This window comes from Pinus tabuliformis, chromosome 1_1, assembly GCF_031772625.1.
Source record: "Pinus tabuliformis cultivar Carrire ecotype Pingquan chromosome 1_1, CPIR1, whole genome shotgun sequence".
NCBI lineage: Eukaryota > Viridiplantae > Streptophyta > Pinopsida > Pinales > Pinaceae > Pinus > Pinus tabuliformis.
This window is the reverse complement of record NC_142297.1, coordinates 97,058,358-97,130,446: the sequence shown is the minus strand read 5'-3', so window position 1 is coordinate 97,130,446 and position 72,089 is coordinate 97,058,358. Positions and strand designations below refer to the sequence as shown.

Below are 72,089 nucleotides of genomic sequence, written 5' to 3'. Positions count from 1 at the left end.
CAACGCTGAACCAGCCTGTAGTCTTCAGCGGCTCAATCTATACGGCGTTTCTCACTCCCCAGGGAAGATTTCTGTATGACTTGTTCGTTTATCGCCCCATCCGGACCGAGGAAAAGCTCGACGGGACAAGGTGGAAATCCAGGATGTTTCAAAAGACATGGTAACCTGGTGCATTTGAACCGCTGCGTTTTTTTTTTTTTAAAGACTGTTCTAATTGATAGAATTGGTATCGCTGCGTTTTTTTAAAGACTGTTCTCGGGACTGTCATGTACGTCGTTTCATTTTCCTTGGGAGCTGGTCCTGTACCAACTTTACTTCTACCTGAGATTTTTAAATGCGGTTGTTTATTACTCCACTAATGTGTTTCGGAGTGCTGGTATTGCTTCTGATGTTGCGGCAAGTGCTCTTGTGGGGGCTTCAAATGTCATTGGTACAGCTGTAGTATCCTGGAGGGGCTTCACGCCATGGTAGCCGCTGCCCAGTAAAGGGGTTTTCTACTGTATGCACTCTGTGAGAAAGTAAACGTTTAAGTTCAGTTTTAGTACTTAAGTTTTGGCCTGCAAGGATTGTTGGTTTCGAATTACAGTGAGAGATATTTTTTCAAAAATTTTGTGCTTTATTTTATGATCTGTGCGTGACCTGGCTGCAAGTGGCTTTTGAAATTGCGGGACTTGAAATACTAATACAGTGAAGTGAACTGATATAGTGAAGTCATCATTGCGCATTTTTTTTCAATTGCAGTGATATATATTTGAGCGCCCTCGTTTTTTTTCTTAAAACATAATATTATGGAAGTGATATAAAGAAATGGTGATATAAGAAATGCTCATGATATGCTGATGAAATGTTAGAAGAAAAATAAAATGCATAAGGCTATCATATAAGGATTTTTTTCTCTCTCAACAGAAGTGTTTTTGGCAGATATATTTTTTTTACAGAATGCATTCAATCATTTCTATGGTCGGAATAGTTCTCACTGGCAAGGAGAACTATTCTGAATGGTCCCGGATGGTAAAACACACCCTTATCTACAATGAGCTGTGGAAAGGAGTGTGTGTCGGAGAAGAAGATAAAGACCCTGTGCAGCCCACATCAGACAAAGAACTCGCCATTTGGGAAAACAAGAACAACAAAGCCTTTGCATTGATCGCAACATCTGTAAATGAGGAAGTAATTCGTCATATTTCATCATATTCCACTGCCTTTGAAGCTTTACAAAAGATGAAAGAACTCTATGATACACATTCTGCACTTGAAGTTGTTCAGCTCATGATTAAACTCTTCACTCTTGAACTGAAAAATAATGATCCTCTTACTCTTGCATCTGAATAAAGTCTATAGTGCATGATATTAAATCCACTAAGGTTGAGCTGGATATCTCTCTTATTGCCTTTCTCAAAGCACTCTATCCTACCTACTCTAACTATCTTGAGTCTTTACAAGCAAATGGAAATCTTAAAGATATAACCTTTGACACTCTTGTGAAAAAGTTTGCTGAAAGAGAGAAAGCCTTTGGAAAGAAAACAATCCCTGAATCTTCTGAAGAGACTGTTTGCCTTGCTCATAAAGAAAAGCAGCCTGCTCAAGATTCTACAAGAGGAAGAGGTGGACGAAGAGGAAGAGGAAGATACTTCAGAGGCAGGGGGGGCAGACATCCTCAAGCAGAAAAGGCAGATCTGCATTGCATTCACTGCAAACGAAATGGATCACATGATGCTTCTACATGCAAGCTACCATGGGACAAAGTTGAGCAGAGAAGAAATCAGCAGAAAGGTAAAACTGATGACACAGACAAAGGTAAAGCACCTGAATCCGCTCACTATATTGAGGCACAATGTAACATTGGAGTAAATGAAGATTTGTTTAATGCTTCACTTGCTTCTTCCAAAAATGACTGGTTGCTAGATTCAGGAGCAACCTGTCATACGACTCATAGGAGAGATTTCTTTGAAGATTTCACTGACAATGTTGATGGAGCAGTATACTTTGCAGATCAGTCAAAAATCAAGCCATCAGGGCTTGGCACAATCAGGCTTAAACTGCCTGGTCTTCCAGACTTTCTTCTGGATCATGTTCTATATCTCCCACAGCTGAAGAGAAACTTGCTGTCCCTGGTCCACATCCGCCAGCAAGGTCACTCCATTCACATGTTTGATGGCAAGCTTGAGGTAAGAAAGGCATCTGACCACTCACTTGTCATGAGGGGTATAGAAGAAGAAAGACTCCTTAAACTGCAAGGAACCTCTGCTCATGCACAACATTTCTCATATATTTCTCATCATGAAGAAGGTGCACTTTCATCAAGTTTATTATGGCATGCTAGATTTGGACATTTAAACTATGATAGTCTCTGCTTGTTGAAGAAAAATGGTGTTGTTGGTTTGCCTACAATTCCTAGAAAACATAAACAATGTGATGCTTGCATTCTAGGAAAGCACAACAAACAGTCTTTTCATGATTCACATTCAAGAGCACATAGGAAGCTTGAACTTATTCATTCAGATTTATGTGGTCCAATGCCTGTTTCTTCTGCAAATGGAAATAAATATATCATGACATTTATTGATGATTACACCAGAATGTGTTGGGTTTATTTTTTGAAGAACAAATCTGATGCTTTTCAAACATTCAAGAATTTTCATAAATGGATTAAAAATGATGCACAATCTCATATTGGGTCTATTCGCATTGATAATGGAAAAGAATATACATCAAATGAATTTGAACACTATCTTCGCCAACATGGGATTAAACATCAAACAACTGTGCCTTATAATCCTCAACAGAATGGTGTAGCTGAAAGAATGAACAAAACAATTTTGAATATGGCATGATCCATGCTTTTCTTCAAAAATGTAAAGACAATGTTTTGGGCTGATGCTGTTCTATGTGCTGCATATATAAAGAATAGATGTCCATCTAGTGCTATAAGAAACAAGACTCCTTATGAATTGTGGTATGGACATGTTCCTTCGGTAAAACATCTCAGGATATTTGGTTCCACCTGTTATGCTTTAATACCAAAGGTACATAGAAACAAACTTGGTGCTAGAAGTCGTAAGTGTATCTTCCTGGGGTATTCAAACACATCTAAAGCATACCGCCTTTATGATGAAGTAAATAAGAAGTTTGTTTTATCTAGAGATGTCATTTTTCTTGAATCATCCAAATCTGACAGTGTTGTTGAGCGGCAACTTGATCGCTTGGATAGATTCACAAAACCAAAATCATTCCAAGAGTTTGATAATCAGATTCCACATCTTGAAGGGGGGATTCCTATACTAGATCAACATGTGGAATCTCCTTCTGAAGAACAATCTCCCCTGCATGACACTCCAACAACGGATGATGCTTTAAGTGATGTAATTGATAGAATTGGGAGACTCAATCTTGATTCAGACCCAACTCAATCAACAGAACAGCCTGGACCATCTCAGAAAGGTCCCCCAAAGTGGCTGACAAAGACACTTGAAAGTGTTCATCCTGATGAAATTGGAAAAACAGGAACCAGAAATTCAAACCGACAAGATGGAGGTGATGTAGATAACTCTAATTCACCTGTTGATATGGATGTTACTTATGATTGTGAATTGAACTTGTCTACAGATTTTGAACCAACTTCCTTCAAAGAAGCTGCTTCTCATGATGAATGGAAAGAAGCGATGCAGAAGGAGTATGATGCCCTCATAAAGAATGGCACTTGGAAGCTGGTTGATCCTCCATTTGGAACCAAACCAATTGGCTGCAAGTGGGTCTACAAGAACAAGTACAAAGCTGATGGCTCACTTGACAAGCACAAAGCTAGGCTTGTGGCAAAAGGTTTTGCACAGGAGGAAGGGGTCGATTATGAGGAAACTTTTGCTCCCACAGCAAAATGGGCCACCATCCAGACACTCTTTGCACTAGCTACTCAGAACGGTTGGAAAGTCCATCAAATGGATGTAAAAATTGCATTCTTGAATGGAGATCTAAAGGAGAATGTTTTTATGTCCCAGCCTGAAGGATTTGCTGTGAAAGGACATGAACACAAAGTATGCAAACTTGTGAAGTCCTTGTATGGCCTCAAACAAGCACCACGAGCCTGGTATGAAAAACTAACTGAGCATCTTCTGAAACTCAACTTCAATCATTTTGATCTTGATGATGCAACTTTATTTGTCAATAAAGTTGGCAAAACAGTTGTATATCTTGTGGTATATGTAGATGATCTTTTAATGACAGGGAACAATGAAAGCTATACTGCATCCATAAAGAAAGAATTAGGAAAATTTTTTGAAATGATTGATTTGGGCTATGTTCATTACTATCTTGGCATTGAAGTAACCCAACATCCAAAGTCCATATTTCTTTCTCAAAAGAAATACATTGGAGATTTGTTATACAGATTTGGCATGACAGAGTGCAATCCCCTTTCTACTCCAATGGAACAAAACTTGAAGCTCACATCTACTGAAGGAAAGGAATTTGAGGATGCAACAAAGTATAGACAGCTTGTAGGAAGTCTCATCTACCTCACTACCAGACCAGACATTTCATTTGCTGTTGGAATCCTCTCCAGGTTTATGCAAAGGCCTTGTGAGGGACATTGGTCTGCTGCAAAAAGAGTTCTAAGGTACTTGAAGGGAACTCAAGACCTTGGAATCAAGTATACACAGGTGGACGACTTCAACTTAATTGGATACTCTGATTCAGACTTCGATGGAGACAAAGAAACTGGGGTATCTACTTCAGGATATGCTATGAGTCTTGGATCCGGAGCTGTCTCCTGGAGATCACGCAAACAATCAGTACCAGCAGATTCCACAACAGAAGCAGAATATGTGGCAGCAGCTGAAGCAACGAAAGAAATTGTGTGGCTCAGGAAACTTCTTGAAGATTTGCAGGTAAAACAAATACAATCAACTCCACTCATGATTGATAACACCTCTGCAATAAAATTGGCCAAGAACCCAAAGTTCCATGATCGTACTAAGCACATCAATACTAAATATCATCTGATCCGACATCATGTTGAGGCCAAAACAATCCATCTCCGTCATTGTTCCACAAACGCGCAAATTGCAGACATCTTCACCAAAGCGCTTGGAAGAGAAAAGCTTGAAAGATTCAGAACGATGCTTGGACTCACCAACATCCCTTCAGATTAAGAGGGGGAATGTTGACACCTAATCCAAAACGGATGAGGTGAAGCTGGACAGTCATCTAGAAGATGAACTGATCCGTTGTGTATATGTATAAATAAATAATTGTCTAATGAATAAATCAATCAGTTCTGTCTTGCGCTCAGTAATATCTGGAGTTACCCTGGCCTGACAGCCTCTCTTTGTATTATTCGGTTAAGTGTGAGACTTGGTTCGACCAAGACACACTTGTATTGTAAACTGATATTGTTAATAAAATTGTCGGGCAGACTCACATTACGGGGAGTTGCCCCTCCCCTTTATACTTGTTGCAATTGATATTGTTCTTGGTATAATTGCATGATGATAATGAATGAGTATGGGCTTCATTAAGTATAAAGGATAATTATGTTTACTTGGTTGCGAAACACAAGCTAAGTAATGTTACTGTGAAAGTAGGCGTAGTCCACGGATGTTAGTATTGGTGAAAAGAAAGCGTTCGGTGGTGTCGCACCTTGCTACAAGCGGTTGGAAGACTACCGCAGGTGTAGGGGCATGACAAGAGCTCCATGAGTCATCTCCAACCAACACCTCCATGTAGTAGGAATGTTCCATAATCAGAGCAAGGTTTGCTCGTGAAGGTTTGAAGTTGATGACAGGTGGTATCAGAGCTCGGTTGGAGCTGGTGTTAGAGCAGGGTTGCTCGTGATAGTGGAGGAGGCTATCAACAGATTATCAATGTCCATTACTTTAGCGGACCAGAGGGCTTTGTGGTGATCATGGTTGGGGATGGGTTGCGTGGTTGTTGTTTGCAGATTAGAGGTGTTAACTATCGATGGTTGACTGGCTTCATTATGGATAGGTGCAGTAAAAAGTTTGGTGGATGGTGCAGAGGTTGTCTTTGCTATCATGGGGGTATCTGATTCAGGCATATCTAGGTTTGACAAAATGTCAAAGCTATTGCTTGAGGATGGCACATCGGAGGATGGAGTAACATTTTTTGGTGTTGTGGGAGGTTTTTTGGTATGCTTCTTTCTACTGGCAACTTTAGTAAACCCTTCCAGATCAGACTTTCCCCCATTGTCTATGGATTTAGGAGGAGCGTTTAAAGGACAATCACGGAATAGGTGTCCATGGGCATGGCACCTCCTGCATCTGAAAGGTACATGTTCATAGTCTATGGGTTGAATCCATTCAAAGTCATCGTGAAGGAGACTTACCGAGTCCGTGAGCGCCTTGCCCAGTTTCATGTAAATGCAGATACGAGCATAGGAGGTGTACCGGCAGAGCTTTGTTTCCTCTGCTGTCTTTATGAACTCTCCTAACCCATTGCCAATGGCTTTAAGTGATTCTTCATCCCAGTATTCCAGTGGTAAGGAGTACATGTGGATCCAAACTGGCGCCCAGCTGAAGTCTTCCTTGTCTGGATTGAATCTTTCTACCCAGTCTCGTAGATAGAGACCTGTTGCGTTAAAGAAATAGGGTCCTCCATCTAGGACACGATTTCTATCTTCAATGTAGTTAAATATGGCTGTGAAGAAGCCTTTGGGGCCTAGCTATAGGGTAACATGACCTTTGGGCTTCCACTTTGAGGTAATCCATCCTTGCAGAGCTTTTTCGGTTGGCCAATAGCCTATAAATTTGCCTATCAGTGCATGGTCTTTCATGTATTGTATTTGTGCATTGATTCTGTGACTGGGTAGCTCAATCTTGGGTCGTTCTGTTGCAATGGGTTTGCAGGTGGACGACGATGCCTTCTTTGGTTGCTCAGATGCTGCAGGGTTATTTCCTATTTCTTTTTCCAGATCCACTTGGTCGTCCTTCTTCTGCTGCTGCGCAGGCCGTACCGCTGGCTGCTCTGCATTCTCATTTGAAGTCTTCTCAGTTCCGCCTTCAAGTGGCCGGTCTCCATTGTTGCAGTCTTTGGGGGGAGGCACTGATGCCTCCCCCATCGGAGTGTTCATTGGTTTTGGCTACCAGATGCGCCAAACCTGCACTGGCAGCAGTACTGCTTGGTCCTGAGAGGCTGCTTGCTCTGTCTCTGCGTCATGTAAGGGTTTGTCAGAAACCCTAGTCTACCATTTCCTTCGCCTTCCACCCGAAATATATATAATGATGATAATATTAAAAATATTATTGCATATTAAATTGAAAGAGACATTGTAGAGGTATACATAATTGAAGGACATAATGAAATTAAATATTATAAAGACGTTATCAACTCTTATCTAAAAGATGAAAAATATCTTTAAAATATGAAAAGTATCTTTATGTTTTGACTAAGGTAAACAAGAAAATCAATATTATTTAAATAAAAATAAAATCTCATTAATTCCTCAATGTTAGATATTTCTTATATAAAATATTAAAACAAACGAAATAATTCCTTAACTTTAAAATTTGATAAACCACATTTAATTTTAATAAACATTAACCACTATCATCATCATCATAAATTTACTTCAACTATTATAAAATTTCCAAATTTCATTATTTCAAAAGAATTTTAATCAATTCAACTATCAATTTTAAGACAAATATTAAAATTATAATATTTTATTTTTTTATTAATAAAATATCATTTTGCATTTAAATTATATATATATATATATATAATAAAATTTTTTATTAATAAAATATCATTTTTCATTTAAATTATATATATATATATATATATATATATGAACTTAAACATTAAAATATTAATAAATTTAAGATTTACTTTATTACATATTAATTATTGCCCTCAGAGGCACTCTACAATCGAGTATGAGGATAGATCTGGCACCCAGTATGATGGTAGATCTCGCATAAAAACATAAACATGTAAAAGTAAATTTGAACAACCCAATATGACGTAGATCTCACATAAAAATGTAAACATGTAAATGTAAACATCCTAGTATGGGGGTAGATCTCACATAAAAACATAAACATGTAAATGTAAATGTAACGTTTAAACTTTTAACATTTTAAATCTAAAGTCGGCCCTATTTAAAAATCAATCTAATTATTAGTATGTATAAACACAATATAAATTTAAAATATAAAGAGGTTTACTAACACTTAAATAATATATAAATAAATTAGAGGTATGGTAAATGAATAAAAATATAAATAAAATAGAGGTACATTAAATAAATAAACCTCCTTTTATATTTATTCCATAAACCTCTTTATATTTAAGAAAACTCAAAAAATATGTTTTAGTTAGGTGAAGCCTATGGGCCAAATACCATGGGACAAATAATTATTAATACTATGGGCCAAATACCATATTTATAAAAGAGGTATGGTAAATAAATAAATAGAAAAGAGGTATAAAGATTTATGATAAATAAACAAAAATATATCAAATAGGATTAGAAATCGACATCTAATTATATATCAAGCCTATGGGCCAAATACAAAAGAGGTATAAAGTGGTATGATAAAAAAATAAAAATATATCAAATAGGGTTAGAAATCAACATCTAATTATATACCAAGTCTATCGGTCAAATACCATGGTAAATAAAAACGATATGATAAATAAATAAAAATATAAATAAACTAGAGGTATGGTGAATAAATAAAACTTCTTTTTATATTTACTCCATAAATCTCAGCGATTTTTTATTTAGGTAATGCCTATGAGCCAAATTATTATTAATACCATACAAAAAAATTTATTAACCCTAATATTAATAATATTATTATTATTGAATCTAATATTCATATTAATATATTATAATATTAATATTATTAAATTTAATATATTTGGATTAATACAATATTAAATTTGCTATATTATAATATATATTAATATATCATGATATATATTAACTCTAGATATATATGGGAGGGAAGAACAAAGACATAGAGTGATAGAGGTGGAGAGATAGGGGGAATGACAAGCGAGAGATGGAGATAAACTTAAGGATAGGAGATAGGACGAATGAAGAGAAAGAGAGGGAGATAAGAGATGGTTGACTAGGGGGTGTGATGTTTTAATTTATTTGTATTTTTCAATAAATTGAGTGGAAAATATGTGTGTGAGGTTTTAATTGTAAATATTTTCAATTATGAGAGAATATGAGTGATGTAGACCTGTAAAGATCTCATAGAGATCTTAGGGATTAGGGGATCCTATAATAGAGGATTAGTTGAGTTAAAAGTGGAATTAGAGGATTTTTAGGATTTGGATGAGAGATTTTAGGGATCAAGAGAGATATTGTTGGAGTTTGTTAAGGGATCTAGAACCTACTTAGGTTCTAATCCATTCGTATAAATTATGTAGTGTACCTAGGGGAATTATATGGCATACAAAAGAAGGTACCCAAGAGAATAATGTAATAATGGGATGGACCATAGTAATAAATAAGGTGGTTAACCCATATCATGTAAGGGACCAAAAGTAGTTAGTAATAATGTAATGGGCCCATGGTATTAGATAGATGATATTGAGGGAACCATGGTATTGACCCATAGTATTGTATGTATGAGGCCTATATAGAGGCTAGAGACTCCCCATTGAGAGATGTCAAGGAATATTGTATGAACAGACATATGACTTGTGGAGTGTTCTCCTTCCTTAAGGAGTGAATGTATGGTGTTGCCCTACCTTTAGTGTTTGATCAATAAAGGAGAATTTCTATTTCTATCTTGTTATTTCTTGGGTATATTTTTATTTTCACATATTTTCATATCAGATCTATAACAAGTGGTATAAGAGCTATAACAAGTGGTATTGAAGCACTTTCTTGGGCAAAAGTGGAGATTTTTTTTAATTTTTTGTAGGAACTTTCTGGGGCGGCGAGTTTTCAGATTAGATCTATATGTTTTGGGGAAAATATACAAAATCTAATTGTAGATCTGGATTCTTTGTGAAAAAATACCCGATTTAAAAAAAAAATCGGTCGAATCGGAGTCCGAATGAAGGAGATATTGCTGATCTAAAAATCAGTGGTGTTGCAGACATTTTTTGGGGGCAGCAAGTTTGCGGCATAGATCTGTATGTTTTGGGAAAAAATCTACAAAATTTAATTGTAGATCTAGATTCTTTGTGAAAAAATACTCGATTTCAAAAAAAAAAATCAGTCGAATCGGTGTCCGGATGAGGGAGATATCGCTGATTTAGAATCAGCTCTTTTTTCAGAATTTTTGGTGACAACGGGAGAGTTGCAGCGCAGATTTGAAATTCCAGTGCCTGGATCAGGATTTCTATCACATGGGCAGATGCAGAATGGTTGTTCCATTTCCGAAAATAGGTCATAATAGAGATTCTGAACAATATTGACGGAATTGTGGCCATTTCAAATTTTCGCCACGTAAGTGATTTTTTCTCAAACCCTCTTCATGGAAAATTTTACAGGAAAAGATGATAGCCCTACTATTGAAGAATTCATACAAAGAATAAATTTCAAATATGGGGAATTTTGGAGGTCTATCGTACCAATTAGTTTGAAATAAGAGGCTGCCATATGGTGGAACTCACTTGGCATCAAAGAGTTGTCCAAATTTTGGAATGAAGAATTGGAAAAACTCCTTATGGACAAATGTCTTGTGCTAGAAAAAAGAATGAGACACGTAAGAGGTTATTTTCTATCGGTGTCTCCTTATTGCAGGTTCATGGATTGATTCAGAAGGAGAAAATCATTGTGTTTATAAATTTGAGTTGCAAGAAAAATCTCATAAATGTCAACTTGGCAAAAAATTTGCAAGTGCCAGCAAAACACATTGATATCACACAGGTTGATGATGAGGATGTTCAAGTTTATAAGGATTTGAAGCTTTCTATGGATAAGTATGTGTTGCATGGTAATTTTTATACTTCAGATATGGATAACATGGATGTTGTTTGGGATATCATTGGATGGAATCCGTGGGTACTATTAATATTAATGTGCAGAAGAAATTTCTGAAGCTCTGGTATAAAAAGAAGAAAATTACATTGCAGGATATTTCCATTAAGACCCAAGTAGAGATTATGGAGTTAGAAACACAAAGCTCTAAGGACACTTACACATCAGATGATGAGCAGTTGATGGTCGACAATCAAACACAAACAGAGGCTGAAGCAGAAAAGGTTACAGGTGTTGACATATCAGATGAGGACTTAGTGGTTGAAGTAATATTGGAAGATAAGAAACAACAACAGGCACCACAACATGTACCAGATACCAATCAGGCTCCATTAGGTGGTAAATTAAAGAAAGATACAAAGTTGGTTAAACCTTCAACATATCACCACCCACATCACCCAGCAAGAAAACAACCAACAAGATGGCAACGAATTAGCCACAATGACAACAACCCCCGCATGACAGATAAAGAGGAGTGAAGATCCACCTACTACACATCAACACAGAAGAACTGCCACGGTCAATTTCCATCTCAAACGAGCAAGGCACCAACGAGATCAAGGGTTCACCTTTCTCTTGGATGGCTAGATGCACATGCATGGTACCAGTGGACTACTCTTTTGAGTAGATCTTATTATTTGTGTTCTTCCCATGTTTCGAGGACGAAACATGTTAAGGGGGGTGGAATGTAGTGTACCTAGGGGGGATAATATGGGGTACAAAGGGAGGTACCCAAGGGAATAATGTAATAATGGGATGGGCCATAGTAATAAATAAGGTGGTTAACCCATATCATGTAAGGGACCACAAGTAGTTAGTAATAATGTAATGGGTCCATGGTATTAGATAGATGGTATTGAGGGAACCATGGTATTGTATGTATGAGGCATATATAGAGGCTAGAGACTTCCCATTGAGAGATGTCAAGGAATATTGTATGAATAGGCATATGGCTTGTGGAGTGTTCTCCTTTCTTAAGGAGTGAATGTATGGTGTTGCCCTACCCTAAGGGTTTGATCAATAAAGGAGCATTTCTATTTCTATCTTGTTATTTCTTTGGTATATTTGTATTTTCACATATTTTCATATCAAATCTATAACAAGTGGTATTAGAGCTATAACAAATTAGGAGGATCCCATAATGTAGATATTCCCACTGTAGATCAACAGATTATGCAATATACTAAAACACAACACAAGATCTACTTCTACAACACTTTGTGGAAGCTTAACTGAATTGAGCAAGATCAAGAGAACACATATAACTGAGAATGAGAAATCAATCACACATAACACAAAAGAAATAACCCGAGGAAAGCCTCAACCTAAAACCCCAATCTCTATATTATCATACACGTGGAAATCTTGTTCAAGTTATAAAAAGAATCAACTCTCAGCTATCATGCTCTCTCTGCAATCAAACAATACTGCCAATAGATGGTCAAAGGATCTCACAACCTTCTCCTCTACCCTCCAAGCCTCCTATTTCCTTGCACAGTTTTTCCTGGGGTCCAGTGTTTCCACTTGTGTGAATTCCCACCTCACACAACTCACTTGGCTCAGAAATAACTACATAAACTTGAAGGAGATAAATCCTTCTGCATGGATGAGTTTCCTTTTAGGAAAAATTTATCCAACTGATAGTACACTATCCCTACTCTGATCTCAACTGGGTCTCTGACAGAACTAACATGCATGAGTTATCTATGAGAGAATATTCAGTTATCTGTAGTGCAATAGTTACATGCATGCAAGCATTAACTAACTAAACTCACAATTAATTCAACAAAATGTTTGAATTAATCTAACTGGACTTGACTAAGTTAAATGAGACAACTAATTACAACTCATCCTTATCTCTTTAACTGATGGATAAATTCCTCAATCAATGGAGAAACTTTTGCATGTCTTCACATAGACCTCATGTTTGATTTTCTACAACTAATTAACTCAAGATGAATTAATTAATTATTTTACAAATAACTGCTAAGAAGAAAGGCATTCAACTCGAACCCAAACCTAAACCTTTGGAATGTTCTGCATGCAACACTCCTCCCATTTGTTATTGCTCTAGCAACTCTAGAAACAAAAAAACTTCCAGCTGACCTCCCTGTTGGGCTAGAAACATCCTCTGATGCTGAAGTTCCATATACCACTGACAAGTGCTCCCTCTCTGACTTTTAAGTTGTTGCAACACTCCATGCATCTCGCACTGTTGCACACCTCTCTGTGCCATCCTGCACTGGTGCAACACTCCTATGCCTCTCGCATTGTTGCAACCTGCTAGCTCTGCACTGCCTTGGGATTCCTGCACTGAGCTCTTTCTGCTGCTCCATACGCATCCGGCTCTACCCACTCAGCCAGTCCTGCTACTCCTCCTTGGGGCTCTCATAGCAAGGTCTAATCAAAGAGGTTGGGTACCTCAAAGATCTTGTCCCTATTCTAACCTTCTTGGGACTATCACTCCACATCGCCCCACCTCCCACCTAAAGGTATGGCTGCATGTGATTCCTCTACCCACTTGGTTCGAAATTTCCCTGATCCGGATTTAAGCAGGAACGCAATAGATTACAGAGATAACCATAAATACAGAGATGCGATAACCATAAAAACAGAGATGCAGCGGAAATAATACTTCATTTCATTAATGGAGAATATTGAAATATGTTTACAAATAGAAATAAACCAGCTAGGGCGATGGTAGCTTATCTCTGAGAAGAGATGTGTCGGCTACATGCCTCTGAACTATTTCGAACTGTGTTACAATGAGGCTCGAGGGCCTATTTATTGTTGAGAAACAATGGAAAACCCTTCACATTCCAAAACCTAACCCTAGAAGATGAAACGCCAAATTGTGGGCCCCGTTTTTGGGTAAGTTGGTGCATCAACTTCCCGGGGTCGCGAATTGGTCGTACTATCTCCGTTTGATGTGCATCATAGCCCGTTGGAAAGATCTCTCCGAGGAATACGACGGAAAAGACGATTTTTAGTTAGAAAAATCGCTAGCGGTGGATTTCCCAAAAAACGTCGTTTAGGGCCTCAAAACAGCTCCGGATAGGTGGGTGGCCACCAACATCCACCTGGATCATTCCTCCCCCGTTAGGAAGCAATGGTCCCCATTGCGTTGAGTTCCTCCCTGAGATGAGGAAGCTTCTGCTGAGCTAGGTCTCTGGTGAGTTGTTCTGCAATCTCTGATGTGTCCAGAAATGGTGGGGAGCATGGTCGGCGACGGTCCACATTGAACACTCGGTGCAAGCGAAGGAATGGAGGAATGCTGTGCTTCAAAGCATTGTTTCCCGTAGCCTTGTTACTGGTGTAAGGACCATGTCGAAGTGGTCTGAGTTTCTGATGGGTTCTGGTAAGGCGCTCCCTCTGCAAATGTAACCAAACTTTATCGTCCACCTGAAACTTGTGTGGTACCCCTTCGGGTAAGGAGAAGTTGTTCCTGTGTTCTGTCACGACTGTATCCCTCTGTTGTTGCTGCTGTGTGGGGGAACCCTTCGCTGGGGTCATGGATGTAGCAGTGATCTTCCCCTTACTTTGGGAGCGAACTAGACAGAAAATAAATTTCCTAGTCTGTGAGATGAGCTTACTGCCTTTCTTAGCAGTAATCAAAGAGGTGGCGGTAGGTGGGGCTACCTCCGGTATCCTGTATAATGAATTATCCAAAGAAATGATGACAGCACGAGGCCTTGAATCATACACAACATGTCGCCTCCACAAGTATGGCTGGCCTAATAGTACATCACAAACATCCAGAGGTGTAACATCACACAATACCTCGTCTGTGAAGCGCTTGATGCTATAGGGAAGGTGGCACTGCTGGCGAACTTTGAGATCTCGTCCTTCGTGAAGCCAACCGATACTGTACGGCTGTGGGTGTGGTGTAGTTGGTAGGCCCAACCGCTTCACGACCTCTTCTGAAATGAGGTTCTTTTGGCTGCCACTGTCGACAATGAATTGCAGCGGCGAACCCTTCACCCACATCTGTGAGTGGAAAAGACGTTCCCCCTCCTCTAGATCTTCGGGCTCATTTTTCTGGATCTTGGTAGTAGCAACAGTGGCGCCGGGATCCGCATCAATGATCTGCTTCCCTTTGTCATTCCCCTTGTTGGGTTCTGACTCAAAGTCGGAACATGCATCTGATTCGGAAGCCTTCAACTCGGCCACCAGCGACTGCTTGGTCTGACACTCACTTGTGTTATGAGTGGGACTCTTGTGGAACTCACACCACTTTCCTGTGTCCTTCTTCGGCTTCGTGGTGTTGTTCTTTTCTGACAGGTTGTCTTGGGTCACCCCGCCTTGGCTTTGTCCTTTGGGCTTTGGATTTGCAGATCCAAAGTCTCGCTTCTTCTATTTGAACTTTTGCTCGATTTTGACAGCGTATCGGTATGCTGTGCCGAGTGAGGAGATGTTTAAGAACTCCATCTCTTCTTGGATGTATCTGTGTAGGCAGCCGCGGTATTTTAGTACCAGATGCAGCTCAGAATCTTTGATACCCAATTGTGTGCGAAGGGTATGAAAAATGTTTGTGAACTCCGGCACATATTGGTCTCGTCCTTGCCGCAGTGTGGTCCATTTGATGTATTTGTCCTCATAGCTTTTGATAGGGTAGTACTGCTCCTTGATTGCATCCCGGAAGTCATTCCAAGTGGGTGCGGCTGAAAACAGTGAGCCTGTACTTTCATCCTTCTATTCGCAGTAGGTTTCCCACCAGTCCTTGACGTGGGGGGCTGCTTTGAGAAGAGCGAAAACGATCTTTTCCCGACTTGAAAATTCATGAACAGAAAAATACCCATCAAGCAGATTTAACCATTTATCTACGACATCTGCGTCTATTTGACCCTCGAAGATGGGGATTTCAAAATTTACTTGTACCTTAAACGGTGTGGCATTTCCAGAGTAACTGTTGGAAGCCGATGCGTCGCCTCTAGGTAGCCGCTGAAGGATTTGGGCAAAGCTGTCCATCATCGCGTTCCATTGTCGCTCGAGGGCTTCTTCGAGCAATATTCTGATAGGATCTCCTGCCCCCTCGTCTTTCTTCTCATCCGCCATGGGAGTCGTCGAGATTTGCGAGGCTGGTCTTGCAAAGGTTCGACCAATTCAAGCCCTAACTCCTTATATCTCGACCTCATTGGGGACATGCAAAGAAAAACAGAGAAAAAGCAGACCGCTCTGATACCACTGATCCGGATTTAAGCAGGAACGCAATAGATTACAGAGATAACCATAAATACAGAGATGCGATAACCATAAAAACAGAGATGCAGCGGAAATAATACTTCATTTCATTAATGGAGAATATTGAAATATGTTTACAAATAGAAATAAACCAGTTAGGGCGATGGTAGCTTATCTCTGAGAAGAGATGTGTCGGCTACATGCCTCTGAACTGTTTCGAACTGTGTTACAATGAGGCTCGAGGGCCTATTTATTGTTGAGAAACAATGGAAAACCCTTCACATTCCAAAACCTAACCCTAGAAGATGAAACGCCAAATTGTGGGCCCCGTTTTTGGGTAAGTTGGTGCATCAACTTCCTGGGGTCACGAATTGGTCGTACTATCTCCGTTTGACGCGCATGATAGCCTGTTGGAAAGATCTCTCCGAGGACTATGACCAAAAAGACGATTTCCCAAAAAACGTCGTTTAGGGCCTCAAAACGGCTCCGGAAGTTTAGGACCCGAAAAACTGCTAAAAATAGTAAACTGTGCTATAATTAAGGAAACAGAAAAACTGAAAGAGACAGTTGTGGGGGTCCAAATGGGATAGGTGGGTGGCCACCAACATCCACCTGGATCATTCCCCCTACTGGAGGTCTCTGGATGAAAGGATGCCTCCACTCGATCTCTTCTTAGCTTCTCTAGTTGTGGCTGCTCCACAACCTCCTGACGCTGCTTCACCAACTGTGGCTTCTCCACAATTGTTTGAGACTTATTCTGGCGCTGCATGTTGAGAGGTAGTATACTCTCCCTCTTAACCACCAAGTCTCCAATAGTTGCCTTGCTCCTCAAGGCTTTGCATGCATCTTGAACTTCAAGAGCATACAGTTTCTTGACTCGTGAATCGATCTGCTTCACCTGTCTCGTGATGATGTGTCTAAGGAAAGATTTTCCCTTACTGAAGACTACATCATAGCCTTTGTATTTCAACATTCTGATCGACACCAAATTTTTCCTCAGTCCTGGTACATACTTGACATCGGTCAAGGTAATGCGAGCTCCATGCTCCCTTTGAAAAACAACCGTGCCTACACTTGAGACACTATACTTTTCATCATTACCCATTGCTATGAGTATCTAGAGATCTTTCTCCTCCAAGGTACTGAACAAACTCTTGTCATTGTTCATGTGGAAAGAAGCTCCACTATCAAGAAATCAAACACATCCCACCATGGATGAAACTATACATGCGAAGATGGTGAAATGCAACTCGAACTGTGAGGCTAGTGCTTCACCTTATGATCCTTCCACGGATCCCTTCTTGGATTTCTTTAGTGGATAATTTGTAGCAAAATGGCCCACATCATGACAACGAAAGCATCGCACTTTCGATTTTTCAAACTTCTTCCCACCATGGGAAGAACTTGATTTGGGATGACAATCCTTCTCCTTCCCTTTCTTTGCCTTACTCGCTAAGGCGCAATTTTCTTCATCCTCCATGAATGAAGAACCATCTTTGGTGCTTCTTCTTATCTCCACCTGCATCAGTTCCGACCAAAGTCATTCCCAATCTGGCAGTTTCTCTCTTCCATTAACTGAGCCTTGGTAGCTATGCTAGCTCTTAGGAAGACCGAGGAGTGCAAGACTCACCATGTCATCCTCGATAGTTCTGATCCATACACTACCAAGCTCATCCCTGCAGGTGGTGATCTTGGTCAGGTATGTTGAGATCATGTCGCCCTTTTCACCTTTGATTTTCCGAAGCTTGTCTTTCAGCACCAACTTCTTCTGATCGTTGTTGTTCTGATATAGATCTTTCAATGTATTCCACATCGAAAATGGTGTCTCTTTCCCATGGAGGCTTGAGACAATGTGGTCTCGAACTCCCTCTAGGAGGATTCTCCTTGCTCTAGCCACACATTTTTTCCATTCCGCCAGTTGAGTAACATTAGTCGGCTTGGGGACTTCTTGATCAATGAAGTCCTTTAGAATGTTATCCTATAATACTTCCTCCATGCGATCCTTCCAGGCTATATAATTCGAATTTCCCTCAAGGGCATACTCAAGTCTTAAACCGCTGAACGCCATTGGTGAAATGGAGATGTGATAAGAACTCGATTTCTATATTCAGGAACCAAAAACTTCCAACTTCTCCTTCTTGTATACTGTTCTTCACCTTGATCACCTTTCTCTGATACCATGTAGAAATTCCCACTGTAGATCAACAAATTATGTAATATACTAAAACATAATACAAGATCTACTTTTAGAACACTTTGTGGAAGCTTAATCGAATTGAACAAGATCAAGAGAACACATATAACTGAGAATGAGAAATCAATCACACATAACACAAAAGAAATAACCCAGGGAAAGCCTCAGCCTAAAACCCCAATCTCTGTATTATCATACAAGTGAAAATCTTATTCAAGTTACAAAAAGAATCAGCTCTCAAGCTATCCTGCTCTCCTTGCAATCAAAAAATACTGCTCATTAATAGTCAAAGGCTCTCACAACCTTCTCCTCTGCCCTCCAAACCTCCTATTTCCTTGTGCAGTTTTTCCCAAGGTCCAGTGCTTCCACTTGTGTGAATTCCCACCTCACACAACTCACTTGGCTCAGAAATAACTACACAAACCTGAAGGAGATAAATCCTTCTGCATGGAAGAGTTTCCTTTATAGGAAAAATTCATCCAACTGATAGTACATTGTCCCTCCTCTGATCTCAATTGGGAATCTGACAGAACTGACATGCATGAGTTATTTATGAGAGAATATTCAGTTATCTGAAGTGCAACAGTTACATGTATGCAAGCATTAACTAACTGAACTCATAATTAATTCAACAAACTGTTTGAATTAATCTAACTAAACTTGACTCAGTTAACTAAGCCAACTAATTACAACTCAATATTACAACTCATCCTTATTTCTTTAACTGATGGATAAATTCCTCAATCAATGGAGAAGCTGTTGCATGTCTTCACATAGACTTTATGTTTGATTTTATACAACTAATTAACTCAAGATGAATTAATTAATTATTTTACAAACAACTGCTAAGATCAAATTCGAATTTTACTTTTCTATTTTAGTTTAGGCACTGACTAAAACAGGAAGGTATTCTAAAATTCTATTTTTAGCAATGTTATTTATAGCACTTCTATTTTTCATTCCTTGCTACTATGTCCAACACTTGTACCCGAACTGCTATTCATATTAGTGCTATTTTTAGCACTTCTATTCTTAACATTTCTTGTTGATATTTTCAACACATTAGGCATGAGGAGGAGAAGTGTGAGAGTGAGGAATGAGAATAATTCTGTAAATATTTTATTAATGAATTATATTTGAGTTTTAATGTAGATACATATTGTGTAGGCTTCAATGTTATGTGTTGGATTTTAATTTTGAGACCCCTTAGATTTTCTGAGAAAGGGATTAAACCACAGGTCCGAGGATCATTTCAAAGTTGTAGCTTTGCTGCATCAAAGCAGTATCAAAGCTTGTGTGGAACAATGAAAAGCTTTTTTTTGAGTTGAAACATCTGTAGGTTGTCTATAAGACTCAAAGTAAAACGTCAAAAGTATCATCATTTACAAAGAAAACCAATTCCATAAAGGTGCAAAGCTAACGGAATTGAGGTGCAATATTTGGTGTTATTTGTTAATCCCTCAACGCATTTGAAAACTGCACATTTATATTGCAGGTGAGTTTTGATATTAAATCATGAAGCTATTCATTTAAACTCACATGAATATTATTTGCACATAAAATTTTCATGGTTATAAGAAGCACGTTGCTCAAGTGGATATTCAATGAGGGTTTACTTGTAAAGATAATGGAGGGATAAAATACTTTTGGAGTGAAAAGGGTTATATAAATGTTGAAAAATGTGCAACAAGAAATGTTAAATTTAGAATGTGCTAAAAATAGACCTGCTAAAAATAGCATTTCTAAAAATAGTAGTTTGGCCAATGAGCATTTTGGTCACCTCGGGTGAGAGGTGAAACCGCTAAAAATAGAATCTTCTAAAAATAACATTTCTAGGTCCCTTCCTTTTTTTAGCAGTCCCTAGTCTAACTATAGGAAGTAAAAACGAATTTGGTCTTACCAGCAGTTTAAAATATTAATTAATTAATCTCCATGAGTTAATTAGTTAAGGAAAAACAAACTTGAAGTCTATGTGAGGACATGCAACAGTTTATCTATTAATTGATGAATTTATCCATCAGTTAAAGAGATAAGGATGAGTTTTAATTAAGAGTTGTAACTAGTTGGCTCAGTTAACTGAGTCAAGTTCAGTTAGATTAATTTGACATGTTGTTAAATTAATGAGATTCATTTTTTTAATGCTTTCATGCATGTAACATCTGGTATTTTCAGATAACTGAATATTATAACTTAAATAACTCATGCATGTTAGTTCAGACAGAGACCTAGTTGAGATTAGAGAAGGGATAATGTACTATCAGTTGGATGAATATTTTTCCTATAAAGGAAGCTCATCCATGATGAGGATTTATCTCCTTTAGGTTTGTGCAGTTAGATTAGAGGTTAGTGAGTGCATGAAAAGGTCAATTCACACAGGTGGCAGCACTAGACCCCAAGGAAACTGCACAAGGAAATAAGAGGCTTGGAGGGTAGAGGAGAAGGTTTGTGAGAATCCTTTGATTGTCTATGAGCAACAGAGGGATTGTACTGAGAGATGGATAGCTTCCGAGCTAAGGCTTTGTGTAATCTGGACTATATTTCCACTTGTATGATAATATAGAGATGGGGTTTTAGGCAGGTGCTTTCCCGAAGTAAATTATTTTGTGTTATGTGTGATTGATTTTTCCATATCAGTTATATGTGTTCTTATTGATGTTGCTCATGGTTGATCAAGCTTTCGCTAAATTGTTTGTAGAAGTAGATCAAGTGTTTTGCTTTAGTACATTGCATTACCAGGTGATCTATAGGTGGGAAATTTCTACATGGTATCGGAGCTAGTTGAGTTGTAGAAAAAGTTCCACATAGTATCAAAGCTAGCTGATTTGTAGGAAAAATTCTACAAAATTCTACATAGTATTGGAGCACAGGTGATCAAGAAGAGAACAATATACTGAGAGGAGATTTCAAATTTTTGAGTTTTGGGCCGAGAATTTGTAGAGAAGATCTAAAAATTTCTGTACAGAATTTTCAGAAATAAATAGCAAATTTGGATTCCTTGTGGAAAAATTCCCAAAATCAAAAAAAAAAATTGACTAAATCAGAGTTCAAATGAGGGATATATCGCTGATTTAAAATCAGCTCTTTTTCTAGAAAATTTCGCGACTGTGGGAAAGTGGAAATAGATTGGTGTGCTATGCTAGCCAAGAGCCTGTATGCACTTGAGGTACAAGATGCATGAAAAGCCTTGAGGAGCAAGGCAAAGGTTAGATACTTGGTGGTTGAGAGGGAAAGTAAAATACCTCTCAACATGCAAAGACAGAAGAAGTCTAAGATGATTGTGGAGGAGCCACGATTGGTGAAGCAGCTTTAGGAGGTTGTGGAACAGCCACAACTAGGGAAGCTGAGAGGAGATTAAGTAGAGACATCTACTCATGTAGGGACCTCCAGTAGTGGGAAACTTCGAGTCAAGTGGGCAGAGGAATCACATGCAGCCATACCTCCAGGTAGAGGCGGGGCAATGTGGAGTGATCATCCCAAGGAGGAGGGGCAGGATCCTTGAGGTACCCAACCTCTTGGATGAGACCTTGCTATAGGAGCCCTGATGCGGAGTAGCAAGAACTGACTGATTGGGTAGAGACAGATGTGGATGGAGCGGCAGAGAGAGCGACAATGAAGGGAATCCCAGGACAATGCATAGCTAGCAGGCTGCAGCAATGCGAGAGGCACAAGTTTTTTGCACAGTGCTAGGTGGCATAAAGAGGTGTGCAATGGTGCGAGATGCATGGAGATGTTGCAGTCTGTAGATGTCAGAGAGGGAGCACTTGTCAGTAGCAGGTAGAGCTTCAGTATTAGAGTATGTTCCTAGCCCAACAAAGTGGTCAGTTGGGAGTGTTTTTGTTCCAAGTGTTGTTGGAGCAAGTGGACCAGGTAGATGTGTTGCATGCAGAACATTCCAGAGTTACAAGATCGGGTTCGAGATAAAGCCTTTCTTGTTGATAGGGAGTTTTGAAAAATGTGCAACAAGAAATGTTAAATTTAGAATGTGCTAAAAATAGCATGTCTAGAAATAGAAGTTTGGCCAATGAGCATTTTGGTCACCTTGGGTGAGAGGTGAAAGTGATAAAAATAGAATCTTCTAAAAATAGCATTTCTGGGTCCCTTCCTATTTTTAGTAGTCCTTGGTCTAACTATAGGAAGTAACAACGAATTTGGTCTTACCAACAGTTAAAAATATTAATTAATTAATCTCCATGAGTTAATTAGTTAAGGAAAAACAAACTTGAAGTCTATGTAAGGACATGCAACAATTTATCTATTAATTGATGAATTTATCTATCAGTTAAAGATATAAGGATGAGTTTTAATTATGAGTTGTAATCATTTGGCTCAGTTAACTGAGTCAAGTTCAGTTAGATTAATTTGAAAAGTTGTTAAATTAATGAGATTCAGTTTGTTAATGCTTGCATGCATGTAACAACTGGTTTTTTCAGATAACTGAATATTATAGCTTAAATAACTCATGCATGTCAGTTCAGACAGAGACCCAATTGAGATCAGAGAAGGGACAATGTACTATCAGTTGGATGAATATTTTTCCTATAAAGGAAGCTCATTCATAATGAGCATTTATCTCCTTCAGGTTTGTGCAGTTAGATCAAAGGTTAGTGAATGTGTGAAGAGGCCAATTCACAGAGGTGGCAGCACTAGACCCCAAGGAAACTGCACAAGGAAATAAGAGGCTTGGAGGGCAGAGGACAAGGTTTATGAGAAGCATTTGACTATCTATGAGCAGTAGAGGGATTGTAATGAGAGCTGGATAGCTTCCGAGCTAAGGCTTTGTGTAATCTAGACTATATTTCCACTTGTATGATAATACAAAGATGGGGTTTTAGGTAGGTGCTTTCCTCGGGTAATTCTTCTACGTTATGTGTGATTGATTTCTCCATATCAGTTATATGTGTTCTTATTGATGTTTCTCATGGTTGATTAAGCTTCCGCTAAATTGTTTGTAGAAGTAGATCAAGTGTTTTGCTTTAGTACATTGCATTACCAGGTGATCTACAGGTGGGAAATTTCTACATGGTATCGGAGCTAGTTGATTTGTAGAAAAAGTTCTACCTAGTATCAGAGCTCGCTGATTTGTAGGAAAAATTCTACAAAATTCTACAATAAAAAGATAATTATTATTATAATGGTTTTATTTTCTGGAGAGAGAATAATGGAATAGGAAAGAGAATTAGTGTATAAGGTGAGAAATTAGGGGAATGTTAAAAGTCATAAATTTTTGGAATTTGAAATGTATAGAGTTCAAGTTAAAGGTCATAAAGGAGTTGTAAACATCCAAGTCAAGTCAAAAAGTTTGAGTCTTTAAATGTAATGGGTGCATGATCGATAGAGCCCAACACCCAAAGTCTCGTCAATGTGTTGCAAGGATATTTTGAAGAGTTACTGTAATTGTTGCTTGCGGAAAAGAAGAGAAAGGATTGCTCATGAGCAGGTTCAAGCGAGGTGAACCATTGACCAAGTTCAGAGAAAACAACTTGGTAAAGTGTTAGTTGTTCCAGGTGATAGTGAACAGGATAAAGTTCACCATATAAGATGAAGAAAGAGATCAAGGAATTGAAATTGTGACTTGACATACTAACAGAATGGCTACAAGGAAAAGAGAATAAAGACTGAAGACATGGATGGAGAATGAGGAAATCGATTAGATGGAACCAATTGCAAAAGAAATGGAATGCCAAGCTGATAAACAAGTTTAGAGAACTTGAACAAATACATATTGCTTTGTTGGAAAAAGGAGAGATTCAAAGGAAATGCTAAAACCTAGGAAGTCCATTGTGAAAGATTGGTGCTTGAAACATCAAATGAGGCTGAAAGGTATTGTATTTTAAAATCTGATAGCTTGTTTGTGGATGCAGGAAATGTTAAAGATGATGAAGGTGAACAAATAATTGTTGATAATCATCAAATAATTTCAGATGTCAACATGAGTAATATTGAAGCAGAATTAAAATTTCTAGAAGATTGGTTGGATAATCCAAAGTTAGAATGTGACAATATGCCTTAAAATCAACAAATTTGGCGCAACGGAAGCATAGAAATTGATAATAAATTTGAAATTGAAGAAATGAAAATGTTGTTGGAACATGAACATATTTCACATATGGAAGAAAAATGTCAAAATGTGGAACCTAAATGTAATCACGATGAATTGTTATTCCAATCTTGTAAACAACATCAAGAAGAAAGATTGAAGGACCAATAGCAAAACAAAGTTTAGAATCCTAGAGGTAGCAAGTCATTGAGACTTGTGGTTGTCATATTACTACAGAAAAGTGACAGACCTCATGTTGGAATTATGATGTATGTGTTGTACTTGATGGCAACCCACTTGTAGCAGAATAATTCACTGGTATATGGTAACTAGATGAAGAGATATCAGATGTGACAAAATGTACGACAGTAGTGTTTACAGATGTGATAAAATGCAAGGCAGATTCAAGGAATTAGTTCATAAGGCAACTCACTTTGATGAAAGATCATAGTATAAGCAGGTACACAACAAAGAATTAAAGATCAGTCTTCATAGAATGAAGAAAGAGAGAGGTATACTCAGGTTCACCATTGACCAAATTGCGTATACACACAGGTTCACTGTATACAAGTCGCGTATACGTACACATGCACTTTCATGGAAGGAAAAGCGAATATACCTTGGAAAACTAATTTTTTGGTCTGAAGTATTTGGTCCATGGAATTTTGATCCATGGTATTGGTCTAAGGTATCTGGTCCAAGGTATTGACCCCAGGTATTGGGTCCAAGGTATTGGTACTAAGTGGTTTTGGTCCATGGTATTGACAAAGGCCTAAAAATATAAAAGGAGGAGAAGATCATTAGGCCAAGGGTGCAAGTATCGAATATCTGATGAAGTGTGAGATCTAATATGCAGGTTATTGGCTTATGGTGTTGTGCTTGATCTGAAAAAGGAACCCCTTGGAGTCCTCTTTCAGCTCTTTTCAGACTCCCAAAACATGAAAATATTATTGAGGACTTGTCTTTTTGAACTCGTAAAAGTAAATGAAAAGATATCTACTCAATATAAGTTTAACCCTTTTCCAAATTGAGATAGACTAATTACAAAAAAAGGAATACCTTAGTAGAACATGGCTAAGAGGTTCTCTTGGGTATATTTTTATACCTTTTCAGACCTAAGGGACTACCTACGAAAAGGAAAATATCGAGTTTTCTTTTTCGCCTCTTTCTCAAACTCTCTAAACATGAAAAAGAAGTCGAGTTTTACCTTCATTGGACTCGTAAAAACATCAAACGGTGATGGACTTGTCGAACATGACAAGGTCAAACCTATCCTTCTCAAGGCCTGTTAGATATGCTCATAGGTATTCATTCGAAGGATGGACTTACATATGAATAATATGTTATCCTCCTCAAGCTTGTTAAAAAATAAAGAGCTACTAACCAGTATGGTTGGGAAAACTGGGAAAACAAGGTACTCCATTTGTTAATGGCAGCGAGTCACTCTTGAACATGAAACTCTTCCACTTCATATCTGTGGTCATTGGGTTCGGTAATATTTTTGTCTTTTGGTTCATCATACCTTCAGAGAACCTCCATTTCAGTTTTGGATCAATGTTGCCAGCTCCATTCTGTGTCACCATTGTGTTCAAGAAAATTCATTCAGTTGATATCCGTTGCAATACACTTAAGCCTTCATTCCATGTTTTCCATTCATGAACTATTTCTATATCAAAATCACTCTGTCTTAATCATCATACATGTTTCATGTCATTTATGGGGGATACATCAAGGCCCTCCTGTGATGGGTCCTTTCCTGCCAAAATCATCACATTATCCAAGAAGTTGACTTAGAAACACACCTTGATACCTTGGTGCTTGCATACATCAATGGAAAGTTTCCTCGCTATCGGCGATAGGTTTACATCATTGGCCTTTGACCAAAATATCATGTGTGGTGTTCAACATCAACTCATTTATTCACACCATATGATTTTCCTTCAATACCTTGAGAGCCATTAACATCATTGATGGTTTCTCCCACATCTGTTAATGACTTACATCATTAGCCAATAATCAGATGGTGTCTACCATGTTTGAATTCATCTCATTGATTCACATGGTTAGACTCATACATTGGTTGGTCGTGTGAACAAGACAGAATAACATGGATATATTTTCCACCATCCCAACAATGATTTCAAGATTATATAGAGATCGCTATGTATGATTCCTATGATAATACTAACAGTCATCTAGTCATGGGTCCACCATTAGTCATTAGTGAACATGTATTTTGATCATTTTACATGTTATGTTAGTTTATGTGGTGATTATGGGCATGCCTACCTCAAAAAAATGATGTGATGAAGTAAATGTATTGTAACAGAAGATGATCTCGCTTGTTGTTCTTGATCCTGCCTTTTCACAAGGTAAAGCACTTTAGTCATCAAGTCATCATCTTGGATTTTTCACTTTAGGGGGCACTCTGTTATAAGCTATTTTGTCTCATCTAATCAATCATCCTCCCAATGGGATCATTCACATCATATTCCCCCTTTACATCATCATTGCAAAAATCCCTATGCATCACTCTCTCATTCCCTAGAGTTTCTTCCCTGAACTGTATCATTTGAGAAAGTTTTAGGACCAACACACCCTAGCCTCTTGATAGATAGCACTCACCTACGAGTTTCTCCCTTGTGTCCTGTGTTTATAACCTAGAGGTTGCTCCACTTTACACCTGCATTGGTTCTAGAAATTCAGGAAAAACAGAGAGAATATTGAAGCCTCCATTTCCAGAAGCTTCCAGGATCTGTTTTAACCATTTACCTCAGATTAAAATTTCGAACCCTATCCTATCCTACCTTGGAGTTTCCATTCCTTATCCTTAGATCTCATCCTCCCATCAAGAGTGGATCTCAATCCCAATATTGGTAAAAGGATAATAACTCCCAACTTACCTCACTCCTCTATATATTTATAGCCTTTCATATGCAAGGGGTTAGATTTTGGAGAGTGATTCTACCCTTATGATGTTGTTGTGAGAGTTATCCTTTCATGCATTTAAGGTGATTGGCCATACACTTTGTTACAAAGGATGGACTAGTAAACAACTTGGCGGAGATATTCTACAAGATCAACACCTATTTATGGTTGTAACCCACTCCATTTATATCAATACAAAGAGTTATTTTTCCCTATATGTGATGTCGTGATTTCATATATTTCAATACCATGTTGATCTGTTGAATGAAGTATATAAATGATGCTACATAGATCCTGTAGCTTCTTGGTTTGTGTTGTCTGGTTACGCAGGTTATAATTTTGGAAGTTGGAGCTAAGATTGGAGCATTCAAGCCAAAGAAGGAGTGAAACATATGACAGATTCAAAGTAGCTTTCTCCCCTCATCTACTTACTTTAACTAAAGCATTGTATCCTTTGTCATTCTATTGTTCTAGATTAGCCACCAAACCTATGGGATATATTTCTATCCACAGTCATAAATCCTGCATAACAAATTGGAAACTCTATTGGGAATGGTGTATTCCCTTGGTGGTTTCTTTGTCGATTTTGTTTGATTTACCTCTTTATAAACCTTTGTTTCTTTAACCATCCAAGAACATACCTAGGATGTGATTGCATTGAGTCTTGTTTGCAATTTTTGTGTCAAAATCATCTTTCCTAGAATAAACACACCCTCTGGTCTACTGATAGGGCATGAGCCTTCTTTGTGCCTATGTTTCACCTCACTTGGGCCCTCTCTATGTCTGCATTGCAGAGCACTGGTGCCTCTTCTGCACTTGCTTTGAACCATATTTTTGCACAAATTTTGCCTTGTTTTCTTAGTGTTGAATTGATCAACCTACTTCCAGATGACCATCCCTGAGTCTTGACTGCCTTGTGGTCTCTCTAAATCCTCCATTTTATTTCATTTGTGTTCGATTTCCTTTGGTATGAATTATTTTTTTATTTTTCTTTGTTCTTATCATTTGGTTGCTTGCAAACTTATTTCATTTGATCATTGATCGCTTGGATGAATTGTTGTTCTAGTCCTCATTTTGAAAAGTGCATTTGAATTAGTGATTAGAATTTACATCTTCACTTTTCTCATTTACGAAAATTAAGTGTGGTTAAAAGAAAAAAATATTGCATTGAAATTTAAGGTTTTTCATCTATATTGATTTAGGAACAGTTGCATGAAAAAAAATTGTATTGAGAATCTTGTTCGCTGCAATTTCTATGTTTCACATTGTTTGTCCCTTCGCTTCCTTAGCTAGAATTTCTTTGAAGAGAAAGATTCCATTTCCTCATGCTATATTTTCATTTTAGGGAATTTAGGTGAATTCGTGGTGAGCCATAAAATTGAAACTTAATTCAAGATCAACTTAAAATTTATTGAATCAACTTAAGGAGAATATTTAACAGTAATGCAAACATGTATAGGTCTAGGCTAGAGATGTGTTACGTTGTCATTAAATGTAGGAATTATCATTGTTTGCGAGTGTCTCATCGCATGTGTGAAATCCCATTCCACATATGTGAGATTATATGATTGTACTCCACATACCTTTGGGTATATTGGTGGCGCTCCATGCACATAAAGTATATGGGAATGCTCTCATCGAACAATTACACATTAGACAACACTACCATGGACTACACTCCCACCTACCATTGAGTATATTTTGAGAGTCCCCAATAGGTTGCTATCCATCCATAGGTAAATGATTCTACCACATTTTAAACCATGATACACCGAACACAACATTCAAAGGGATTGGATGTCATAAGTTAAGTCCTTGGATCGCCAAGGTGTATATTGTAGTTCACAATTACTTAGTAATCCTTTATGCCTACATTAACCTCTTCTTTATTTATTTATTTTTGTGTTAATAACATTTACTATCCAACATGGAACAACAAGATCCCCCACTATGTCGTTCACGTAGAATGCAAAATAAGCCACCTCTTCCACCATGGGCCACTCCTAGTCATCCTCAGAAGCATAAAAGAATGAAAACTACTGAAATGTGAAATTTGGTAACTACTTTTAGTCCTCCTCCTGAATTTGATAAAAAAATCATCTATCCCCTTAAGTACCGAACTCAATATTACATCTAATTTTTTAGTGAAACTGACATAATCGATATTGAATTACTTGAGACTTTGTTCCCTGAGGCTATACAATCTGACCTTCCTAAGTTGGAAACTTTATTTCTTGAGGTAATTTAACCTGAGGAGCCTTCGTCATATTAACATGTTACTTCATGTATTTCATCCTCTCATTCGTTGTCTCATACAGATCCACCTACTATATATCTCGGTCTGGATGGTGAACCGCTTCCACCTATACTTGTGAGTATCAAGGAGATCCTACAAGAAGAGCCTCATCCTTCTACTCATTTCGAGGGAATTTTCCTTCATCCAACCCATCCTCTTGTTCCTTCACCTCTTGAATAAACTCCTTTACTTGGTTCTTTTGACCTACCTGCGAATTTCACGCGAAAATCCATGTTTGGATTATTGACCATGACTGGAACCAATATGGATTCCCAGTCGACATGTACCACTATGGTTGAGAATTCAAATTTCTCTTCCACATCTATTTTTTCGACATCGCCAGAGGCACATTTTCATGGTGGCACGTCCGTCCCACTAGGTTATCAGTACTTATCTGGTACCTTCTTTGGTGCATCTTCCAATTTATGGGCATCCCCCATGTCATCCACTTTACGAATTCCATTTTGTGCTCCTCTTCTGAGTGCTTCTCAGCCTACTCCTTCTCCTCCTCCAACACCAACAATTGAACAATAGGTGAGCCCATATGTTAGTTGGAAAGGTCTTCTTAAATAAGCTAAATATCCTTATGTTGGGTACCCTTCAGAAGGGGGGAAGTTGAATCCATCATCCCCTCCTCCTTTGGCAGGGGGGAAACCTGTTGTTGTTATACCTCAAATTGGTCACCAACCTTATTATAGCCCTCCTTATCCTGGGATGGCTATTGGTGTTTGGCACCCTACTTTTCCCATTCAACCTAGTTTGATGTTGGGTTCATTGTTTGTTTCCCAACTTGTGTCATCATCTCAAGTTTTTATTCCTCATTTTGTACCTCAATAAGTTCAAATTCATGTAACTCAACCTCTATCAATCTCATCTCAACCTGTTCCTTCTCAACCCATTCCTTAAGTATCTGGTACCTCTCAGGTTCCTCTTACTAAACCTTTACAAGTTCCCCTACAATCTCAATCACTTGCAGAAGGTATTCCTCAAATTATAGTAGGAAAGACTCTGTACGATATGGAACAACACCAATCAAACCCTCTCTATCACGGGACAACGAAAATCCCCATCGGGAAATAGTATAGACCTTATCAGAGTATCCCTCATGTGTGTTTTCAAGGCCATCAAATTCATGGTTATCTTGGGGCTCGTCAATGAGGTCACTTGTATTCTAGTTATCAAAATGCTATTTATTCTGGTAACCAAGTTCCTTATTACCAGAACCCTCCTTATTCGAGAATGAAAGTGCCTATTTCTCAGGTTATTCTTTCATATCCAGGACATCCTCTGATGAACTTTAATCAACAGTTTCCTTTTGTGGCCACCCTTGATTTGCCATATTTGACTCCGCTCACCAATGACCCCATCACTCATTCACCTTGGTGGTCGATTATTCCTACTAAATTTCCTTATTATATCCCTAAATTCAATGGGAATCTAGGAGAAGACTCATCAATGCATGTCATGATGTATCACCTGGGGTGTTCATCAAACTCCCTTAATGACGATTATATTAGAATTTGTCTTTTCCAAAGAACACTTATGGATACCGCTGCTAAATGGTATATTGAGTTACCCATAGCTTCATTCCATGTTTTTAGTTCCTTAGCCACAACCTTCCTCATGCATTTCCAGTTTCCAATCAAATACGAAACTGGAACAAAACTATTAACCAACTTCAAAATATCATATTCCACTCACATTTCATATCACATTCATGAGTGCGGGCGTCATCATGGGTTGGTCAAAACTTATGTTCCCGATGAATTTCTCGCAGAATGTTTCACCAAATATCTATTGCCACCTATAACAAAAGATGTGGCCAAAGGTGGAGTTGTGACTGAAGAGAAAGTAATTTCTCATGCATAATATTTGGATTTGGTTTATACCCAAATCAACATGCTCTACGGTAAGATACCAAACACTCTGAGACCTTTGAATATTGTTCCTCCTCTTATGCCTAGTAAAGAATCTGCATCTGATGGCATTATTGTTTCTACCAGCATGCATATGGTGAGTAAAACATCTAGTATTTCTCCACCCACATCTGCTCAAAACCCGTAATCCCATCCCCTCGTGACTTGTGCTTTCAAGATAAATGTTGTTTCATCTGATAAAGGAAAGTCTCAACGACAACTTGGAAGCAAGAAGAAACGAAAAGGTAAGAAAAAGAAAGACCCCTCTTCGCAGTATAACCAAACAAATTAGTCTTCTGATGAGAAACAGAAGCCTCAATATCCTTGCTTTATTTTCAACGAGGAGCACCTTACACATGATTGTCCTGACCACGCTGAAGTGACTCAAATTTTTAAGTTCTCCACTTCTCCTGCATTATTGATCGACCCGTTTCATAATCAAGAGACTCATATGGTTTCTTGAGATCCATCTTCCTCTAACATGGTTTTGATGCTTTCCTTTTCAAAGCCGAGATTTGATGTTTTGATAGCTACTCAGAACAAGGATTATGGTAATGTGAATCTACCAAATTTCTTTATAGCCTACTTATAAACCTGTTAGTTTGGAACCATCCTCGTTAGATCCTACTCTGTCATCGATTCTTACCAAATTGACTATTAAACCTCCAGAGGGCGTTATTTATAAGTCGTCTTTAAACCCTCATGCAATGTAGGTTTTAACCCCATACAGAAATTACTTGCATACAAATTCTAAAAATAGAAAATAAACAATGGTAAGACCATAAAACATAAAATAGATATACACAGAGATTTTCCACTTGATCCCAAAACCGAGACTACTAGATTGATTTTTCATTATATTCCTTTCAATGTTACAATACATATATATACATGTTGAAGCATCCACAAAACCCAATCCATTACCCCTGGATTAAAACATAACCATAGTTCCTTTGACCGGATCTACAATAATACAATCGACAAAAAACTATCATGCCCAAAAACATGTGTGAAAACCATGCACACAACCATAGATAGGTTCGTCCACCTAATATAGTGTCCAAAAAAAAATTCCTCAGGGCATTGCCTCAAACCTCGTAGAGGGAGGATGTTGGCATTATGACATAGGTGTTGTCCTCAATGGCAACTCACTCAGATGACAAAATACAGTGCAATAGGTTAACAACACAGAGTTACAAATCAGACTTCAGAGAATGAAGAAAGAGAGGTATATGCAGGGTCACCATTGGCCAAGCCGCGTGTACATGTGGGTTCACTGTATTCAAATTGTGTATATGTACACAGGCACTTTCACAGAAGGAAAGGCGCATATACCTTGGAAAGCTAAATTTTTGGTCCGAAGTATTTGGTCCATGGTATTTTGATCCATGGTATTGGTCCAAGGTGTTAGAGTCGGTCTTGTTGCCCTCCATCAGCGATCAAAGCTCTTTGCATTTTCATTAGTAGGTGTCTCATCAGTGTCAATTTTTGCATCCCATTAGGCATGCCATGACCCTGATGGAGGAGCTGGTGTCTTTGTCCCCCTCTTGGCATTGCTGGATCAAAGTCATTTCAGTCCTTAATCTCTTTCAAAGCTTGTCTTGTCTTGTCTTGAGGTCAAATTCCTAGGTCTAGGGTTTTGGTCAAGTTTGTTTACAAGGTCATGTCTCTGAAGGTCAATAAGTGCCCAGCAAGCCAGAGGGATGATTTTAAAGATGTTTCTTCGCAAATTCCAATCTTGTACAGTAAATTTTCACCTTGGATTTAAAAACTCTGTTTTTAAAGCCAAGGTCATTTTTCAAATTTTTGTAAAAAGTGATGAAATTTCGAAAAGCTTCCAAGGACAGTATGAAACCCTAGCTCCCTTGCCAAGATCCCTCAGATGTTGTCCCTGCAAAAATTATCAAAGAAAAGCATCAAATCAACCAATTTCAGGATAAAAGGAAACCATGTGGGTTGTGACATGAAATTAATTCAAACAAGGCTATAAAAGCCCTAATCTCCCTCTATCAAGTCTCATTGTGCATCCAAAGCATGGTTGAGAGAGAGTGAGCAAACATCAAGAGCATTGGGTGAAAATTGGTCAAGGTTCGAGCTCAAGACAGGCGCGCGACCCGTCAGGTAGTTTTTGCCAGATTGCATTGTACAGCCCAGAAAACGCAGTTTTGACCCAGTTTGACTTTTTGGGGTGGAAGATGATTATCTTTGATGTAATTATTGTAACTCTAAGACACTTTTACTCTTGTTTAACACTTCTAGAAGATTCATTCATGTAAAGGGTAAATATTTAATGAATGGATTGGTTTCCTAGCTTATAGAGGCAAGTTGTTTTGACTGCCTAGATTGTAGTGCTTAGTTTAGAAGTGGTTGAAACAACTCCTAGGATAGTGAGATCGACCCATGGAGGCAGGGAAAGAGGTTAGATCATCTATATCATGTATTTTCTTTCTCATTTTCATGGTTGGACTCTTGAGGGAGAAGCTATCATTGTATTATTCACTGTATCTCTGCAATTTTTGGCTAAGGAAGACCAGGGTTTTGCAGTCCTCTTTGGGATTCTTGTGGACTCATGTGTTGATGGTGTGTTTCTCAATGTACTTGTAAGCTTGTTATGTGATTAATTTCCTTTCTTTTACTTCTGCACATTAAACAAATGAAGTGTTAAAGTAAGAATTCATGCTTGCCATGCTCTGCTTTTAAGTTTGTTTAATTTCAATGTTTTCTTTTGTCTAAAGAGAATTCAAAGTGATTGTTTGCTCTCTTTAGCTCCTCATCTTTCATTCCTGACCATTCACCTCAATTAAAGGCATCAACGCTGTCTCCTACCTCGCCCCAAGGAACCCCCTACAGAAACTGTGTCCAATCCCCGCACCCAAAATTGCCATCCCCTCAATTTGCCACCAAAAACCCCAAAAAACCAAAACCAAACTCTTTGATCAATTTACTAGCCTAATATCAGTGTTACCTTATTGGTCATCTCTTTTATTGAAGATTTCACGAGATAGACCGGAGAGAGCCTTCTCCTGCCCCGTAGGGCTAGCTACGAGGCTAAATGGTTTGATGTTGCCTTGAGGTTTACCTTTCTCAGCCTGAAGTGAAATTTCAAGCGCTAACACAAGGTATATGGTCCAAGGTATGTACCCTATGTATTTGGTCCAAGATATTGGTCCTAAATGGTTTTGGTCCATGGTATTGGGAAAGGCCTAAAAATATAAAAGGAGGAGAATATCATTAGGCCATGACACTCAAGTATTGAATATCTGATGAAGGGTGAGAGTTAGTATGCAGGCTATTGGGTTATGGTGCATTGTTGGATCTGAAACAAGGATGAACCTTAGTGCTTGATGAAGGATAATATCTAATGATGTATCAAGATCTTAAGGCTTGAAGAGAATTATATTTATGTGGTTTGATCATTTATCTAAATAACTGGTGCATGTTGTAGTCTGTAAATGTGATGATCTCGATATGACTGAATTCTGGAATTGTTGTAATATTAAATCATCATTTACAGATCTATACGCAGGTTCACCTTCGAAAAGGCACGTACACATGCTAGTTCTGCATATCGAAACAACGTATACATCATAAGTTTGATTTGCAGATCTATACGTAGGTTCTCCTTGAGGAAAGCGCGTATGCATAAAGGTTCGTCACATGGAAGTAGCATATACCTTATAAAATATGTTTTAGTTGCTTCTATTTGCTGTTGCAGTGTTCTGGGTTCTGGATTGGGTTCTGGTTACTATATTCTGGTGATAGTATCTTGAATGATCAGATTGATGGGCTGTCAAAATGATTGATTGATTCAGTTGTGGTTGGTTTAATAGGATATTGGTTGATGCAGATATACTTGATAATTGAATGATGTTGTTGATGGATCCAGTCTGAAAATTTATGAAACGTGGTCCCTGGAAGAAAGGAGAAGGTTGTAGCCTTCTATAGGCCGACACCTATGTACTAGTAAACATATCAACTAGTACAAGAGCTAGGGGGTTGTAGCTCCCTTCCAGTAGAAGCTGGAGAACAAGAGCAGGTTGTATCCTTCTGCAGGTAGAAGCCCTCATACTGGTATAAGGCTACACCAGTACAAAAATTGTAAACATAATTCTCTTATTATTAAAAGAAGATAGAGATGATTGCAGCAGGTGGTTTTCACCCACATTGGGTTTCCACCTTATATCTTGGTGTTTATGTGTGATGCTTTATTTTTCTTTTACTGCATTGTCTAATGAATTGTTGATATACTGATTAAAGTTCACTACATGATAATTTGAGTAAATCAAAAGATCTTTGCATATATGCTAGTTTCATTAAGTATAGTTGCGTATACACGCTAGTTCACTGCACTGAAGTAGCGTATACAAATCAGTTTTGAAAATTAAATTATTGATATGATAATACTGATTCATCTCCCCTCTTAGTATTATTTCCAACAATTGGTATCAGAGCAGGTCCTTCAGAAGAAGCTTGATCGCTTGAAGGAAGATCCATCATCATGAGTAATCAAGAAAGCGGGGGATCCATTAGACCGCTAATATTTGATGGGAGCAAATTTGTTTATTGGAAGGTAAGAAACACAACCTATCTTCAATCTCCTAGAATAGATGTCTATGAAATCTTTGAAGAAGGATATACATTTCCATCAGCAATTCCTACAGATACGACAGGTAAAAAGCAATATGAAACCAATGCCAAGGCAATCAATACATTATTGAGAAGCCTGTCACAATCAGAGTTTGTCAAAGTTATGCAACTCAAATTCACCAAAGAAATATGGGACAAAATCATTCTAAGTTATGAAGGAGACTCTCAGGTAAAACGTGTTAAACTGCAAACTCTCAGAATTCAATATGAAACTCTCAAGATGCACAATGATGAAAGTATAGCTAGTTAATTCTTATGTATAGATGAGATTATCAATTGCATGAAGAATCTAGGTGAAGAGATAAAGGAAGTTATTTTAGTTGAAAAAGTTTTAAGATCCTTATTTGCTAAGTTTGAATCAAAAGTATCTGCCATAGAAGAAAAGTAGGATCTGTAGACTATTACTATGACATAGTTGCACAGAATATTAAATGCCTTTGAGATGAGAAAAGGAGGTCCATCAGATATGAGAGAAGTTGCGTTTCAAGCTTTAGCAAAAGGAGAAGAAGAACTCAATGAATCAAGACATATTTCAGAAGGAGAAGAAGAAGCAAACTTTGTCAAGAACCTTCAACGAGGTTCTGGAAGATTTAGAGGTAAACTACCTTTCAAATGTTTTGCCTGTGGTAGAGTCAGTCATTATGCTGCCAAATGTCCTCATAAAGATAAATATGATAAAGGGAAGGAATATGCAAAATGGAATAGAAAACAAAGTGTAAGTAAAAAGAGCTACTATACTCATGAAGATAGCGATGGATTATTAAATAGTGATGAAGATGAAAATAGTAATGACTACAGACTTTTGATGGCTTATGAAGATGATGACTTTTTTTATGCTTTAAATGAAGACGACCTTTATGAAGAAATTTCTAAACTAAAAATCTATTTAGAAGAAAAGAATATGATTATAGATACCTTGACATACCAACTTGCTGAAAGAGAAAAACACAATGAAAAACTAGAATGTGAAATTGTGGGTCTAAGAAAGGATCTTGAGAAAACAAAAGCTCTCAATCTTAGATTTGCTAAAGGATATGAAACCTTAAATGAAATTATCAAAGTTCAGTGTTCTCCTATGATAAATATAGGTCTTTGATATACTGAAGAAGCATCTCAAGCATAGAAGTCGTCAACCTCCACTAAAAGCTATCTTAATGCAGCAAAGAGTAGTGAAAAATTTGACAATTGTTAGCAAAGGAATAAAGTAGAACACCAGGTAAAACAGGCTCAATTTACTTCAAGGATGAACTGGAGCGACACCCAACCTCAGGTAAATCGTACTCAATTTGCTTCAAATATGAATATCAATAGAAAATACAATCACTAGGTCAGTAGATTCGATAATCACAGGAACTTCTTTAATGGTCAATGTTTCTCATGTCATAATTTTGGACACAAAGTTGCTCAATGTGTTGCTTACAAAACCATCATGAATAGAAAAGCATGAAATCAAAGGAATGTGACAGGGATCAAGAAAAGTTCCTATAATAACTTTTCTTTGCTTGAAAATGAAATAGAATGCTCAATCTATAACAACTTTGGCTATGAAGAATTTGAATGCAGGAGCAAATTTTGGCATATATCTAAAAAGGAGCAAACTCCATTAAATCCAAAAATATGGAGAAAGAATGAATCACAAACAGAAAGATGTGGCATAGCCTTGTATGCAGAAGGACAAGAAAACCAGTGGTACATTGACATTGGATGCTCAAAACACATGACATGTGACAGAGAAAAACTACACTCATATAATGCCTTAGAAAACGAAAAGAGTGTCTCATTTGGAAACGACACTCCTGTTGTCATAAAAGGTAAATGCTACGTTTTCTTGAAAGAAAAATTTAAAGCTCAGAATGTTATGTATGTTGATGGCTTAAAGCATAACCTATTGAGTGTGCGTCAAATGTGTGATCAAGGAAATGAATTACTATTTTGATCAAATGGACGTGTCGTTTGTGAGCTTAATACAAGAGAAATCATGATTAAAGGTACAAAAACTCCAAACAACCTATACATACTCAAAGGAGGACAACGACAGTGTTATCTAAGGAAAAATGATGAAAACTGGCTATGACACAGAAGATTGGGACATCTAAGCTTTTCTCAGATAAGAAAAGCATGCAGACTCCAGGATGTTCGTGATCTTCCAAATATCAACATTCCTGGAAATACGATATGAAAATCATGTCAATTCGGTAAGCAAACCAGATCTCAATTCATCGAAAAGCAAGGGTCAGCCAGTAAACCTCTTGAACTTGTTCATACTAATTTATGTGGACCATCAAGGAAAAGTCACCTCGTGGAGAAGAATACTTTATATTGTTCATTGATGATTTTTCCAAAATGTGTTGGATAGGTCTTCTAAAGCCTTCAAATCTTTGGTTGAAAATGAATCAAATCACAAAATCAAATGCCTCATATCTGATTGAGGAGGGGAATTTAGCTTAGATGAATTCTTTGACTTTTGTGAACAACATGGAATAAAAAGGCAGTTCTCCACTACAAGGACTCCTAAGCAAAATGGAGCGGTAGAAAGGATGAACAAAACCATTCAACAAATGGCTCGTGCTATGCTATATGAGTCTGGAACTCCTGCAACCTTCTAGGGTGAAGCTGCATTCGTTGTCGTCACTATTCTCAACCAAGAAAATGTTCGGGTAAACAACACTCAAACTCCACATGAACTTTGGTATGGTAAGACTCCTACTATAAAATACTTCAAAGTTTTTGGAAGCAAATGTTACATCAAAAGGACTGATGAAAAGCTTGGTAAGTTTGAACCCAAAGCAGATGAAGGTATTCTTCTTGGTTACTCTTCCCGAAGTAAAGGATATAAATGTTATAATAAAAGACTTGGGAAAATTATTGAAAGTATTGATGTTGTGGTTGATGAAGCATGCAAAAATACAAAACAAATAAAAACCGAAGATTATGAAGAAGATGAGGATTATATTCCCACATCAAATCACACTAATTCTGAAGAAGAAAACAATGAAGCACCATAAGAAGAGATAACGGTAGAATAAAAGACTCGGTCTATGTTGAGAATGCAACAAGATGATGGAGCTTAGTGGAAAGGAGTCGCCTTCACCAAGTGGGGCCCGTAGGCTATTTTTGGTGCAAAGTCTATTTTTAGACATATGGATCATGGTCTATGAGTTGCAGGATGCTATTTGTGGATGATTGGTCTTGTTGGTAAAAATAGGTGGACTTCTATTTTTAGACATATGGGCGGAGTCTATTTTTAAACTGCCAGGCTAAAAATAGAACAGTTGAATATTATTAGCTCATAATAATATTTGGACTATAAACATTATCTTATCCTCTTGGAGCACTTCAGTTCGAGCTACAGATGTGGCACATGCAACTGTCAGAAGGAAATACGCTTTTCTTATGGGTCAGTTGAGCTATTGCATGATGGACTTCAGTTAGAACTCAAGTGATTGAGTTTGGTGGAGTTGATTGAGGAGTTGATGAAGTTGTGTTCAGTTTGACTTGGTTGAACTAGTTGTATTTAGTTTAACTGCAAATAAACTAGTGATGAGTGATGTGAATTAATTTTTAATTAATTCACTAACTATTAACTCATAAAGCAACTAAAGAATACATCTGTTAACTCAATGCATGGACAGTTCAGTGGAGACAAGTGTTAGAGGTTGAGACTGCTATTAGTTGTGACTATAGTTGTGCATGAGATTTTCACATGCATTGATGGAGATTACCAATGAGGATTGCGCAGTACAAGCCAAGGAAAATGAGCTTGGATCATTCATATTCTTGTTTTGGATTGCGCAGTAGAGGCAGGCAGACAACGGAGGAGATTTGAACCTGTGACTTGATTCAGATCTGAGCTAGTTTGTGTGTAGCAGGTGGAGATAGTACTGAGTACTTGTGAGGAGTATTGTACCATGTATTGTTACATGTTCTCTATCATTATAATATACAGATAGTGTGGGGTTTTCAGTTGTATGCTTTCCTCGGGTTACATAATGTGTTAATGTGCGCATGCGATTGATGTTTCATTGTTTTTAATTCCGCAAAAATTAATGATCAACGTAGAGGAGGTTATGTATTATGCATGCATTCCGCAATAGTGTATAATCAGGATAATCTCTGTGAATAAGTGTCATATTATTCAAAATTTCTACATGTTATCAGAGGAGAGTCGATCATCAGATCTATTATTCAGGAAGTGTTTACATTTTATTTCTTCAGGCAGAGTCTGTAATCGGGCCAGGTGGCCTCTGGATTCATCCTTCTTTTGGAAGGTGAGATATTTGGTAAAAGCCCATACAGTCAATCTCTGTACGAGAAATACTTTTTTCTCACGAATTTTAGATCAGAAGCAGTTGAGTTTTGAGCTGGTGGAATTCGAATTTGCAACAGTGTTTCCTTGGTGTCAAAGTTGAAATGTCTTTCAACGGATTGCAATTGGAGTATGCTCTTGAGGGCAGCTCAAATTATATTGCATGGAAAGATAGGATGGAGGCGGTGTTAGATGACAATAGGCTGAAGGAGTTCATAGAGGTTGAGGTCCCAAAGCCTACTGATGCTGCTCACGTTGAGGTTTGGCAAAAGAAGACAACAAAGTGTCGAAGGATTTTGTTGGAGGGCATGAAAGGTCACATTGTGTCCAGCCTGCATGGAAAGGCTTCTCCATACTTGATGTGGAAAGCGTTGACAGATCTATTCCAAAGCAAGAGCAACCATAGGAAGTTGGTGCTCAAGGGTAAACTTAGAAACATTAAGTGTGAGAAAGGAGACAGTATGCCCAAGTATCTCACGAAGTTCACTCAATGCCGGGATGAGCTGGGAAGTGTGGGGGTGACTGTCGATGATGAGGACTTGGTGAGCTTGGCTCTCCTTGGTCTTTCGAGGAGTTGGCATTCCTATCAGGACTCTGTCAATGGTCGAGAGAAATTGCCAGGATGGGAGAGACTTTGGTGAGATCTTGTGCAGGAGGAGACCAGGCGGAATACCAGGGACAGATCTTCATCAAAGGCATCTGATGAAGAAAATTGTGCTTTGGCTGCCAAAGAAAAGAAGAGGAAGAACAAGAAAGCTTCTCATTCTAGTGCGAAAGGCAAGAAGTAGGACATGTCCAAGGTGAACTGCTTTCATTGTCACCATTACGGAAATTATGCCACAAATTGTCCGCAGAAGAAGAAAAATAAGCAAGCTGCTAGATCTGCAGCAGGAGAGGCCTTAGCCTCGCAGTTTGAGCTTAATTTTTCGTTGCTCGCATGCTTGGTATCAAGTGTGATGGGATCGGTATGGTTCTTGGATAGTGGTGTGTCTTTTCACATGATAGGAGATCGAGATTTGTTTTCTGATCTGGAGGAGAAAGATCTTGGAGTGCACATCGATATGGGCGATGATGGTAGATACAGTGCGATCGGTATCGGTACCATTTCCTTTGAGAGGGAGTCTGGTAAACCCTTCATATTGAAGGAAGTGATGCATGTTCCAGGATTGAAGAAGAATCTTATCTCTGTGGCGATGTTAGAAGACAAGGGATATGATGTTGTTTTCAGCGAGGGAAAGGCTTTCCTGCGCAGTAAGACAACTGGAGAAACCCGAAAGATAGGGGTTCGAGTCAGGAACCTTTATCAGTTGCATGTAGATAGCTGTGCAGCAATGGCATGCAAGGCAAAAGGATTGGTGAGCCAGGATGATGGCGAGTTGTGGCACAGGAGATTGGGCCACCTTCACCATGGAGCCTTGAAGATATTGCAGTAGATTACTACTGGGCTTCCTAAAGGCACCCTTGCGCAGTCAGATCAGTGCAAGGGGTGTACTTTGGGAAAATTTGTGAAAGCCACCTTTCACGAGAAGGATAGTCGCGCCCCGACGATCCTTGAGAAAATTCACACAGACGTGTGTGGACCTTTCTCAGTAGCTTCGACAGCAAAGCACAGGTACTATGTGATATTTTTTGATGATTTCTCTCGAAAGTGATGGATTTTCTTCATGCAGAAGAAGAGCGAGACATACTCAAAGTTCTGTGAGCTCAAAGCACTGGTCGAGAAGGAATCAGGGAAGAAGGTGAAGGCTCTTAGGAGCGACAATGGCGGTGAATTCATCTCTGGAAAGTTCAAGGACTTCTGTAGCGCAGAAGGGATTCGAAGAGAGCTCATAACTCCCCGTAACCCACAGCAGAACGGGGTTGCTGAGCGGAAGAACAGAACAATCATGGGTGATGCACGGGCGATGTTGCATGATTAGGGCCTACCCCTTCACTTGTGGGCGGAAGCATGCAATACTGCAGTATATGTGCAGAACCGTTGTCCTCAAAGTATACTTGGCATGAGTACACTCGAGGAGGCTTATTCTGGTAAGAGGCCTGATATTTCTCATTTGAGGATTTTTGGTTCTAACGTTTACATGCATGTGACAAAGGATGACAGGAAGAAGTTGGAGCCGACCACAGAGGTTGGGATATTTGTGGCGTACACTGATATGCCCCACAACTATCGTGTGTATTTGCCAGACAATCGCAAGACTGTTGTGTGACGAGATATCAAATTTTAGGAGGAGAAAGCCATGAAGTGTTCGCTTGAGAGGGAGCCACACTTGCATGCAGATGAGGAGCTATTTGTTCCTAATGATGAGCTTCAGGACGTGGATCAGCCACAAGATGAAGTTCATGGAGTGGAAGAGACCACTCATGCAGTGCCAACCATCAGAGGGCAAAAGCGCTTGACAGAAGCTGAGCGACTAGCTCAAGATGCAGAGAAGGTTGTAGGACCACCTACAGGCCAACGCAGACAGAGACAATCACCTGATAGGTACACTGGATACATGGCTCTTGTGAGAAAATGTGTTGTGACTGAGCCATCCTCTTTCGAGGAAGCTGTGGAGGATCCCACATGGGTAGATTCCATGGTGGAAGAGTATGATTCGATTGTCAGAAACAGTGCATGGGAGATTGTCCCAAGACCGGAAGGGAAATCAGTGGTGGGTTCGAGACGGATCTACAAAGTGAAGCAGGCAGATGACGGGAGTGTGGAGAAGTACAAGGCAAGATTTGTTACCTGAGGCTTCTCACAGATAGAGGGGATCGATTATGAGGAGACCTTTGCACCTGTCAAAAGGTATTCTTCCATACGGACGATTCTTGCTCTCTCAGCGTAGATGGGGTGGCACATTCATCATATGGATGTGAAGACTGTGTTCCTCAACGGAGTTATTGAGGAGGAGGTGTACATAGAGCACCCCGAAGGTTTCGAGATCTTCAGCAGCGAGCTGCATGTGTGCAGGCTCAAGAGAGCGTTGTATGGGTTAAAACAAGCACCACGTGCTTGGTACACACGAATAGACAATTATTTCACCGAACTTGGATTCTCCAAGAGTGAGGCGGATCCTAACCTATACCAGATTGTGGTGGAGGGTAAGTTGCTTATCATTGTACTTTATGTAGATGATTTGATTCTGACAGGTGATGAGCTGTTGATACTTTCATGCAAGGATGATCTTGCTAGGGAGTTTGAGATGAAGGACTTGGGCCTCCTTCATTATTTCCTGGGATTGGAAATTTGGCAGCGCAGTGATGGACTATTTGTTTCTCAGGGTAAGTATGCTCGGGAGATACTGGAGAAGTTCAACATGCATGGCTACAAGCCTGTTGATACTCCTCTTCCTAGAGGTTGGAGGAAGGAGGATGTTACTTCAGCAGAGGTAGTGGATGCCACTATTTATCGACAGTTGGTGGGGTCGCTTATGTATCTGGTCAATACACGACCTGATATATGCTATGTTGCTAACCAGATTTCACAAGATATGGTTAAGCCAACCAAGCTCTTCTGGAAGGCAGGCAAGCATGTATTGCGTTATCTCAGAGGCACATCGGGATATGGATTGTGGTACAAACAGGAGGATGAGGTGAAGCTATGTGGCTTCACGGATGCAGATTGGGCAGGGAGCCCAACGGACAGAAAGAGCACATCTGGAGGAATTTTCAGTATCGGGTCTGTTAGACTCCGTCTTATGTCAGTGTGAGATTGATTCTTCTTCAAAACCCTGTTTTGAAGAAGAAATCATTAAATGTGTTGTTTTAGAGTATGTAATTTATTCTCCAGATTTTCAAATGGCTAAGGATGCTGCAGAAATCTGTTGCCAGGCTCAATCCTGAAATTACAACGGGCGTTTCTTAAGATGCCTGATACAGTTGAAGAACTTGAAGGTGCAATCCAAGATTGTACGGCACAGGCAAATACTGTTCTTTTTCTTAATCACAATGTGCTTGAAGAATATGAGCGCCGATGTGAGCAGATCCACAACCTGGAGTTAACATTGGAGGAAGGCAGACTAGTGCTGAATAGGAGTTTGGCAGAATTAAATGGTATTAAGGAATCCTGGCTTCCCACATTGAGGAGTTTGGTTACTAGAATTAATGAAACTTTCAGCCACAACTTTCAAGAGATGGTTGTTGCTGGAGAAGTTACCCTAGATGAACATGGCGTGGATTTTGACAAGTATGGTATTCTAATAAAAGTCAAGTTCAGGCAAACTGGACAGTTGCAGGTATTGAGTGCTCGTCATCAGTCTGGAGAGGAACGTTCAGTGTCAACAATATTCTATCTTGTCTCACTATAGGACCTTACACATTGCTCATTCCGTGTGGTAGATGAAATCAACCAAGGAATGGATCCTATAAATGAGGGGAACATGTTTCAGCAACTTGTAAGGGCTGCAAGTCAACCCAACACACCACAATGTTTTTTGTTGACACCAAAATTACTTCCAGATCTAGATTATACAGATGCTTGCAGTGTCTTGAATATTATGAATGGACCGTGGATCGAAAAGACATCAAAAGCTTGGAGTAAGGGTGCGAATTTGGGAACTCTGGCCAAGGAATCGTGATCTGTGGGAGACTGAGTTACTCAAGAAGCGATCTGAGTATGCCATGTTGAAAGAAGAGCCTCTCGTGAATCCTAAGTTACGAGGAGAGTGGAGGAAGCCAGCCTACAATGCACTCAGGAAACTTCTAAAAATGAAAGTGGATTCCTCAGAAGATTTGAAATTACCCATGGAGAAACATCCACTGAGCCTCGGGAGGAATAGTGTCTGGGACCAGTTCCTTCAGGATACAGAGACAGTCGAATAGATTAAACGTGAGGTAAAACATACAAATCCAGATATGCATTTTTTCTCTGGAGATTGTACATTTTCAATTGAAAATCAGGAAGCATTGAAGCGCATCTTATTAATTTTCGCAAAGTTGAACCCGGGGATTAGATATGTGCAAGGAATGAATTAAGTCGTAGCACCATTATTTTATGTGTTCAAAACAGATCCAGATGAAACTAATGCATTCAATGCAAAAGCATATACGTTTTTCTGTTTTGTTCAGTTGCTAAGTGATTTTCGAGATCACTTCTGTCAATAGTTGGAAGTTGATCCTCTGCTCTCGGAACAGTGATAATGAAGAACAGTTACTGGAGGAAAATACCTCAACTTCCATAAAAAAAGTGGCGTGGAAGGAAACGCCGAAAGCTTGGAAAAGTTAGACAAAGGATATTTATAGTATGGTTGCTCACATTATAAACGGAGATGTCGTATTAGAGCGCCATGTTGCAATGAGGTCTTTGATTGTAGACATTGTCACAATGAAGCAAAGAATTCTATCAATGTTAAGCCCCAACAGAGACATGATGTTCCTCGACACAATATCCAAAGGGTCATTTGTTAACTTTGTGACATTGAGCAAGATGTTCATCAAGTGTGTATTAACTGTGGCGTCTGTATGGGGAAGTACTTTTGTGAAACTTGCAATCTATTTGATGATGATATCTCAAAACAGCAGTACCACTGTGATGATGTGGTATATGTAGAACTGGGGGCAGGGATAATTTCTTCCACTGCTTTAAATGTGGTTGTTGTTACTCGGTTATGTTGAAGGATTGTCATCCTTGTGTAGAAGGAGCAATGCACCACAACTGTCTTGTTAGTTTGGAGTTCCTGTTCGAGTCCAGGAGGGATATTAATGTACTACCTTGTGGGCACACTATTCATATGAACTGTTTGCAACAGCACCTACAGTTCTTTTGTCCAGTGTGTTCGAAGTCAGTTTGTGATATGTCAAAGGTTTGGGAGAAACTTGACGAAGAGGTTGCTTTGACACCAATGCCCGAGTCCTACCAGAACAAGAAGATCTGGATTTTATGCAATGATTGTAATGCAACTTCAGAAATACCATTTCACATTGTCGCACAAAAGTGCCTGAACTGCAATTTGTATAACACCCGGCAGACCAGAGGATGTCACACCACAGACACTTGTCGACAATAAGTGCTGCCTTTGTGATGTTTAACTGAAGGTTTTGATGAGAAATCCTATACCAGCGGCAGTGATTTGGGTAGCAACAGCTGGCTCATGAGCGCTATTCAAATGGAGCCAAAATAGGATTCGATCTTCTACTAAGGGTTTTAGTTAATGATTCAACGGGATCTGCGCTCCATATGTCAGCCATCAGAGGATTTTTAGGAAGACGCTGTTTTATTTTAGAATAGAGGAAACGCTTTGTGCCATTTTCATAATTGCAGGTGAAACAGCGCCCCTGTTTTGGGGTCGATTAGTTTTTCCCTTAGCAACATTTTATTTATTATATTAAAAAATTCATTTGTAAGGGGGGAGAGTTCTGAGTGCTGGAGAATAGAGAGCTTACCATTGTACAGTCTTAGACAGAGATTTTAATGAAAAATACAGCTCTGACCCCTGAGATTCCTATGGTATGACAATTTAGCATAAGTTTTCCTTCTGTTTCATATGTAACCTGTTATGTTTTCATTTCACTTCATGATCATTTCTCATTGAACAAATGAAGTGTTAAGGTAGAATTCATCATTTGTATGCTCTGCCTTTAAGTTTGTTCAATATTTAATGTTTTCTTCTGTTTGACAAGGATTCATCTTCTATACCCTTGTCAGCTCCTCACCAATCTTGCCATTCCATTTAATCTCAATTTGATGTTAAATTTCTTGCCTACCTTGCCTCAGGGGATAATCTGTGTTCTTGATTACATTTCTCTGCTCAAACTGTTACTTTGCCCATGCAGCCCAAAAAAACCCCGTCATTTTATTAAAAACCCCTTTATATCAATTTACTAGCCTAAAACCAGTTTCTTTTAAAGTCATCTCAGCCCCATTTAGAAAATTTTTTGCTGAGATAGACCGGAGAGAGCCCTCTCCTGCCCCGTAGGGCTAGCTACGAGGCTAAGTGGTTTGATGTTGCCTTGAGGTTTACCTTTCTCAGCCTAAGGTGAAATTTCAAGCGCTAACATAGTGGCGACCATACTAGGGAGAACATTCAATTTGTTGATTGTCTTGTCCCAATACATGTAATCAAATTGCAGATCTGATGCTGATGGTGGATAGCAGTCAGACACATATGCAGGCTGAACCATTCACCTAGCGACTCCAATTCGATCCAGACATTCCAACGCTTGCTGATCCATTCATGCAATGGAAGGGTATGTGGCAAAGCCTGCCCTGTGTGAAGCTGTAGAAGGAATAAGAAAGGAGCTAGCAGATACTGAATTTGATGAAGCTTTTTTCAGTACCTTGCTTCATTGGTTGAAATATTCAAAGTTCTTCAAAGCTAAATTTTGTGAGTTAATTGTTGAAAGAATTGAAAAGGAGATTCAAGAATTAGATGAGAAAATCCAGTCATATGATTTCCAAGACCCTAAAAAGTTTTTGGAAACCCTTCCTCCATCGAAACAAGAAATAACAGACTTGCCTACAGATGTTTACATTGACAGTGTGCAGCTGGAAGTATGTCTTGCAGAGTTGGGGCAGCCAACAGAGTCTGGCTTCCGTGATCCTATTGCGGCATATATGGACGTGTTTTTCAGTTTGATTAACAGATCAGGCTGTCTTTTCCGTGACCAGGGTCATTACTTGCATGAAGGGCTGCCAGAAATTGCATCTGTGACCTGGTGGAAGATTTCTCAAGCAGCATCATTCTCAGGTTTACTTGAATGGTTGATCTGGCATTTCAGTATTACCTGATCTATTGTTTGTACAGTAGATTAGAGTAGATTTTGTAAATAAATAAGCAGCCATCAGGGCAGCGTCTTGTTTTAGTTTGCTTGAAGATTGTTAAGTCGTTTTTCAGTCATTTCAGTCTTGAGATCAAATCAGTTTGAGTTCAGTTTCAGTTGTGTCGATGATGACTCCATTGCCAAATGGATGGAGGCACTGTCTGCTCTCCCAAAGTTCTGCGGTTCTTGGCACCTCCACGAAGCCGCAGCTGCCATCCCAAGTGGAGCCGATGTTAGACTCTATCTTATGTCAGTGTGAGATTGATTCTTCTTCAAAACCCTGTTTTGAAGAAGAAATCATTAAATGTGTTGTTTTAGAATATGTAATTTATTCTCCAGCTTTTCAAATGGCTAAGGATGCTGCAGAAATCTGTTGCCAGGCTCAATCCTGAAATTACAACGGGCGTTTCTTAAGATGCCTGATACAGTTGAAGAACTTGAAGGTGCAATCCAAGATTGTACGGCACAGGCAAATACTGTTCTTTTTCTTAATCAAAATGTGCTTGAAGAATATGAGCGCCGATGTGAGCAGATCCACAACCTGGAGTTAACATTGGAGGAAGGCAGAGCAGTGCTAAATAGGAGTTTGGCAGAATTAAATGGTCTTAAGGAATCCTGGCTTCCCATATTGAGGAGTTTGGTTACCAGAATTAATGAAACTTTCAGCCACAACTTTCAAGAGATGGCTGTTGCTGGAGAAGTTACCCTAGATGAACATGGCATGGATTTTGACAAGTATGGTATTCTAATAAAAGTCAAGTTCAGGCAAACTGGACAGTTGCAGGTATTGAGTGCTCGTCATCAGTCTGGAGAGGAACGTTCAGTGTCAACAATATTCTATCTTGTCTCACTATAGGACCTTACACATTGCTCATTCCGTGTGGTAGATGAAATCAACCAAGGAATGGATCCTATAAATGAGGGGAACATGTTTCAACAACTTGTAAGGGCTGCAAGTCAACCCAACACACCACAGTGTTTTTTGTTGACGCCAAAATTACTTCCAGATCTAGATTATACATATGCTTGCAATGTCTTGAATATTATGAATGGACCGTGGATCGAAAAGACATCAAAAGCTTGGAGTAAGGGTGCGAATTGGGGAACTCTGGCCAAGGAATCGTGATCTGTGGGAGACTGAGTTACTCAAGAAGCGATCTGAGTATGCCATGTTTAAAGAAGAGCCTCTCGTGAATCCTAAGTTACGAGGAGAGTGGAGGAAGCCAGCCTACAATGCACTTAGGAAACTTCTGAAAATGAAAGTGGATTCCTCAGAAGATTTGAAATTACCCATGGAGAACATCCATTGAGCCTCGGGAGGAATAGTGTCTGGGACCAGTTCCTTCAGGATACAGAGACAGTCGAACAGATTAAACGTGAGGTAAAACGTACACATCCAGATATGCATTTTTTCTCTGGAGATTATACATTTGCAATTGAAAATCAGGAAGCATTGAAGCGCATCTTATTAATTTTCACAAAGTTGAACCCGGGGATTAGATATGTGCAAGGAATGAATTAAGTCGTAGCACCATTATTTTATGTGTTCAAAATAGATCCAGATGAAACTAATGCAGTCAATGCAAAAGCAGATACGTTTTTCTGTTTTGTTCAGTTGCTAAGTGATTTTCGAGATCACTTCTGTCAATAGTTGGAAGTTGATCCTCTGCTCTCGGAACAGTGATAATGAAGAACAGTTACTGGAGGAAAATACCTCAACTTCCACAAAAAAAGTGGCGTGGAAGGAAACGCTGAAAGCTTGGAAAAGTTAGACAAAGGATATTTACAGTATGGTTGCTCACATTATAAACGGAGATGCCGTATTAGAGCGCCATGTTGCAATGAGGTCTTTGATTGTAGACATTGTCACAATGAAGCAAAGAATTCTGTCAATGTTAAGCCCCAACAGAGACATGATGTTCCTCGACACAATCTCCAAAGGGTCATTTGTTAACTTTGTGACATTGAGCAAGATGTTCATCAAGTGTGTATTAATTGTGGCATTTGTATGGGGAAGTACTTTTGTGAAACTTGCAAGCTATTTGATGATGATATCTCAAAACAACAGTACCACTGTGATGGATGTGGTATATGTAGAACTGGGGGCAGGGATAATTTCTTCCACTGCTTTAAATGTGGTTGTTGTTACTCGGTTATGTTGAAGGATTGTCATCCTTGTGTAGAAGGAGCAATGCACCACAACTGTCCCGTTAGTTTTGAGTTCATGTTCGAGTCCAGGAGGGATATTAATGTACTACCTTGTGGGCACACTATTCATATGAACTGTTTGCAACAACACCTACAGTTCTTTTGTCCAGTGTGTTCGAAGTCAGTTTGTGATATGTCAAAGGTTTGGGAGAAACTTGACGAAGAGGTTGCTTTGACACCAATTCCCGAGTCCTACCAGAACAAGAAAATCTGATTTTATGCAATGATTGTAATGCAACTTCAGAAATACCATTTCACATTGTCGCACAAAAGTGCCTGAACTGCAATTCGTATAACACCCGGCAGACCAGAGGATGTCACACCACAGACACTTGTCGACAATAAGTGTTGCCTTTGTGATGTTTAAGTGAAGGTTTTGATGAGCAATCCTATACCAGCGGCAGTGATTTGGGTAGCAACAGCTGGCTCATGAGCGCTATTCAAACGGAGCCAAAATAGGATTCGATCTTCTACTAAGGGCTTTAGTTAATGATTCAACGGGATCTGTGCTCCATATGTCAGCCATCAGAGGATTTTTAGGAAGACGCTGTTTTATTTTAGAATAGAGGAAACGCTTTTTGCCATTTTTATAATTGCAGGTGAAACATCGCCCCTGTTTTGGGGTCAATTAGTTTTTCCCTTAGCAGCATTTTATTTATTATATTAAAAAATTCATTTGTAAGGGGGGAGAGTTCTGAGTGCTGGAGAATAGAGAGCTTACCATTGTACAGTCTTAGACAGAGATTTTAATGAAAAATACAGCTCTGACCCCTGAGATTCCTGTGGTATGACAATTTAGCATAAGTTTTCCTTTTGTTTCATATGTAACCTGTTATGTTTTCATTTCACTTCATGATCATTTCTCATTGAACAAATGAAGTGTTAAGGTAGAATTCATCATTTGTATGCTCTGCCTTTAAGTTTGTTCAATATTTAATGTTTTCTTCTGTTTGACAAGGATTCATCTTCTATGCCCTTGTCAGCTCCTCACCAGTCTTGCCATTCCATTTAATCTCAATTTGATGTTAAATTTCTTGCCTACCTTGCCTCAGGGGATAATCTGTGTTCTTGATTACATTTCTCTGCTCAAACTGTTACTTTGCCCATGCAGCCCAGAAAAACCCCGTCATTTTATTAAAAACCCCTTTATATCAATTTACTAGCCTAAAATCAGTTTCTTTTAAAGTCATCTCAGCCCCATTTAGAAAACGTTTTGCTGAGATAGACCGGAGAGAGCCCTCTCCTGCCCCATAGGGCTAGCTACGAGGCTAAGTGGTTTGATGTTGCCTTGAGGTTTACCTTTCTCAGCCTGAGGTGAAATTTCAAGCGCTAACAGGGTCAACAACAGTTTCTTGGTACAACATGAAGCAAAGATCCGTGGCACTCAATTCAGCAGAGGCCGAGTATATGGTAGCAAGTTTGGCTACATGCGAGGCTATATGGATGAGGAAGATCCTAGTCCGGTTGTTCGGTTCATGCTTGGAGCCTACTGTGATTTATTGTGATAACCAGAGTTGCATTAAACTCTCGGCTAATCCAGTATTTCATGATAGATCTAAGAACATTGACATCTGGTACCATTAAATCAGAGATTGTGTGCAGCGGAGAATCATGTTACTTTCATACATTCCAACGGAGGATCAGGATGCTGATATCTTGACGAAGGCACTCACCAGGAGCAAATTCGAATACCACCGAGGTAGGATAGGGGTTGCAGATAATCCATATCTTGTTGATAGAGAGTGTTGAGAAAGCAACCAGATGATGGAGCTTAGTGGAAAGGAGTCGCCTTCGCTAAGTGGGCCCGCAGGCTATTTTTGGCGCAAAGTCTATTTTTAGACTATGTCTATTTTTAGACATATGGGTCATGGTCTATGAGTTGCAGGATGCTATTTGTGGATGATTGGTCATGTTGGTAAAAATAGATGGACTTCTATTTTTAGACATATGGGCAGAGTCTATTTTTAGGCTGTCATGCTAAAAATAGAATAGTCGAATATTATTAGCTCATAATAATATTTGGACTATAAACATTATCTTATCCTCTTGGAGCACTTCAGTTCGAGCTATAGATGTGGCACATGCAACTGTCAGAAGGAAATACGCTTTTCTTATGGGTCAGTTGAGCTATTGCATGATGGACTTCAGTTAGAACTCAAGTGATTGAGTTTGGTGGAGTTGATTGAGGAGTTGATGGAGTTGTGTTCAGTTTGACTTGGTTGAACTAGTTGTATTTAGTTTAACTGCAAATACACTAGTGATGAGTGATGTGAATTAATTGTTAATTAATTCACTAATTATTAACTCATAAAGCAACTAAAGGATACATCAGTTAACTCAGTGCATGGACAGTTCAGTGGAGACAGGTGTTATAGGTTAAGACTACTATCAGTTGTGACTATAGTTGTGCATGAAATTTGCACATGCATTGATGGAGATTGCCAATGAGGATTGCGCAGTACAAGCCAAGGAAAACGATCTTGGATCATTCACATTCTTGTTTTGGATTGCGCAATAGAGGCAGGCAGACAACGGAGGAGATTTGAACCTGTGACTTGATTCAGATCTGAGCTAGTTTGTGTGTAGCAGGTGGAGAGAGTAATGAGTACTTGTCAGGAGTATTGTACTATGTATTGTTACATGTTCTCTATCATTATAATATACAGATAGTGTGGGGTTTTTAGATGTATGCTTTCCCTAGGTTACATAATGTGTTAATGTGTGCATGTGATTGATGTTTCATTGTTTTTAATTCTACAAAATTGATGATCAACGTAGAGGAGGTTATGTATTATGTATGCATTCCGCAATAGTGTATAATTAGGATAATCTCTGTGAATAAGTGTCATATTATTCAAAATTTCTATAGTCTAGGTATGTTCAGAAAAATCATCTAGAAACTCAAATTTCGGGACAGAAAGAGGCATGTGTGCAGACAAGAAGAACTATTACAGAAGCTTCAAGCTATCTAGCATTACTATCTTCCTCCAAACCTCAAAATGTAAATGAAGCATGCAAATATGAATGTTGGGTCAAGGCCATGAATGAAGAACTTGAGAAAATTGAAAAGAATAATACATGGGAATTAGTTCCTAGACCTCATGATAAGAGTATCATAGGAACTAAATGGATATTCGAAAACAAGCTGAATGAAAATGGAGAAGTTATTGGAAACAAGGCCAGACTTGTTTGTAAAAGATATGCTCAACAAGAAGGTATAGATTTTGAAGAAAATTTTGCACCTATTGCTAGACTTGAAGCCATAAGAATGTTTCTTGCTCTTTCTAGTTTTCAGAAATTCAAAGTATACCAAATGGATGTAAAGTCCACCTTTCTTAATGGAGAATTAGAAGAATAAGTCTATATTGACCAACCAGATGGATTCATTCTTAGAAATGATGCAAAAATTGTATGCAAACTCAGAAAGGCTCTCTATGGTCTAAAACAAGCTCCAAGGGCCTGGTATTACTGTCTGGAGAAATATCTCCACCAATAAGGCTTTTCAAAGGGATTAGCTAATAACAATCTATATACAAAGATTGACAATAATAAATTGCTAATAATTGTTGTTTATGTTGATGATATCGTTTTTTATGGTAATGAAGAATCCATGAGTCGGAATTTTGCTTCAATAATGCAGCAAGAATTTGAAATGACCCTGCTTGGTGAGTTTACATATTTTCTTGGTCTACAAGTTCAACAAAATAAAGATGGTATTTTTCTATCACAAACCAAATATCTCAAACAGATCTTGAAAAAAAACGGCATGGAAGATTCTAAACCAGTATGTACCCCAATGGTAATAGGATGTAGTCTTAACTCAAATGATGAATTAGAAGCAGTACATCAACCAACTTACAGATCCATGATTGGCAATTTTCTTTATCTAATAGGTACCCAATCGGACATCATGCATGCAGTAGGAATAGTTGGAAGATTTCAAGCAAATCCAAAGGAATCACACCTTCAGGCAATCAAAAGGATTTTCAAATATCTTCAAGGAACACAGAATTTTGGTTTATGGTATCCTAGAGATACAGATCTTACACTTCATGCATATACAAATGTATATTGGGTAGGAAGCGTTGATGACAGAAAAAGCACTAGAGGTGGTGCATTTTATATGGGTTCAAGGTTAGTGTCTTAGTTCAATAAGAAACAAAGTTCAATTGCATTATCTACAACTGAAGCAGAATATGTGGTTGTTGCATCTTGCTGCACACAACTACTTTGGATGATGCAAACCTTGCAAGTCATTCAGATCACATGTACTCCACCCATCTCCATTCTATGTGATAATAAAAGTGCCATCAGTATTTCAAAGAATCTACTCATTCACTCCAAGACCAAGCACATACCCATCAAATATCATTTTCTACATGAACAAGTGCTTGAACAAAAATTCAAATTGGAGTATGTTCCCTCCAAAGAACAGGTCGCTGATATATTCACTAAACCACTGCCCAGAAAGACATTTGAATATCTCAGACAAAAGCTAGGAGTAGTTGTTGCATCATCCTGCTGTTAAATCCTATCTTCTTCAAAGAAAGGTGGTTATACGCAAGTTGCATGAAATGTAGTCCCGTATATACGCTGGTTTCTATGGGTACAGTCGCGTATATGATGGTTTGAGAAAAAGCAGTTGGTCAGACTCATGAGAAAGGTGTCTGATATGGTTCAGTGAATTATCTGCTCTGCTTGATGATGGCTACAGTCTGTTGATGACATGTGGAAATATGTTGGCTTTCATAAGTTGTTGATAACTTGATATATATCTGATTGATGACGATGCCTTGATAACTCTTCTGATATATGAAATGATCATATCTGATGGTGAACATCTGACACAGGTTCAGGGGGAGCATATACTTCTGTTGAGAATGCAACAAGATGATGGAGCTTAGTGGAAAGGAGTCGCCTTCACTAAGTGGGCTCACAGGAAAATTATGGCGCAAAGTCTATTTTTAGACTATGTCTATTTTTAGACATATGGATCATGGTCTATGAGTTGCAGTACACTGTTTATGGATGATTGGTCGTGTTGTGAAAAATAGTTGGACTTCTATTTCTGGTTCACAGCAGGAGTGATCAAAGTCTATTTTTACACTGCCAGGCTAAAAATAGAAACAGTCAAATATTATTAGCCCTTAGTAATATTTGGACTATAAAATTTATCTTATTCTCTTGGAGAACTTCAGTTCGAGCTACGGATGTGACACATGTAGCTAACAGAAGGAAATACGCTTTTCCTATGTGTTAGTTGAGCTATTGCATGGAGGACTTCAGTTAGAACTCATGCATGTGAGTTTTGTGAAGTTGGATGTGGAGTTGATGGAGTTGTGTTCAGTTGAACTAGTTGTATTCAGTCTAACTGGAGAATACACTAGTGATGAGTTGTGTGAATTGATTATTAATTAATTCACTAATTATTAACTCATAATGTAACTGAAGAATACATCAGTTATCTCAGTGCATGGACAGTTCAACAGAGACAGGTGTTAGAGGAAAGTGAAAGGGTGAGTTGTGACTATCAGTTGTGCATGAGGATTTGCACAATCATGGATTGAGTTATGCCAATGCGTATTGCGCAGTATTTGCCCAGTACTATAGCCTGTGCTCACGTGATTTCCAGGGTGAGTGATTCTCAGCAGGCATTATGCAATAGAGGCAGGCAAAGCAGCGAAGAATATTTGAACCTGTGACTTGTTCGGATCTGAGCTAGTTTTGTGTGTAACAGGTGGAGATAGTGCTGGATACTTGTGAGGAGTATTGTACTATGTAATATTACATGTTCTCAATCATTAATATACATATAGTGTGGGGTTTTCAGCTGTAAGCTTTCCCCGAGATACATACTGTGTTAATGTGTGCATGCTAGTGATGTTTCATTGTTTTTGATGCTGCTAAATTGATGATCAACGTAGATGAGCTTATGTATTATGCATGTATTCCATAATAGTGTATAATCAGGATAATCTCTGTTGAATAAGTGTTTATTATTCAAAATTTCTACATGGTATCAGAGTTGTTGATCATCAGATCTACTATTCAGAAAGTGTTTACATCTTATTTCTTCAGGCAGAGTCTGTAATCGGGCCAGGTAGCCTCTGGATTCATCCTTCATTTGGAAGGTGAGATATCCGGTAAAAGACCATACAGTCAATCTCTGTACGAGAAATAATTTATTCTCACGAATCTTAGATTGGAGGCGATTGAGTTTGGAGCTGGTGGAATTCGAATTTGTAGCAGTGTTTTCTTGGTATCAACGTGGCAATGTCTTTCAACGGATTGCGATTGGAGTATGCTCTTGAGGGCAGCTCGAACTATATTGCATCGAAGGACAGGATGGAGGTAGTGTTAGATGATAACGGGCTGAAGGATTTCATAGAGGCTGATGTCCCAAATGTTGTGGGGGAAAGTATCCAACTCGGAATGACCCTAACCCACTCTAAGGGTGACAGTTCCTTAGCAACAGCTGAAAGCAAAGCTATCTAAAGTTTCTTCTTTATGACATGCAAGAGATAAAAGGAAGAGATCCACTTACCGATGTCTTGCGCAAATGGTCGATCCAATCTCCTTTGATTTCCGCTTGCTCCCAGCTCCAAGTCTTTTCACGGGCCCAGCTACACGAGATCCTGCAAATAAGACAAGAAAAGGAAACTACAAGAAGCATGCATGCATAACTGTTTCAAGGATTAGCATAAATCAAATACGCAAGTAAGACAATACATCATTGAAACACATGCGAATAGAAGAACCTCAAAAGCTTTATTAATATATGGAAGTAAGGTTCAGGCGGTGATACAACCATGAGAGGTCCAATCCAGCATCACCTTCCCGACGGAGAGAAATCTCTTCTTCACCTCCCTCAAGCAATCACCCAATACTCTCAACTGTAAACCAACAGCAATTCTTTGCACTAAATTCCGGCCTCCCAGATCCCATGGGATGAGATCCTTATATAGAGTTTTGGAGTGAAGATAAGTCAGCTTGATGTGTGACTTGTTGTCCTCTTCAACTCCAGTTGTTCTTCAGTTCTTCACTCGGAGTTTCTATCTTCCACTTGGAGTTTTAGAAGCTCTTAACTCATCATTAGGCGAATCTTATCATCAAGTGTCTTTTTAGAAGCTTCCTGGGCACTGGCACTTTGAGAAAAAGATTCCTCCACATGTCCAAGTACGCCCAATGCAGGTAGCCTTTGTTCTACTTGCTATGCAACGCAGGTAGCCTTTGTTGTACCTGCTATGCAGCGCAGATGCCTAGTGGAGCAGCTGCAATGATCCAAAACTGACCTGTTTTTGAGTGTTTTTCAGTGGAGAACTGTTTTGCAGTGCTGTGGTTTGCTGACCTTGTTCCTCTAAGGGTAAGAACAACTTGTTTAGGGACTTTGGATCCCTCAGATTATTGACATTTCATGCTCTATGCTGTAAGGCACAAAAATGTCTATAACAGTTGCCCCCTAAAGTATGAGGTCGTTTATCGGGTGAATGCTTTATTAGGAGGATCCGAAGTTCATTCAATCGCCGGGAGGTGACCTGTAACAAAATACAATACAATACATTATCTTTTCATACTTTCTTTTCATGATCTCGCTGAGGCGGGCATTTCCCATGCTCAGCTTTATAAATACATTTGCTGTACATAAACAGATGATCGTCTGATAATAGACGGATAATTCTCTGCTTTTAATTATCATCCTTTTAGTAGGATGATCATCTGCTGCACATGTCTATGTCTTTATCTCCTGAATATATATCGCAGCCCGGATGGATGAAACTAGATCTGGGGTCTTCGAACTTGTCCGATCTTCACATTAGTACAAGTCGATCCATGTGAGAATTTCTTGAAGTCGAACATGGAAAGACATCGCTTGATTACTAGTCAATAATGTAAACTGTTAACAAGCACGAGAGGAATCACCGATAATGATGATGACCCTCAAGGTACTGCAGCACAATTCACGTGGTGTGAATATAGGATCTGACGTCGAACACCACGCAAAGTCTCCTGGTCGAAGGTCATTAATGTATACCTATCGCCGGGAGTGAGAAACTTGCCATTGAGGCATGCAAGCTTCAAAGTACTAAGGGGGTGTTCCTAGATCAACTTCTTGGATAGTGAGCTGATGTCGACAAGAAGCGATCCGTCAAAGGAGGGCCTTAATGAATCCCACATCAGTGACACGGAACGGAACTAGTGATGATGGTGAAAACGATCTGTGAAATATGATCCAGGGTGGCGGTCATGGAAGGATGAAAGATGATGTATGGTAGTGGATGGGACCCGGTTGACACTTTCTGAATGACATCTCTTGAACATATAACGACACTGATGTGATGGATCGGTAGCATTACCCCATGTATGGATGGTATGGCGAGACCATGGTGAAGGGACCGGTGAATGATAATAACCCAACCTGATATTTACGGAGGCAAAAAGTGTCATGTTCAAGAGCGACTTGCTACCATTAAGCTTTGAGGTTCTTCCCAATTTTTCCCCAGTCATTTCTGACCAGTACCTCTTTATTTTTTGACAAGCTTGAGGAGGATAACATATGCTTGATCTATAACCTGCCCTTCGGGAAAGCCCATCGCTATGTTTTAACGAGCCTAACGATAGGGAAACTCGTTCTCGTCTAAAGACAAGTTTGTCGCTATCTAATATTTTTAACGAGCCCAGCGACAAAGACAACTCAGTCCTTTTCATTTTTAGAGAGTCTGAAAAGTGTACATAAAGTAGACTCCAAGGGGTCCTTTTTCGTCATCTAATCCCTTAAGTCCGAAAAAGTATAAAACAATACAAAAGGGATGAATGTTCGATATCTTTATCGAGCCGAACTAGACAAGTGCTCAATCTTTTTGTGCAATAATCCCTCAGGTCCAAAAAGATTAAAATCTAGAGGAGGGATAGCTCTTCCGGTCCTTTTAACGAGCTGGAAGGCCAAAACTCGGCAAACTTTTCATTTTTTACGAGTCAGTGAAAAGAGCTCAAAGAAGACTCGTATTTTGAGGAACGAGTGATAAACAGGGATAGCAGCAGATTCCAGGTACAGGTTGGAATTTTCCAATCACGGCAGTGTCACAAGGATGGCTAGGTGAAATCACTCTTCGCAGCTGTTCCTCAAAATAGGTAAACAATCAAGTGGATGTGAATGATCGGCCAAATGAAAAGTGGAGGTGACGGTGCACAAACACGACCAAGGCTTTTATGGCTGATGAATTTACGGTCTCAAATGGGTATTTACCGGTTCATTTTTTTTGGATGAGCTTGAACACTGGGGGAAGCTTGCTCACAGGTGCATTTATTTTTTAACGAGCATGAACTCTTGCTAAAACTGCTCGGATCTTGCGTTTATTTTTTAACGAGCATGAACCTTGCCAAAACTGCTCGTTCTTTTGCATGCCCCCAGCATCATAATGACGCATGTCAAAGGAGGGTGCCCCCCAAGCTTCATTGCATTCAACTTGGTGGTTGGAATGAAGGTTTACCTTTGAATTTTGAAAAGGGGATTTGTTTCATTTTTTAATGAGGTTGACATAGTAAAAGAACTATCCTCATGATTCCTTGTTTCATTTTTTAACGAGGTTGACACGAGGTAAGAACCGTCCTCGGGGCCCACTGTATTTACAGTATTTCCATTAGGGCGACGATCCATGCTGACAAAATATTTAGGAATCTTCTGAATCCGTTGGATATAGAAGATTTCATATTGTAGGTTTCCACTGTGGCTACTTCCGCCAGATTACCTGCCGGCGGTAGGGAAAAAGTACCCATTAAGGCTGGGTCTTTTAGGAGACCTACTCCAATATTTTGGAGCGATTGATTACTCTCATGGATCATTGTGCTGCTTCCCGTAACTTGAGAACTGTTGGGGAGAAATGTTTGTTGGTCGACGATTGTAATTTTTCCTTGAAAAGGAAATACAATCCTCCTGAAGTAGGTCGACACAACTGCGGCCATGGCATATATCCAAGGCCTTCCCAGTAGGATGTTGTAATCGAGATTTCCGTCGATTACTTCAACATCAACTTCTACTGTTTTTCCCCCCAGTTCAACTTGCAAGTTAGTTAAAATCCCGTATGGAGTGTATGATCGTCCATCAAATGCTTTTAATGTCGTTGACGATTTCGACAAGGGTGGTGAGCCTAAATTTTTCCAGCAACTCATCGACATAAGACATGTAGATGCCCCCTCATCAATAATTGTTCGATGAACAGTCTTGTTGAGGGCTTTCACTTGAATAAGGAAAGCTAGTTGAGCTGGTAACTTAGGGTCATATCCTTTATGATCAATGGCCACAAGATTGGAATCCATTGGGCCAATCCCACCTATGGCTGATAATAAAGCTTGCTCTTGGGAGGTGCAATTTTGCGCTACCTCAAGTGTCGACATAGCGGACGACGATTGGGTCAGGTCCTCTATTATATTATAATTCTGTGCTACTTTTGCATGAGGATTAAATGTCGATTTGTGTACTACTCCCTTTGGCGAGTTTATTATTGGCTTAGGAACGATGGGTGGCACAACTTCGTTCAAAGTTGTTGTCGAACTACTAGGTTGTTTATCAGCCTTGTTATTCGACCGCTGTGGATTCCGGTAACCTTTATTCCTTGTCAAAGCATTATTCTGCTGCTTTGAGGTGGACAACATAAGCACTTGGGATCGGGAAGCATTTTGATTGGCAACCAGATTTTGGCTTGGATTAGGGAACGGATCAGTCAATACTGCTGGGGTTTTTGAACTCTTGAAGAGTTTCTTAACTTCAGGTATATGTGGACAATCTTTCGTCCAATGATCCTCATCGCATATATGACACCCTGTCGGGGGTCTCCCTTTCCTTTTCTTTATCTTCTTGCCCCCTGGTTGCTTCAGTTGTTTGCCCTTGTCGGTCGACATGGCATTTACTTCTGAGGCAAGAAGTTCCTCATTTGCATTTTGACTAGAAATTTTGCGTTTGCCAGTCACGCCATTACTGGTGTGAGAGTTAGTATTTGATTCAGGAGGGGGAGGAATTGAAAATTCAGGTCTAGGGGCGTCAGGTATTTTGTCGTAGAGCGTGCCCGACTGAGTATATACTAAGTCTAAGTATTGAGCACGAGCAATGACTTGCTCCTCTGTTACGACTCCTCCCTTGGCCACATCTTCCGTTATAACCGGAAGTAACGACTTTATAAACCATTCAGCTAACAGCTGATCGGGAACGTAAGTTTTCACCATCCTACGACGACGTCACCACTCATGTATATGATCAGATATGTGAGTGGCCGTTGTCTGTTTGAAGTTGGTAAGGAGTTCTGTTCCTGTTTCATACCTTATCGGTAATTGAAAATGGGTTAAGAAAGTCGTGGCTAAGGAGCTGAAATTGTCGAAAGAGGCTCTTGGCAATTCAATGTACCATTTAGCCGCTGGACCTGTCAATGTCCTCTGGAAGAGGCGAAGACTTATCGAATCATCATTCAGGGTGTTTGATGAACACCATAGGTGGAATGTCATCACATGATTCGACGGATCTTCACCTGGATTTCCATTGAATTTAGGAATGTCCGATGGAAGTTTATGCGGAATCGCTGGCCACCAAGAGGCATAAGCAATTGGATCATTAGTCAGCCGGTTTAGATCTGGTAATTCTAGAGTTGCTATAAAGGGCAACTGTTGGTTCAGGTTAGGCGAAGCATATCCGGGATAAGATGGTATCGCCTGAGCAATGGGTCTTTGCAGACCAGCATAATGCTGACAACTTTGACAAGGTTGATGGGCATAACCATTATAGCATGGTTGCCCATTACTTACAAAGACTTGTTGCTCAGGTCCTTGATATGATTGCTGGAATGGCGGTTGTTGAGATTGAACCAGCTGTGGTTGTTGGACCATTTGCTGTTGACCAATACTGGATGATTGACCAAGATGAGGAGTCACAGTACTTGTTTGAGCCTGAGTCGCTCCAGATAAGGAGGCACTACCCTGAGGTTGTGATTGAGCCGCTGAGACAAGAGGTTGTTGTATTACAACAGGTAGCGCTTGTACTTGCGACGCATTCGCCATAGCAGGTGTGGGGGTAATATTCGACACAGGGTGTACTGGTCGCATTGAATATGCAACTCCTGATCGTTGAGGCAGTAATGGTACCCAACCGCTGGATGTAATTCTAGTTTGACCTGATCCTTGTTGTAAACTCTCATATGGTTGTTCTCTAGGAGGGAACAATGAAAGAGCATACTGCCCTCCACATGGTGGAAATCCAGTACTTAAAGGGAAAATTGGCCCTTGAAGACACATTGGATCAATTTGTTGAGTTTCAACATAAGAAGTACCAGATGATAATCCGGATGAAGAAATAGGAACTAACCATATTGTCGTCCCTGATTGGACTCCAGCTTGTTGTTGACAATTTGCCGAGACAGATGGTATACCAGCGAACATCGTTGGAGTAGTAGCAGGAGGTTCTGCTGCTGCTGTGTCAGACGACACAGTCCTAGATGTCGACGGTTGTTCAGACATATCTAGTCTATCCAAAAGATTTCTTAGCGATTCTACAAGAACTTACGATGCCAAAAGACTAACTTCGAAGATCAACGCAGGAATAGGAAGTGATTATGTTCCGTTTAAAATGAATTTTATATGACGACGCTTTAGACACAACTTGCTTTTTCAATTTTTAAGAGTCGAGAAAAAGCTAAAGATGACTCTAGTCTCCTTCGATGTATTAACGAGCCCGAAGTGACAAATGCTCGGATGGACTTTTTCAGTTATAGAGTTTGAAAAACGCCAAAAGAAACTACTCTGGAGTTCTAGGCAGAGGGTGTGCCAAACCTTTCGCGAAACCACAGAATACGTTTTACGGTACGAGTGGTCGATCTTCGTGAATGCTGTGTTCACTGCATCGCGATCAGTAGGGCGGCCGACACGGCTTCCTATGGATGAAGGCTTTGTTCCTATAGGGGTCCCCCAATATACGCGACGGTACGCAGGGGCACAAGTCCGTATTAGTGCTATTGTCCCTCAGGAGGAATCACCCACCTTCATAGAGATCGACAGTCACTATGTTTAACGACGCCGGTTCACGTCTCTACCTAGACCTCTACTGTGTTTCGTTATGTTTCAAAGCGTTGTTAGATAAATTCAGTTCTTTTTAGGTTGATCTTGCTTAGCAGTTTGCCTTTATGGATCACCACGTGATGTACGATACAACTCCTAAATGCAGTCTAAGAATGATAAGCAAGCTTTTCAATTCTTTCAACTTATGAAAACCTTAACTACTGAAGGAAAAGAAAGACATCATCTTTTCAAACAGATCATAGAGCACACACTGATGCACTTTTCCTAAATCGACATGCAAACTGTCAAAATGCACATGCACAATGCAAGTATTTCTTTTCTTCTTTCTTAATGTTTGGTGTATGACAAAAAGAAAGCTGTTGTACGATTTCGAATTCAATTTCAAGCGAAAACAAACAAGTATTGTCCAATAATCAAAAGAACACCTTAAGATTTACTCGTTTCAATCACAAGAAATACTGAGATTCGAACCATATAACGAAAGCAAATGCTCAAGCAGCTATGAACAGCAATAAACTAACTCTTAGAATCACAACGACACTTTCTCACAGGTCTAGATTCAAGAGGTCATAGCAAGACTAGTTCACTTTCGCTATGGGAAACTGTGAATGACAGCAAGAAATACAATAAGAACAATCACGGTTTCTTCACACAATTGAGGCGGAATGAAGGCAAAGAGAAGTGGTTTCAGCTAGGTATACAGGTTGACAACAGGCTGCAAAAACAGTACTGAAAACTGGGCAACAGACAGTGGAGAATCCCAGCTGCACAAGGCAAGACTGGATCAGCGCAGGTGCTGCATTGTCAATCTGAGATGCAGCGCAGGTAGCCCCTTCGGGACCTGCGTTGCAGTGCAGGTAGCCTTTGTTGCAGCTGCACTAAACGAGACAACTCTCGTCTCTCTCAGATTCCGGCTCACAGTTTGCTAAAAAATGAGCGGTTTTTGGCCAAATCAATTGCTATCAGTCAAGTATACTCTAGAGGATGATTAAAGGAAGATGAACACTATCACAAAGAGCTAAAAAGAGTCCTTGTGGATCAGCTCTTCAAATCATAAACATGCCCAGCACTGGGCTAGAGTAGCTGCCCTCTACTTTGCATTCGAAGAACTCGAATGCAGTTTTCGATTCGGTACCCTTTTGTTTAAGAAAAGAATAGCAAGAAACACAAGCTACCAACAAGACACGATCCCTAGCGGAGTCGCCAGTCTGTTGTGGGGGAAAGTATCCAACTCGGAATGACCCTAACCCACTCTAAGGGTGACAGTTCCTTAGCAACAGCTGAAAGCAAAGCTATCTAAAGTTTCTTCTTTATGACATGCAAGAGATAAAAGAAAGAGATCCACTTACCGATGTCTTGCGCAAATGGTCGATCCAATCTCCTTTGATTTCCGCTTGCTCCCAGCTCCAAGTCTTTTCACGGGCCCAGCTACACGAGATCCTGCAAATAAGACAAGAAAAGGAAACTACAAGAAGCATGCATGCATAACTGATTCAAGGATTAGCATAAATCAAATACGCAAGTAAGACAATACATCATTGAAACACATGCGAATAGAAGAACCTCAAAAGCTTTATTAATATATGGAAGTAAGGTTCAGGCGGTGATACAACCATGAGAGGTCCAATCCAGCATCACCTTCCCGACGGAGAGAAATCTCTTCTTCACCTCCCTCAAGCAATCACCCAATACTCTCAACTGCAAACCAACAGCAATTCTTTGCACTAAATTCCGGCCTCCCAGATTCCATGGGATGAGATCCTTATATAGAGTTTTGGAGTGAAGATAAGTCAGCTTGAAGTGTGGCTTGTTGTCTTCTTCAACTCCAGTTGTTCTTCAATTCTTCACTCGGAGTTTCTGTCTTCCACTTGGAGTTTTAGAAGCTCTCAACTCATCATTAGGCGAATCTTATCATCAAGTGTCTTTTTAGAAGCTTCCTGGGCACTGGCACTTTGAGAAAAAGATTCCTCCACATGTCCAAGTACGCCCAACGCAGGTAGCCTTTGTTCTACTTGCTATGCAACGCAGGTAGCCTTTGTTGTACCTGCTATGCAGCGCAGATGCCTAGTGGAGCAGCTGCAATGATCCAAAACTGACCTGTTTTTGAGTGTTTTTCAGTGGAGAACTGTTTTGCAGTGCTGTGGTTTGCTGACCTTGTTCCTCTAAGGGTAAGAACAACTTGTTTAGGGACTTTGGATCCCTCAGATTATTGACATTTCATGCTCTATGCTGTAAGGCACAAAAATGTCTATAACACCAAAGCCTACTGATATTGCGCAGGTTGATGCTTGGCAAAAGAAGACAACAAAGTGTCGAAGGATTCTGTTGGAAGGCGTGAAGGATCACATTGTGTCCAGCTTGCATGGAAAGGCTTCTCCATACTTGATGTGGAAAGCGTTGACAGATCTATTCCAAAGAAAGAGCGATCAGAGGAAGCTGGCGCTCAAGGATAAACTCAGAAACATCAAATGTGAGAAGGGAGACAGTATGCCCAAGTATCTCACGAAGTTCACTCAGTGCAGGGATGAGCTGGCAAGTGTGGGGGTGACTATCGATGATGACGACTTGGTGAGCTTGGCTCTACTTAGTCTTCTGAAGAGTTGGCATTCCTATCAGGACTCTGTCAATGGTCGGGAGAAACTGCCAGGATGGGAGAGACTTTGGTCAGATCTTGTGCAGGAGGAGATCAGGCGGAATACCAGGGACGGATCTTCATCAAAGGGACCTGATGAAGAAAATTTTGCTTTGGTTACCAAAGCAAAGAAGGGGAAGAGCAAGAAGGCTTCTCAGTCCGGTGCGAAAGGCAAGAAGCAGGACATGTCCAAGGTGAAGTGTTTTCACTGTCACCAACACATACACTATGCCACTAATTGTCCGCAGAAGAAGAAGAACAAGCAAGTTGCTGAATTTGTTGCAGGAGAGGCTCTAGCCTCGCAGTTTGAGCTTGATTTTTCATTGATCACATCTTGGTTTCAAGTGTGATGGGATCGGTGTGGTTCTTGGACAGTGGTGCGTCTTTTCACATGACAGGAGATCGAGATTTGTTTTCTGATCTGGAGGAGAAAGATCTTGGAGTGCACATCGAGATGGGCGATGATGGTAGATACAATGCAACCGGTATCAGTACCATTGACTTTGAGAGGGAGTCTGGTAAACCCTTCGTATTGAAGGAAGTGATGCATGTTCCAGGATTGAAGAAGAATCTTATCTCTGTGGCAATGTTAGAAGACAAGGGATATGATGTTGTTTTTAGCGAGGGAACAGCTTTCCTGCGTAGCAAGACAACTGGAGAAACCCGAAAGATAGGGGTTCGAGTGAGGAACCTTTATCAGTTGCATGTAGATGGATGTGCAACAATGGCATGCAAGGAAGAAGGATTGGTGAGCCGGGATGATGGCGAGATGTGGCACAGGAGATTGGGTCACCTTCACCATGGAGCCTTGAAGATACTGCAACAGATCACTACAGGGCTTCCTAAAGGCACCCCTGCGCAGTCAGATCAGTGCAAGGGGTGTACATTGGGAAAATTTGTGAAAGCCACCTTTCACGAGAAGGATAGTCGTGCCACGACAATCCTTGAGAGAATTCACACAGACGTGTGTGGACCTTTCTTAGTAGCTCCGACAGCAAAACACAGGTATTATGCGATTTTTGTTGATGATTTCTCTCATAAGTGCTGGATCTTCTTCATGTAGAAGAAGAGCAAGACATACTCAAAGTTCTGTCAGTTCAAAGCACTGGTCGAGAAGGAGTTGAGGAAGAAGGTGAAGGCTCTTAGGAGTGATAATGGTGGTGAATACATCTCTAGCGAGTTCAAGGATTTCTGCAGTGCAGAAGGGATTCGAAAAGAGCTCATAGCTCCCCATAACCCACAACAGAACGGGGTTGCTGAGCAGAAGAACAGAACAATCGTGGGTGCTACATGGGTGATGTTGCATGATTAGGGCCTACCCCTTCACTTGTGGGCGGAAGCATGCAATACAACAATTCATGTGTAGAACCATTGTCCTCACAGGATACTTGGCATGAGTACACCCTAGGAGGCTTATTCTGGTAAGAAGCCTGATCTTTCTCATTTGAGGATTTTTGGTGCTAACGTTTACATGCATGTGATGAAGGATGCCAGGAAGAAGTTGGAGCCGACCGCAGAGGTTGGGATATTTGTGGGGTAGACTGATACGCCCCACAACTATCGTGTGTATTTGCCAGACAGTGGTAAGATTGTTGTGCGACGGGATATAAAATTTCAGGAGGAGAAAGCCATGAAGTGTTTGCTTGAGAGGGAGCTACACTTGCATGTAGATGAGGAGCTATTAGTTCCTAAGGATGAGCTTCAGGACGTGGATCAGCCACAGGATGAAGTTCATGGAGTGGAAGAGACCACTCATGCAGCGCCAACCATCAGAGGGCAAAAGCGCTTGACAGAAGCTGAGCGACTGGCTCAAGATGCAGAGAAAGTTGTAGGACCACCTACAGCACAATGCAAGCAGAGACAGTCACCTGATCGGTACACTGGATACATGGCTCTTATGAGCAAATGTGTTGTGATTGAGCCATCCTCTTTCGAGGAAGCTGTGGAGGATCCCACATGGGTAGACGCCATGGTGGAAGAGTATGATTCGATTGTCAGAAACAGTGCATCGGAGATTGTTCCTAGACTGGAAGGAAAATCAGTGGTGGGTTCGAGATGGATCTACAAAGTTAAGTAGGCAGCTAACGGGAGTGTGGAGAAGTACAAGGAAAGATTTGTTGCTCGAGGCTTTTCACAGATAGAGGGGATCGATTATGAGGAGACCTTTGCACCTATCGCAAGGTATTCTTCCACACAGACGATTCTTGCTCTCTCAGCGCAGATGGGGTGGCACATTCATCAGATGGATGTGAAGACTGTGTTCCTCAATGGAGTCATTGAGGAGGAGGTGTACATTGAGCAGCCCGAAGGTTTTGAGATCTTTAGCAGTGAGTCACATGTGTGCAGGCTCAAGAGAGCGTTGTATGGGTTGAAACAAGAAACACGTGCTTGGTACACATGGATAGACAGTTATTTCACCAGACTTGGATTCTCCAAGAGTGAGGCGGATCCTAACCTATACCAAATTGTGGTGGAGAGTAAGGTGCTTTTCATTGTACTTTATGTATATGATTTGATTCTAATGGGTGATAAGTTGTTGATACTTTCATGCAAGGATGGTCTTGCTAAGGAGTTTGAAATGAAGGACTTGGGCCTCCTTCACTATTTCCAAGGATTGGAAATTTGGCAGCGCAGTGATGGACTATTTGTTTCTTAGAGTAAGTATGCTCGAGAGATACTGGAGAAGTTCAACATGCAAGGCTACAAGCCTGTTGATACTCCTCTTCCTGGAGGTTGGAGGAAGGAGGATGCCACTTCGGCAGAAGAAGTGGATGCCACTGTTTATCGACAGTTGGTGGGGTCGCTTATGTATCTGGTCAATACACGACCCGATATATGCTATGCTATTAACCAGCTTTCACAAGATATGGTTAAGCCAACCAAGCTCTTATGGAAGGCAGGCAAGCATGTATTACATTATTTGAGAGGCACATTGGGATATGGTTTGTGGTACAGACAGGAGGATGAGGTGAAGCCATGTGGCTTCATGGATGCAGATTGGGCAGGGAGCCCAACGGACAGAAAGAGCACATCAGGAGGGATCTTAAGTATTGGGTCGACAACAGTTTCTTAGTACAGCAGGAAGTAGAGATCCGTGGAACTCATTTCAGCAGAGGTCGAGTATATGGCAGTAAGTTTGGCTGCATGCGAGGCTATATGGATGATGAAGATTCTGGTCGGTTTGTTTGGTTCTCACTTGGATCCTACTGTGATTTACTGTGATAACCAGAGTTGAATTAAACTCTCGGCTAATCCTGTATTTCATGATAGATCTAAGCATATTGACATCAAGTACCATCATATCAGATATTGTGTGCAGCGGAGAATCATGTTACTTTCATACATTCCAATGGAGGATCAGGATGCTGATATCTTGACAAAGGCGCTCACCAAGAGCAAATTCGAATACCATCGAGGTAGGATAGGGGTTGCTGATAATCCATATCTTGTTGAGAGGGAGTGTTGAGAATGCAACAAGATGATGGAGCTTAGTGGAAAGGAGTCGCCTTCACTAAGTGGGCCCGCAGGCAAATTATGGCGCAAAGTCTGTTTTTAGGCTATGTCTATTTTTAGACATATGGATCATGGTCTATGAGTTGCAGTATGTTGTTTATGGACGATTGGTCATGTTGGGAAAAATAGATGGACTTCTATTTCTGGTTCATAGCAGGAGTGATCAAAGTCTATTTTTAGACTGCCAGGCTAAAAATAGAAACAGTCAAATATTATTAGCCCCTAGTAATATTTGGACTATAAACTTTATCTTATTCTCTTGGAGCACTTCAGTTCGAGCTACGGATGTGGCACATGTAGCTGACAGAAAGAAATATGATTTTCCTATGTGTTAGTTGAGCTATTGCATGGAGGACTTCAGTTAGAACTCATGCATGTGAGTTTTGTGGAGTTGGATATGGAGTTGATGGAGTTGTGTTCATTTGAACTAGTTGTATTTAGTCTAACTGGAGAATACACTAGTGATGAGTTGTGTGAATTGATTATTAATTAATTCACTAATTATTAACTCATAATGTAACTGAAGAATACATCAGTTAACTCAGTGCATGGACAGTTCAACAGAGACAGGTGTTAGAGGTAAGTGAAAGGGTGAGTTGTGACTATCAGTTGTGCATGAGGATTTGCACAAGCATGGATTGAGTTATGCCAATGAGTATTGCGTAGTATTTGCCCAGTATTATAGCCTATGCTCACGTGATTTCCAGGGTGAGTGATTCTCAGCAGGCATTGTGCAATAGAGGCAGGCAAAGCAGTGGAGAAGATTTGAACCTGTGACTTGTTCGGATCTGAGCTAGTTTTGTGTGTAACAGGTGGAGATAGTGCTGGATACTTGTGAGGAGTATTGTACTATGTAATTTTACATGTTCTCAATCATTAATATACAGATAGTGTGGGGTTTTCAGCTATAATCTTTCCCCGAGATACATACTGTGTTAATGTGTGCATGCTATTGATGTTTCATTGTTTTTGATGCTGCTAAAATTGATGATCAACATAGAGGAGCTTATGCATTATGCATGTATTCCGCAATAGTGTATAATCAGGATAATATCTGTTGAATAAGTGTTTATTATTCAAAATTTCTACAACTTCTAATAATGCATTGTTGACATTATCTTAGAAGATCTCGGTGTAGATTTTGTTTCAGGTTGAATGGGTTCAAGGGGAGAACATGGCTGCTGATTTGGATTCTTATTGACAGATGTTGTTGATGACTATCATGGTCTTGTTTAAGATATTTGGTCTTTATTATATAAGTCATGTACATCTTATAATATAAAGGTCATGAAAAGACCTAATTTGTAACCCCACTATGCATGGGATGGATGATGTAATGTTTGTGTTTTGACATGTATAAACAATTTTATATCCCCACTTGGTTGGGTGGATGAGTCCAATTTGGTATATCCCCATTCGATTGGGAGATGGATGTATGTATGAGCCTTTGGTGATAGGAAGGTCATTGGTGATGTATGTATAGAGTCATGTTATCTTTTTGCAGACCTTGCTTATGCTAAGGGGGAGCATCAACTCGATCATAGGAGCTCAATCAGTACTTTAGCATATTAGAGAATTCAGTAGGTACTCAGGGGGAGAATGACCCTTTTCGCTTGATGACAAAGGGGGAGAGTGGCCTGGTGTTGCCATCAAGTCCAAAGGGGGAGATTGTTGGCATTATGACATAGGTGTTGTCCATGATGGCAACTCACTTAGATGACAGATCATAGTGCAACAGATTAACAACACATAGTTACAGATCAGACTTCACAGAATGAAGAAAGAGAAGTATATGAAGGTTCACCATTAGCCAAGCCACGTGTACACACGGTTTCACTGTATTCAAATTGTGTATACGTATACACACACTTTCACAAAAGGAAAGGCACGTATACCTTGGAAAACTAAATTTTTGGTCTGAAGTATTTGGTCCATGGTATTTTGATCCATGGTATTGGTCTAAGGTATCTGGTCCAAGGTATTGATCCTAGGTATTTGGTACAAGGTATTGGTCCTAAATGGTTTTGGTCCATGGTATTGGGAAAGGACTAAAACTATAAAAAGAGAAGAAGATTGTTAGGCCAGGACACTCAAGTATTGAATATCTGATGAAGGGTGAGATTTAGTATGTAGGTTATTGAGTTATGGTGCACTGCTGGATCTGAGCCAAGGAGGAACCTTAGCACTTGATGAAGGATAAGATCTAATGATGTATCAAGATCTTAAGGCTTGAAGAGAATTATCTTTATGTGGTTTGATCATTTATCTGAATAACTGGCGCATATTGTAGTTTGTAAATGTGATGATCTGGGTATGAATGAAGTCTAGAATTATTGTAATATTTAAATCATCATTTACAGATCTGTACGCAGTTTCACCTTAGAAAAGGTGCATACATATGCTGGTTCTGCATATCGAAACAGTGTATACATCATAAATTTGATTTTTAGATCTGTAAGCAGGTTCGCCTTG

At 39.6% G+C, this 72,089-nt stretch overlaps 4 pseudogenes; all 4 read left to right on the top strand.

Annotated features, from left to right (window-relative positions):
• Positions 1 to 24,094: 24,094 nt before the first annotated feature.
• Positions 24,095 to 45,027, top strand: LOC149211832 (structural maintenance of chromosomes protein 5 pseudogene; annotated as a pseudogene).
• Positions 45,028 to 46,164: 1,137 nt separating this feature from the next.
• Positions 46,165 to 46,455, top strand: LOC149211831 (E3 ubiquitin-protein ligase RZFP34 pseudogene; annotated as a pseudogene).
• Positions 46,456 to 48,583: 2,128 nt separating this feature from the next.
• LOC149211830 (structural maintenance of chromosomes protein 5 pseudogene) lies at positions 48,584 to 49,309 on the top strand (annotated as a pseudogene).
• Positions 49,310 to 49,926: 617 nt separating this feature from the next.
• Positions 49,927 to 50,802, top strand: LOC149211829 (putative E3 ubiquitin-protein ligase RZFP34 pseudogene; annotated as a pseudogene).
• Positions 50,803 to 72,089: the final 21,287 nt, after the last annotated feature.